We start from the raw sequence: 71,438 nt of genomic DNA on the forward strand, positions 1-71,438 counted from the left end.
GAAGTTATAAAATCAGTAGCTAAAACTTGAAGCCAGGTTCTTTTTTGTCAACTGCTGCCTCTTTAAATCCTTTTTTCTGGAATAAGAACCTCTTATGACCCACCCCACCCCACCCCCCCGCGCCACACTTTTGAAAATAAATGCTACATCATTTCCCTACTATGGTGTCTGTACCTTTGCCAAAGCAAGAGAAATCTATTCACAGCTCTGAGTTAAAGGTAGACTTGTTTTTTTTTCTTGGGTCTGAATAGTGGCTCTTATTTTGTCATCCTTAACAGAAGCATCATCTTTAATCAGTAGCAAAGAGAGAAACTTTAGGCCTGATGCAGTGTTCTCAGAAATCATCACAAAGTTTTCCATTTGGGAATTGCAGCTGGCCTTCAAAATACTTTTCCTTAATTTACATTATATTCTTTGAATTATTTTACCTCCCTGTCCTACAGCCTCTAGGCTTCTGACTCCATTCCAGTAGGGGACAATAGCCAAAACTTAGTAGCTTTTGGGTTTTCAGAAATGAATTATTTTCTGGAATATTTCTAGTGGGAGAGTATCAATGATAAAATGTAGCTTCAGTAACCCATGTAAAGATGAGTGATCTTTGGTATGCTCATGGTCGCTGTGTTGTGTACTTGTGTTGTTAAGATTCTTCCAATAGTTAGGTTACATTCCTGTGGCATCATGGTGTGGCATTGCTACTCTTAGTGCAAGTCAGTGTAAATAGGAAATACATTTTAATGTTGAAGGAAGAAATTGAATTGGACCCACCATGAGGTAATATAACAACAGTCAAACAAAAGTCATGTCTCTGTAAGGGCAAAGATCTTGGCTAGCTTGATTATGATGGTAAGGCCTTTAAAAACTGATGTGGAAGTTTGGAGATGTATTTGTTAAATGTCATGCAAAATAAAAAGTATAAAAGTTTTATAAAAGTTTTTGAAATTAAGTGAACAAATCATGGATAACATTTGATGCCCAAATACAATATGTTGGTTTCTGGTCTCATACTATGTTGTTTTGTTTTTTTTTTTTTAATTGGTGTTGCTCTTTAAATGCAGGGCATATTTGACTCTCTTTTTTCTTTGGCTTTTATACTGACTTTCTGTTCTTCTGGATGAATTTTTTTTCAGCAATAGCAGCTGAAGGCAGTGTTTTACAGGACTTAGGGAGATTGGGATGATGTAAAATGTGCCGTTTCTCTTGTGTGTGTATTTCTAAAAGGGAAATCAACTCCAAATTATACCTATGTAAGTATGCAATATTGGATGTAACATATGAGTCTTTAAAAAGGATATAATTGTTTCATTCCATTTTCAAAGTTACTTTGAAGGCTGGCTGTTTTGTTTCCTTGAAAATAAGCAGTAATCAAACATATTATTTAAAATCGAACCCTTGTGACTCTTGGAAAAAGTTTCTAAATATCTTGCCTGCAGAAGTTGGTTCAGATGTTAGCAGAATGAAGACTATTAAGTAACACACTTGCTGTCCAAAAACTTAACCAGTTCTTGTTACAATCTATAACATGCCTCAAGACATTTTTCATGTATTCCAGTTTCTGGTGGTTTCAAATGGAAGGAGTCTTTTCACTGATTCTGTGTTGGTAAGATGGCAGTCCACACTGAGAAAGAAGGAGGAGCAATGATGGATTTCCTGAAAAGTTTAAAAGTGACAGATTATCCATTCTTACTTATCTAGTTAAACTTACACTGACATAGTTACCTATTCATTAGAGACTTTTCCCTCTGGGACTTATAGACATTTTAGCTAAATTTTACCACCATTATCTTGTGGTCCTTTTCTTATTTAGTCTTGGATTTTTTTTGTACTCTATAATCCTATTAAAAAAAAATTCCTGTATAAGGACGCTAGACTGTTAGAGCCACTGATACTATGCATAAGCAGAGGCTTCAGTTGCTGGCCTCTCTTTCTAATAAGTGCTGTATAAATGCAAAGAAAGACTTATGGTTATTCTGAAGAGTTTAAAAATACCCGTCCCATCTCATCTTTCTTGAATTGCCTAATTCTGTGTGAATGTAAAGCCTTTGCAAAATCTTTCCTGGTTTTGAATTATCCTTTGGTGATTTTTTTAATGTCTGAAAACATAGTATCAGGCTTGGTGTTAATGTGTATTTGGGAAACCGCTAGTAAATCTGATGGTACAAATTCATTCCTTAGGTAGGGTTAATCAAAGAAAATAATTTGTCTTTATGAAGTGTAGGACATAGATATTTTCATCTATCAGTTTTTATTTTGTTGTGGTGCTGAAAGGCCACATTATGCTTGAGTTTTGTTATGCTGGTTGCTGTAAGAATACATGTGGTTCTTCACCCTCAAAAAGCAAACATTTTGGGCCTGGAGACCATTATTCTTCTCTAAATAAAGAAATAAATATTTTTGAGAAATCCTCAAACTGTTTGTAAAGCCTTTTTCTAGAATTCTTAGGTCCTGTGTTGGCGAGGGATATGGGGAGTGCACAGGGGGGAATATGGTGGTGATAAATCTATTACTTTTTTTTTTTTCCCTGGAGCCTAAAATACCAATAGTTCAACTTCTAGCTGAAAACAGATATTACTACCTTCTTGTTTGCTAATGTAAACACATCACCCTTCTTATTCTCATGTGTTGCAACCTACAGGCCTGTTAAATGCGTCTAATTATATGTCCTCTTCCCTGTCAATCTCTCAACCTTTCTTTATACTTTAAAATTAAAGATAATATGTTCCAAAGCACTGATAATATTCAGTAATTGTTCTACACAAAGCATAATTTCTACCTTTGTCTTTAAAACAGAAGGGAACCCCTGTAATTGTCCTTTCAGTCTGATAGTGCTTCTCTCTTATATCTGAGTTGTTACTAACTAGCCACACTGGTAATTTTCATGTAAACTGTGGTGTGTTAATGCAGAAGTTCTTGAGGTGGGCTGATGTCATGTTATCTGTATGCTGATGTTGTTCTCTGTATGCAATATGGTATAATTGACACTCACAACTATTTTTTTTTTTGGTTTGTTTTCTAGTTAAAGTTGTCAGGAAAGTAGTTTTCTGCCTTGTCAAAAACTCAAACCCAACCATCTGCTTTTTATATGGCAGCAGCATATCACAGTATCACAGTATGCTAGGGATTGGAAGGGACCTCAAAAGATCATCTAGTCCAATCCCCCTGTCGGAGCAGGAACGCCTAGATGAGGTTGCACAGGAAGGCGTCCAGGCGAGTTTTGAATGTTTCCAGAGAAGGAGACTCCACAACCTCCCTGGGCAGCCTGTTCCAGTGCTCTGTCACCCTCACTGAGAAGTTTCTTCTCAAATTTAAGTGGAACCTCTTGTGTTCCAGCTTGAATCCATTACCCCTTGTCCTATCATTGGTTGCTACTGAGAAGAGCCTGGCTCCATCCTCATGACATTCCCCCTTTATATATTTATAAACGCTAATAAGATCACCCCTCAGTCTCCTCTTCTCCAAACTAAAGAGACCCAGCTCCTTCAGTCTTTCCTCATAAGGGAGATGCTCCACTCCCTTAATCATCTTAGTTGCCCTATATCTGTCTTTGTAAGATATCACAAGAGCATCTCCTTGCAATTTGTTCACTCTTCCCTCAGACAAGGTGCCAGGACAGGGAGTTGTTACTTGGTAGTCAGGTATTGAGCTTCCTGTCTCAACTAGAATGCCAAATACTATACAAGGTTCTATAAACGTGGAAATGCAGTTAGTTTTGCTGCAAGCAAGTATTCTTTAGTAAAATTTTACTTTCTAAAACACAGAAGCAGTATATTTTGGTATTAAAAGGGGACTTAAATATTTAGTAGAATCAATTATTCAGTTTCTTGAAAAAAAATATAGAAATAAAGATATCTAAGATGGAGACTTTGCTGGTAAAGATATTCGTTCAGGTTTTGGATCTGTCTGATCTCTGGCTTTTGGCTTTAGAATTGCTTGCTCGATTCCTTTCTCTTGCTGCTTCTTACCTGCATCTTTCAGCCATGTCCCATTCATCATGGTGTGGCTGATACATGTGCATCATCATGTGACCTAACTTCTGCCACTTATACACTGGTGGGAAAGTTTGTTGAGAGATCTAAATTTAACTCTTTCTGTGGATAATTAAGAGTAAAAATCTTGGAGTACTTTGAGAACTAGTAGAGCAGGTCAAATAGGGACAGGCCCTCCATGCAACCTAGCATATGCCAGTGGCTATTAGTGAATGCTTTTGAAAGGCATGTAAATAATGTCTTGAACTGTAGAATTTAAAAGGTTTTCAGTGTATTTTTTTAAAATATTTGTGTTTACAAATGCCCTTCAGATGGGCCTAAGAGTGAGGTTATCAAAGCTGCTAAAGCTGATTTCTTTCTACATATCCTGTTGCTCTTGTTACCATTTACCGAGAAGATTTTTTGGTTTACAGTAAAGTGTCCACAGTAAACAAAAATTACCATGAAATCATAATAAATGAACAAAGTAAATAAAAATATTATGTTCTCTTTCAGTTGTATGGAATAAACGTAATTTTAATTAAGTTTTATTAATATCTGAAGTTATTTACAATAGTAGGTAACGAATGTTTAAATAAAATAATTATTTAGAAGATGGGTTTTACTTTGTATTTAGTTAGTGTGGTACAATTCATATATCACCATACAGTGTATATAAACTGCTACTCTATTTCATGCTTCAGAACAGAGGTATGTTACTGAATTAATATAAGGCAAATTTCTTTTGTAATTCAGCTTGTGTTATTGGGTAATCATGTTTTTCTAAAACACTCCAATTTTTTTTTTTCTTTTTATGTTTGGATACTTTCAGTGATTTTTTTTTTTTTTTAATTAGCAATGCTGTACCATATTAAATCACTTCTCCATGCATGAAAGAAAAGGTGTAAACTGGAATACAAATCCAAAATGGACATCCTTATCAGAGCCAAATTAGAGCAACAAAATAAAACCACAGTACTAAAGCAGAGGTTGCCAAACTTACTCTGCTGAAGTTCAGTCACTGGCATTGATGATTAAAAGACTGTTGGTGCCAATAGGTTTAATTTCCCTGGTTTTATAGGTATCTCTGAGCAGGACCTCTATCCTAAGGTGATCAACCTGTGAAACACACCTGAAAGCAGGACCCAACTCTGTGCTTCCTGCCTCACTTACTGGTTTATTACCCTCCACTTCACTCCATCCTATTCTCACATACCAAAATCTACTCATGTACAGCAGGCCCATCTCCAAAACTGCTCTCAAAACTGTACCTGCTTAAAAGCAGTTTAAAGTGAAATGAAGTGTGATACTGGTTACAGGGGTAGCTGGGAAGTACTATAATATGTCATGCTTAGAAATAGTGTATGGCAAGTAACTGGTCCCACAAACCCTTCTGCAGATAAGTAATCCTATCAAAGGCAGTTGAGTGCATTTGATTAAGGATTACATGCGATTAGTGGTCTGCAAGGTTAAGAGTGCGACCTGTATCATTAATGAGTGTTCACATATTAATGCTGCTTTGAGCAGGAGGTTGAACTAGATGACCTCTGAGGTCTGTTCCAACTAGGATGATTTTATGATTATCACACTTGTGTTATGCAAATAGATATTTCATTTATAAAAAAGCCAAACCGTATTAATTGAATAAGCTAAGCCCTAGCAAATTGTTGCAATTATTTTACCTATTGCATCATGTTGTAGCATGGAGTTGCAAATTTGACCCAAGTTTAAGACTTAAAAGAGTTAAGAGAAATACACCCATGCATTTTTGTGTATTGCATTGAATTTCTTGTATACAGTTTTATATCAGATTGAATTCCTTGTATCGGAATTCCTTCCTAGCATACAGTTGACTTGGTTCCAGTTCTGGAACTAGTCCAGAGCAGAGTGCCTGAATATTTGATGCTTTATGTGCAGTTGAGCTGTGTGAATGGACTTAAGCTTACTCTCCCGATTTCAGGTACTGCCAGCACTGAGACTATGGTAACAAAGCCATCAGTGCAAGTTAGCACCCTAAGAAAGGTCTGAGGGCCTAAAAACTTTCCAAAGCAAGGACTCAGAATGTGAGAGGGCATTCTTATATTAAAAAAAAACCAAAAAACAAAAAACAAAAAACCAAACCAAAACAAAACCCACCAAGAAACAACAAAACCAAACAAACCCAAACACTACCACTACCTCAAAAAACACCCAAGAAAAGCCCCCATGGTTAGAATATATACACTATGTAGATTCTGAATACATGTAGATGCTGAGACACAACTGGTTAAGTTTAATAAACGATATGTGTTAAGTGAATATTAAGATGAAAAGTCTTTACTGTTATTTAGGGAATTGTATTTTGATTAACAGTAGTATGATCCTTCTCATTAAGATGCATGGGGAATTCATATGGATTTCCTTCCTGTGTTTGGGTAAAATTTGTACCTATTGATATCTTTTCTCTGTTCTCATTTACTATTGTTAATTGCTTACTTTTAAGAAAAATGTTGGTGATAAGGGAGGAAATCTCAAAATTACTGGCTGTTAAAGGCCAATCACTTTCACACGCATGTGACCAGAAATGTTTTTATGTAACATTTTAACCCTTCTAAATATGGGAATTAACCACAGTAACAGAATGTAGTTGTTGTCATGTCTTATTGTTAGCAGTGTATTTCAAGGAAATACTTGGCTATTTGTATGCTTTTATTTAAAAAGAAAAAGGAGGATGGTGACATATTAAGTAATGTGTGAAGGACTTGACAGGTCCCCTGGACTTTTAGGGAGTATAGAAAGCAATTAAAAGGAGTTAAGAGGCACAAGGAAGGAGCAGAGTGATTTCTCGATGCTACTCGTCACCACAAAGGTGTTGTGGACATTTTATACTTTTCAAATAATGTTGATGAGATATTATCTGATTATTTGATTAGAGAATCAAAAGATTGAATGCTAGAATAAAGTGCTACAGACCTCTAAGTCATGAGGACTCGATGTGATTCATTCATTCAGTGGTTCTAAAGTCTGAAGAGGCTGACCTGCTAAGACGAACGCATCTGGTTAGGTTGAGATGCTGTCCCAGAACACCAGAAGCTATCGTGTTGTATGTACCATACTTTTAAACTGAAGACAAGGAGCAGATCTGGAATTTGCAGACCAAGGACTCATATTTTAATGCCACGTAAGTAGATTTGAATACTGAATGGATAGTCAAGCAGTTCTGTGAGCACAAGCTCTAACAGCACCTAGTTTCCTATGTAGTTGTATCTTAGAGGTAATCAGAAGTACCAGGTGCAGTTGGGGTATTTATAAGGTGTGTCACTTACGTAGGTGTTTGTTTTCTAATAACATAGGCGTATGCTGCAGCCTCTCCTTCAGTTTGGGCAGTTTGTGGGTCGATCTTTATCCACGTGCCCAGTACTTGGAATCTGAAACGTCTGCATTCTTATTAAACTGCAAATGACTTTTGAATCTTCTTCGAATCCTCTTCGACAAAACAGTTTGAAATCTGGTAGTGGATTCAAAAGTTAGAAAGGGTCAGGCATAACCTAGGCAGAGGCAGACACAGTAAAGGGCATTAATATGTCTGTAATTGTCTAAACAGTAATCTAAGTTGCTTCTATTGTTAGTGGAAAAGAGAGACACATCCACATATATACTGATATACTCACGTGTGGTGTGTAGGTCATCCCACCTTCTTAAATTTACAACATATGGCTTCTGACAGGAAACTGTCTCAGTAACCCAAGCAATTTTGGTGTGGCCCTACAAGCACTGATTTTTAGTGCAATTAAGGAGATGGCAAACTGTGATGCAGGGATGGAAATGAAAGTTAAAGCAGTCCAAGAATACCCTATACTGCTTTCAGTGATCTACCTTGTAACTTACACTTCAGTGACAACAGTAGTTTCTGAAATGCTGACATTTGTAGTTGCAATTAGCTATGTGCTCTTGTTTCCTCAATTTCCCTCCTGTTGTATTAGCACAGTCATTTGTGTTGTCATGCAGTGACTTGGATCAGAAAATTGATCTTGACTTCAGGAGGAGTCTATAGCAAGCAGCAATTTTTAACTCAAGTTAGTCCCTCAATATGGTCCACTGAGTGGCCCCACCAGCAGATACATCTGCACAACTGAGGCTGGGGCACAAGGATGAGGATAAACAGCAGGAAGGTCATCTCGGTTTGAATTGGCACTTTTACCAAAATACATGTTCATCAACTTATTCCTCTAGAACCTATCTTAGCAGTGATTAATCTTGTAATCAAATAAGCATCCGAAGTAAAATCCGAGAAAGCTGCAAGGAACTTGCGGGCAATCTTCTGAGGATGGATATATTAGCATAATAATGGCAGATGCCATTTGGTATTTGCAGTTACAAAATAATTGACAGTGGAAGGAATAACTTGAACTACTTGATAATTCTAAATTACAAGTGAATGTTCTGCAAAAATATATGTATCATTATAGATGCCCTGGTGAAAAATTCTTTGCAGTGTGCCCACTGTAAAAGAAGCGGCCCTAAAAGTTATTAAAATCATGCTCCACAGTACCATTAAATGGAAGTTCTTTACCTGGGCATTGCTGCTCCAATGAACTGTCCATCTGGTTTAATTGCAAAAGTCACTTATACTTACTTTATCAATCAGTGCATATACATATCCTCTGTGTGTTTTTTTTAAATGCTATTGATCAATAACAAGTTCTTGAAAACTAAATAAATTCCCTAAGTTTACACAAAATAAAGTCGCTGTATTTCTTGCTTTCAGTTCAATTTCTTCACATTATCTGTAAATTCTCAATAATGGCAATACATTCATTCTGCCATTTGGAGGAGCCTGTGCCACAGAATAATGATCTGAAGAAAGCTCACTTATTTGCAAGGAAGAGTCTTCATTTGGGAAATAGTACAGATGCAGCTAAGAGGTGCTTTGTCAAGTTCAGGTAAGTACTTTTTCTTTGTTATTTTTTTAATTATACTTATTTGGGTTTTGGTAGGCTGGCAGTTCATTTAAATTAGCATACATGCAGTGTCATATCAGAGCCAGTCAGCCTTTGTGTTGGTCATTTGACAAGTAAAGTATCCTGAAATGAAAAGGCATGTGCAGTGGCATGCATACTTATGAGATGCATGGAGGGAAATTGTTGTCTGGAAAATTATTTTGGCATAATTTATTATCTCTGTTGAGAATGGAGATTATGATGATTGTAATGACAAAATTCCCCTTTGCTACAAGTTCTCTTTAAGAGTTTTCTTACAAATTTCTTTATTTTCTGAATTCAGTATTTTGCTAAGCCAGGGTTGCTGGTTTGAATGTAAATTCCAAAAACTCAATCTCAAATCACTCAGGGGAAATAAAAAGGAAGTCACGTTTAGGTGTTCATAACTTGGAATATCTTCAAATTCTCTATTTAAAAAAATTAGCTTTTGAATTTTCTGCCAGTCAGAGGTTTTTTTCTAAAATGGATCCATAAATCTTGGCATGGTAACACTGGATCAGGATTAATTTCACATGAATGGTTACTGTACATTGTGTTTATTTTTTCTAGACATCCAGTTCTTTTTAAAACATAATAATGACTTCACAGCATAAGTCGGTTTATAGTCGTATTCTGCATGGGAATTGTATGCAATGTATATTCAATAAGAAGTATTAGCAGGAGAAGCATTAATTATGAATACTTAAACAGGTACTTGAATTTCTTTTTGTGTGTTTTCATTGCAAACTGCAGGGGTTTTCTCACTGGCTATGGGTTTGATGTTTCAACCAGCAGTCAAACGGGCAATAACTCGGGGGGGGGGGGACCCCAAAAAAACAACCACCAAGCAAATTGCTTATCAGAAAGGCAGACTTATCAGAGTTAGTCAGCCTTTTCAGTGGTGCACACAAATCTAGAACCTGTTTATAATACCTGTCTGCTTTGTTGCTAAATCACTGGATTACCTGCATACATAAAACTGTATCTTTCTAGATGCATATATGATCTGAGAAGCCTTAACAATACCACTTGTCTTGCTAAAAATCTTACAGCATGAAAAGTACTAGATTTTAAAAATTTAATACTATCATATCTTTTGGGTCCAGAAACAGAGGCTCACTTGCTTAACTTTATACCCATGTCAATCCTGGTACAGTAGGGATACTTAAGAACTTCAGTGACATAGAAAGAACAGTACTTCTTAGTGTAAGCCTTTACATTAGTCTCCTTATACTTAGAGAAAACGTGAAGATACTGTTTTAAATAATGCTTTATAAACTCAATGGATAATAAAAAATTAGAAACTAGTTAAGAAAAGCTTTTGAGCTGTTAGTAGGGAACTCCAAACAGGGACAGCACCAGTGAAAATGAGGCTGTTGCTTCAGTGAAGTTCTAAAAGTTGAAATGCATTTAAATGAAATCATCACAAAAAGAGAATTAATTCTGGAGATACTTCTTAATTTTTCTGGTTTTATTTTTCCCTATGGAGGCTATGAATAGTGTCCACCGGATACCAATTTCAAATGCTACAGAACTATAAAAACTGATGGCTTGGTGCATATGACTTTATTTTTAATATATTTAAAGAACAATATTCTTAAGCATAATAGGTTTTTCTGTTGGTGAGAATGGCTTCTGGCAATACACAAAGTCAAACTGTTATTGAACACAGTTCAACAGAAGCTAAAGTGAGACAAGAGTAAAACATAAAGGAAGTTCAGTATTATTCAATAATAATGCTTATGATGTGTATAATATAGATATTGAGAGCAGCAAGTGTATTTTTCTTCTGAATCTTTCAGCAGAACTATTATTGTTCCTAACACAACCTCCTGTACATGGACAAAATTGGGTTTTCCTTAAAGAATAAAGAGAGTCCTGTATCTGAAGAGTAAGAAGGTAAGGTATTTGAGATTATATTATTTCAGTGAGCAGTTAAAAGTAATTTCAATGACTTGTAATGCACACAAATATACAAAATTACTTGATTTGTCATGCATGAAAAGTTCCCAAATGGTTTATATTAGTTTCTGTTTGTTGTTTTTCCTTTTTATCTCATGGGTAGAATTTCTGAAAGTATTCAGCTCTGCTTTCTAAATGTGTTTTCCCTGAAATCAATGAGATGACCTGAGTGGGAATAAAGGTTGGTTTATCTTTAGTGAGACAAAGTTAAGTCATCCCTAAGTGATTTTGAAACCTCATCCTTGAAATACTAAATCTTTGACATTCAGTGGGATGAGAATCTCAGAACAGACTGACTACTGGGGACTCCCAAGCTACAGTTCAGGTAAATAACTTCTTTGGAGGAGGAACTTAAAGGTTTCTTCTGTTTTAAATTATGATAATTAAGTAGCAAAGGGTGCAACTTAAACTATAAATATTTTCCACTTAACATTTAAAATAGATATGCCTATATTTGTGAGAGGATTTTTTAGTTACAGTTTGAGCATTATATAGTTATCTAACATTTCAGCAGTACTGTTTCTAAAGAGGACTTCTTTAATGGCACAGAACACGAATGTCTAGTTCTATTCCCAGCCACATTTTTATCTTGTTTTCCAACATGTAGCTATGAGTATGTAGCTAGTTCAGCTACTGCAATTTCCATTTTGCAAAGACAGAGATGTCTTTTGGTAATGCATGCATAATTTAGAAGTAACAGCTTCTATACTGGAGTGTTAGGGGCTCTGTTCAGATCATGGGATTAACTTGGTTTGTTTCCTGCTCCAGCTGGTCCCCACTTTCTCCAGGGGAAGGGTAGCTCAGTTGTTTATGTTGCAGCAGCCCAGTGCAGTTTGTGACTTAAAGCCTTAAAGCCACCCAGAACTGGTACTCCTTTACTTTTATTTCTCCTTTTGGAAAGTACAGTGGTGCAGCAGGTACTGCTACCTCAGCACCAGAGGCAGGAAACTTGGAGAGGAACAGGGCACACAATGGGAACAGGAACTGTTATGGTCATGTCCTGCAATCTGTCCTAGTTTATCACCCAGGGTCCTCTTTCACTCTCTGTTTTGGGGAGGTAGGGGGGTGGAAAATAGTTCTGTAATTAGTAGAAAAAGACCAAGAATTTTTCCTATTTAAAAAGCAAAAAGTTTTTCTTCTGCATGATAATGTTTCAAACAGGAAAACATTAAAGCTTTGGGGAATTTTTTTTTTAAGACTTGCCTAATTTCAATTATAGACTTTTGCCTTCTTCAAAAATAGAAAGATGCTGTAAAAGATCAGTATTTTGATATTAAGATCAAAAATAAAAACGCAGAGTATTTTAAGAAGAAAGAAGATTACAACAAATCAGAGAAATACATGTATTACTTTTTAAAAATATTTAACTTCAACGAACCATTAACATCAATGAGATATTTCGTGTTTTCTATGTTCAGTTCTGTAGGCAATATAGAGGTTGAAAGAAACAGGTGCATCTGAAGTAGATCATCTGATTTAAGAAAGTAAGCAACTATTCCTGCCAAGTAATTGCTTAAACAAAAATATTAAAATACAAGTGTTTTCGTAGTAGTTCTTTAATTAATTTAGAGTAAGTAGAAGAAATATCACATGCTTGTAGTAAGTTGCATGATTCTTCAGGGGTGATGAAAAATACAGAATGTTTTTTGCCCTAGAATATTAAGTAATTTCTGTAACCGTTGCCACAGGTATCCCTAACAATTGGAGGCACGTTTCTGCACCTCTTGTATTTGTGAAGTTATATAAAATCTGAGCAACAGTTACTAAATGTTCTTGATAATGAAAAAAAAAATCGCATAGCAGATAGCACATTCAATCTTAGAGAAGTGACATCTTCTAAGAAACAGTCCGTATTGCTGTAGATATGTACGTGCCATTAGCACTGTAAATTAGAATCATGGTATCTGAGCAATATATAAGCTGTGTACATACCTCTCTTTGTGCTTAATACATTGCTGTATTAGTATAATAGAATATCTTTGTTCAGTTTCTCTTTGGAACACAATTAGTTGCTTCTTCCCTTTCTGAGATATATCTTACCTTGTTCTTGGGGCTTGTGATCCAAGAATGTCTGAGAGAGGGCTCCTTGGCTGTGAGAGCTGATGTTAAGCCCTAAGGTAAGCTACACAAACGATAGCAGGACTGGATACCACCTAACAAACTCTGCCGGTTTTGGTTCCCAGCATCATGATATTCTTTTGAGAGCAGGCCCAGAAATTTGTTGTCCTGATCATCAACATCCAACTTAAATAATCTCTTCTTGGATCCCACCATTTCAGTGTTGTCATACCGAGCTGGTTGGTAACATTTTTGAAGGAGGAGACTCTTCTGCCTTATCTGCAATCCAGCTATGGGAGTTTCAGGGTATTCCAAGAGAGGATATCTCATTCCTGACATGCTCGCCAAGAAGAGGTGTTGAAGCCTGTGTAGTGTCTTGAAGATTAACTTCATTATCCTACCGTGGAATGGGTAGTTGTGTATGTGCTTCCTGGTTGCCTGGTTTAACAATACCCAATGGCCAGAACAGTTAGTCTGAAGTAACACGTCTCTTCCAAAGATAGTAGAGGCTGCAGCACAGCAGGAGGAAAGAACTATGGAGTATTTTCTGGGTCGGGAAAAGGATACATTTTCTGGGGTTACAGTCCAAGTTATGAAATACCATCTTAGAGGATACAAATACTGTAACTGGTATCAAATGAGGACTCCAATCAGCACATCAAAGAGGGATAGTCAGTGACTTCAATTTCATTTTATGCGGCACTGTGAATACAGCAGTCATTTAGAGACCTGGCTTTGGGACTCCAGATACTTCAAAAGGGCAAGCGGTTCAGTTGAAGACACTCTTAACTTAAGGGGCAAAGTATTTCAGTTTGTAGATGGATGAAGTGCCCTCTGCTTTGGTTTAGTTAAAGACCGTGTTTGGAGATGTACCTTTTTGCTAAGTTCTACCAGTTGTTTCAAGGACTACTTCCAGAATTTACTTTCTGGCTCATTGATGAATATGGTCATGATTCTTTAAGCAGTGTCTGTCTTGGCACAGCCTTCTGCTTCTAAACACCAGGTACGGGTGTTTACTTTGCAGTCTAACCTATTTCTCCTACTGCTTTTTCTCTCCTCCATTTGTAGAGACAGTGTTCTTCATTGCAACTTGCTGTGGACTAACTTCCTACTGGACCATTGAATCCTGGAGACATCAGTTGTATATGTTCCCAGCTTCCAACCTTGTTTATCTGACTATCCTTCACAGAACAAAGGGTAATGAATAGAATCTTACACTTCTAGGGGCACAACCTGGGGCCAAAGGCAAATGCTACATGGAGTGAATTTCCTAGCCGTGTTTTATTTAACAGACTATATCTCTCTCTCTCTCCAAGATTAATCTCACCTTAGTAATAAAGAAAGCAGGACCTCTGAGGATTGGAGAGAATCTTGGCTGAGGGGTTTGGGGGGAAAAAAAGCTTTGGAATCTACAGGAAAAAGAACGTTTTATCTCAGTTCTCCCGAGTCTATTGGAAAAATTAGCCCATTGTTAAAAAATTCTGCATGTGTCAAAATAAGCATTGAAGTTAATTTAAAAGTAATAACTTATGGTATAGCATCCCTCAGGATGCTTTCTGTAAAGTAACAAATATTTTAGATGAAGTTACTTTGTTACAGAATTTCATAGCATTGAGAAATTGCAATTCCTATATACTATAGACTACATTTACTGGCAGGTCCTTAAAGTGCACTGTTAAGTGTTTGTAATGAGATAATCTTTCTATGTAGAGGTGTCATCTTTGTTCAACAAGATTTTCTGTGTTAGTATGCTCTTCCCATTTATTTATGACAGGATGCTACTATTACAAGGATTGTGTTGTTCATTTTTATTTTCAATTTTTTTGTTCTTACTGAGATTGACCAACTAGCAAGCAAAACCCCCAAATTTAAGTACCTCAGTTTGCAACACAGATCCATCCTTAAGATTAGAACCAGTTTAAGTTATTAAAAATAAATAGTTTACTTTTAAAAAAAAATATAACTGATATACCTATCAGTACTTTCTATGTGCTAGCTAGATTATGGTCGATACAGTTCTTATTCTTAATGAAACACATAGAGTTCACCATTGATAAGCAAGTTACTACTGTAGATATTTTATTTATCCAAAGATTTCTGGGAGTAGGGGTCTTATTTTTCAGGGGAGAGGGAGATACAGAGACAAAAGCATGCCTTCATGTTTCATATAGTTTTCGTAGTTTACAGAAACATAATTGGTACATTTTCTAGACTTGCACATTGTAACTTAAGCTTAAATGAATTACTGAATTTCTGTCCCACATATGTGCATTTATCTTGAGTCTGTTTTGGAAGCTATTGTAAAACAAGTCATAAGTAAGGAGGAAAACACATTCTTGTTTTATCAGGTGATTCTGATGTCTCAACTCAGTTGTCTGGGAGATAGCATTCATAGTGTCCTAAGGGTAACGTACTAGTTAAAACTTTTTTTTTTTTTTTTTTTTAGTTCTTTTCTCCTTTAAGGAATATTTGGGGAAGTAACTAAAGTTTGTTCCTTTCGAAGCCAAAAGTTTGGGTTTTTTAACAGTGCAGCCTGAATTTGCAAATGCTGTTTCAACCAACCAAATAAAGTATAGTTAGATAGTGGTGGAAGTACTATTGTGCAGCTGAACTAAAAGGATTTTGTTGGATAGCTGCTTGCCTGTTATTGTCATTGGCAAGTCAGAGATAATTTCCAAAGCTGTAGTCTGGCTGAGGAGGAGTAATTGCTTTGATGTGTATTTTTCAAGCCAAAACACACACTTTATTTCTACCAGTGTTTTTACCAAGATTCAAAATTATCACAGTGTTGTTGCTGAAGAAAGTTATTTTTAAAAGAAAAAGTATTATGAAAAGAATAGTGACACCTGAATGTCACGCAAAAAACTCTTGTCAGCTGAACTTCTGACAGAATCTGGCAGAAATTCAAAGTCTGGTTTGTCTCTAGTAATTCCATTAGCATTTCAAAGGTTGATGATGTTCGGGGAATTACACAGGAGGGATTATTTTTTAAGTTAAGAATTAGTACTCTAAAGCCTTGTCTGCACTAGGAATATTGCCACTATCTTGCACTAGGTAAATGGACTATATCTCAGACACCCCAGTTCTCTATCAGACATTTTGCTACTTTATCTGTACTGGCATAATTAAAGTATTGGCCGTCATTCCCCATAGTGTGAATAGAGCTGTATCAGTATAAAACCATATATATTGGTAGCTTATTTACGCATAGAAGGAAACAACCTAGGAAGGCTGGCCCAATTCCAGAAATTGTTTTTAATTATATTGCAGTTGCTATGCCTGTATAAACTATTTGTATTGGAGACCTTATACCAGAAGAAAGTGACTTCATTCTAGTTTATTTGCTCTTATCCATAGAGCCCCATAAAAAGTTACACCACTTCAGTTTCATAGGTTCAATTTGCCTTTGTGGGCAAACTTGCCCTTTACATGGACTTATCTCCATCTATGTCAGAGGATATAAACAATGAGTGTTTTGACAATAAAAACAGATCTTCCTCTCTAATACAAGCCTAATTCTATTCAGTTAATAGTAGAACAAGTGCAGTTTACTGTGAACGGTTAGAATATTTCCATCTGGCTGCATGCACCAAAGCCTATAGAACAGCTGCCTCCCTCTTGAATCTTAGCTTAACTCTGGTTTTTGGTATGGAACACAATGTTTTACGTATTCTGACCAAACTTTCAATTGCTGTGTTATAGATCAGTATCTTGTCTCGCTTTTCTGCGAGTGTAAATGAATCTTGTCCAGTATGTGTTACTGAAGAAAGAACTAAGAAAGCTGAAGTCAGAATATCGGAACTTGAATCATTTGCAAATAAGGATGATCTGCATTTGCTCATTCTATAAAGATAATGTGGAGCAGATTCAGATGATTCCTGTTTTAAAGCTACAGGTGAGGGAGAGATCTTGGTCCCCTATTAAAAGGTGATGAGGGGGTCACGATGGGGAAAAGACTGAAAATCAGTATAACCCTTCTGCTCTAAGCCTGGGAGCAGTAAAGAAAGGACCTAGTCAGAGAGTAACTAGCAGGAACAGAAAGAGCCAAAAGCCCAGGGACCTTTGACCATTCAGAGAACATACACTAGCTTTAATTAGCTGTTCTCTGTCCTATGTTCATTGACTGTTTGTTCCACTCTCCGTCCATTCTACCTCTTTACTTCTGCTTCAATTCTGCTTACTTCATAGGCTTTTTTTTCCCCTAGTCTGCCCTCCTTACTCTGTATCTCCTTCCATTTTCTTTGCAAGCAAAAGCCACCCCCAAAATAGAACTACTGTTACATTTACTACAATCATGCTGTTTGTGAACTTTTCCCCCATGCTGTCTTATCTGTTTAGACTGTTGGCTTTTATATAATCGGGGACCTTTTACTGGCCTGTGTTTATGCACTGTCCAGCATAATGGAACTTCCAATTTTCATTAGTCCTTAGAAGACCTTAAATATGATTAAGAATAATATTCCTTTATCCTGCTTTTTCCTAACAAATCACTTCTAGGCAAATGAGAGCCCTTAATGACATGAACTATATGAGATTTAACAGGATAAGAGGAACTTTTCTCTTGCAGTTTTTCGGTAGGTGAACTAGTGATTTAAAAGTATAATGTTATAACTGTGGTTATATTACAGTCCAGCATAATATAATGCACGTTACAGAATGAATTTTATACTGAATATGTTTGCATTGCACTTGCAGTGGTTTGCAAATTGGTCATTTGTTTTCCGTGCTTTACAGCTTGTAAATTTGCTTTCTAGGAACCATTTTGGTAGGTGCGGGTTGCTTGTCAGAAATCCATTCCAAAGCTTCAGCGCAGAGCAAGCAAGGTACTAATAATGGGTATGAATGGATATCTTGAGGATAACAATGGATATGGCGTCTTCAAAAGCAGTGGCATTCTGGTAAGAATTTGCATATAATTTATTAAACAGTATGTAATAGTTCTCAGTAAAATGTGTTTGTGTACCTCTCTGACAATTTGTCTTATTGTTTAATGGAAATTTCTTCTAAAATGTGGAAAGTAGGAGGATTGTTCTATATCATGTAGTATTTTAAATTCTGAAACAGTGTACAACTTTAGTTTACTTAGCAGTGACTTCTTGCATATAAAACCAGTTAAAGTATCTTTTTAGAAAAGCGGGTTATTTTAGAGAAGTAGTTAGTGGCCATTTATGGCTCACTGTGAGCCTGTTTCTCTGAATATTTAGAACTGAATATTTTTGAACTGTCATTTAAAAAAACAGCTTTTTTTGCACTGAGTATACTCAAGAGTATGCTATAACTAAACTCTGGTGGCATATTTCACCACTACACCTGCAACTGTTCTAACAGGCATTGCATCCAACTTTGCAGGAGATATGAAACACTGATGTAATTATTGACAAATTAATCATAGCTGGAAACTTTTCATCCTTGTATAGATTTAAAAAAAAAGTATAATGGCAGCATGCTAAGTTACTTTTGATGGAAGTTTCACACTATTTAAATAATGTACACAATTAGAAAATGCAAGTAGAAACACCAGTGGAAGTTTCCCTGTAACTACAGTATAGTAGAAGTGGTTCCTTTTAATTTAGTCTTAGCTTAGACCAACAATTCCTTAAGCAAAAATTCTTGGTTTTACCAAAACCAATTATGTTCTTATCCATGTATATACTGATATATCAAAATTCACAAAGAATCTGTGCCTTTGTTTTTTCTTCCTACTCTTTGAATCCCACTGGTGGTTGGTATTGCAGTGGACCTGTTCTGCTAACAGCTGGTAGTTCTTAAAGCTTCTTCTTAAAGGTATTTTGAGGTCCTGGGTATGTATACATCATGTAGTAAAGAGCAGCAGAGAGACTGAGTGTTCTTCTGATGAACAAGGTAGCTGTTCCAGCAGCATGCTACTTCCAGTGAAATTAGGGTTTTTACAGACCTCAAGAACTCTGAATTTTCTCATGCCATGCTGAAAGCTGTGGTGGCTCAGGAGGTGATTCACAAGCAGATTAGGCATTAATCGGATGGGCAATGTTGGTCAGAGGGATGGTGGTTAATGTCTGAGAGTGGTAACAGCATCTGGCCCACTGCATGCCTGTCAGAGGCTTTAGCCCTGCTGAGAAGCAAGGATAAGGAGCTCAGACGCACCATTGTGCTAATACAGATACCTCCTATGGGCACCTGATGAGAGCAGCAGAACTGTAGTGTGTCCTGGGCGAGGAGGAGTACCAGCCTGGCTGACAGAGTCTAGTTGCACGGTATTCAGTTGCACAGTATAGATATGCACCATAACTTAACAGCCACCTAAGGCAGCATTAATTAAAACAGAGTATCCTCACTAAGCTACTGGGAGAGGAAGTACAGAGAATGCCTGGTAGATGAACTCCTGAGAGGTCTGTGGCCAGACTCTAAAGACATGATATAAGTGCAAAAGTTAGACCTGTTTTAAGGCAGTTTCTGAAAAGATTAATGTATGCAGTCTCCTCCTTTGAAATTATATTTGTCTAGAAGTGACTAATAGTGACTTCTATTTAATATCCCTTTCTGCAACACTCAGTTTTTCATTTTTACTTTCTAGGTGGGTGGGAGATAAAATCTGGCCCTTAAAGTGCTATGCACTCATTCCAGTGCCAAAATACAAAGCACAAATCAGCAACTGTAATGTTAAGGCCACACTAGGTTCCTCTAGCTGCACTAGACAAGTATGCATGCTAGATATATAAGCTTAGATATCTCCTTAGATATATTTATAAGTAGTTTTTCAAACTGCTGTGATTCTGTAGGCTACCGTAGTAACTTGGGATGAGGAGTGTTGATCTGCTTGAGGGTAGGATCCCTCTGCAGAGCGATCTGGACAGGCTGGATTGATGGGCCAAGACCAATGGTATGAGGTTCAACAAAGCCAAGTGCCGGGTCCTGCACTTGGGTCACAACAACCCCATGCAGCGCTACAGGCTTGGGGAAGAGTGGCTGGAAAGCTGCCCAGTGGAAAAGGACTTGGGGGTGTTGGTGGACAGCTGGCTGAATATGAGCCAGCAGTGTGCCCAGGTGGCCAAGGCGGCCAACAGCATCCTGGCCTGTATCAGAAATAGTGTGGCCAGCAGTATTAGGGCAGTGATTGTCCTGCTGTACTCAGCACCGGTGAGTACTGCGTTCAGTTTTGAGCCTCTCAGTACAAAAAAGACACAAAAGAAGTGCTGGAGTGTGTCCAAAGAAAGGCAATGAAGCTGGTGAGGGGTCTAGAGCACAAGTCTTATGAGGAGCGGCTGAGGGAACTGGGGTTGTTTGGCCTGGAGAAAAGGAGGCTGAGGGGAGACCTTACCACTGTCTACAACTACCTGAAAGAAGGTTGTAGCAAGGTGGGGGTTGGTCTCTTCTCGTAGGTAACACGTGATAGGACAAGAGGAAATGTCCTCAGGTTGCACCAGAGGAAGTTTAGGATGGATATGGGGAAAAATTTCTTCACAGAAAGGGCTACCAAGCATTGGAACAATCTGCCCAAGGAAGTAGTTGAATCACCATCCCTGGAGGTGTTTAAAAGATGGGTAGATGTGGTGCTTCAGGACATGGTTTAGTGGTGATTTTGGCAGTGTTAGGTTAATGGTTGGACTCGATGATCTTGAAGGTCCCTTCCAACCTAGACGATTCTATGATTCTAAGTTAGGCTGCTCAAAACTGTTTCTTGCCAAGCTAATCTTTCACTCTGGTTCATTGCATGGCAAGTGTTAGGTTATTTATTTGATCTGTTTATATTTGAAACCAGCTTTTAGGGTGAAAAAAAAAAAAGAGAAAGGTGAGCTCTTCTTAGTTTTAAACCCCTCAAATTCTGAAGGATGATATCCATAAAGAAAATCTCATTTGCAATTTCCATGTTGTAGAGGTATCTTATCTGTAGTTGCAGTAGTTATAAAAATCAAGGCTGGAGTGCCTTTTTCTGTTGATCTTTTCTAAGGTGACTACTGACTGGTATTGTTTCAAATAAAAACAGTTAAAACAAGCGATTGACTTATAAAAGAGTTGACTGTCATTTAGTGTTTAATTCCTCTTTTGCTAAATCATTTTTTGATATTAGCTTTATTTGTGACACTTTAGTAGGTGGGAGCCTGAGGGGGAAAATGTTGTAGTTCTTTCACAATTCATTAGTTTGTGGATGTTTCTGTTATGTTGCTTCCATACTGAATGACTCATATGTTAAATGAACGTGCCAGCCTAAAGGCACGGCCTCAATATTGCAGCCCACAGTGAAACTTGATGCCATTACATATAAAAATACGGAAGATGCTCATGCCTGTTTGAATCCATGAGAAGTTTTGTGCACATTGGACATGTGTGCCATCAATTATTTACTCAATGTACTTTCTTTCAAAAAGCAGTGTTTTACCATGTCTGATTGCTCTTTTTCACACTGTTGATTTGCTGAGTTTGTAGGCTACATCTGTCTCGTGAGCCTAAGTTGGAACTGAGAAACAGTGATTTATTTTTTTTTTTATAAGGTGGCACAGTTTCAGTGTATTCATTCCTGGACTATTTGATGAGACTATAGAAGTATCTGCTTTGCATTGCCACCTGTGAATTTTTTTTAATTATTTAGAGAGATTCAGAAATGCTTTTATTTGGGAAGTTGATAGCACAGATCTAATGCTCTCCATATTGTGAAAACACTAATTAGAGTGGACCAGTTGGTCTCTGGTTATCTTAGCTCTCCCTGAATTTTGACTTTCTTACAAATTCAACTTTTCCTTGTTTAATAAAAGTGTGAAAGACAACAGATTTACCTATTGACAGCACCACACAAATTATCACCTACATTACAGAAGCTTTACACTGGAACATTGCAAGAAGCAGGTCCAAAACTGGCCTGGGGTTCCAGTCCTACATTTCTTTAGTAGTTGTAATATGGAGACAAATGTGCGCTCACAGCAGCAAGATGAGAGGAATGGTTTTTAACAGTATGTGAAGTAAAATTGTTCACATATTGTTTTAAATATTTAGGATGTTTGGGTTGGTTGTTTTTTTCTTTTCATGTGCTGTATAGGAGTATTAACTCAAAGCCTGCATAATTTATATATTGAAAATTTGTATACAGCTCTAGAATTTTTGTTCTCTAGATGACAGACCTGTGGTTTTGATAGGAGTAAGACAGATTGCTGAGATAGAATAGATAGAACATGTCATGAGTCGGGTACTTTGGCTTTTAAAAATTGGTCCTGTTCTACCATGCATAGTATGTAGTGGAGGAGTTTATGGCAAAGTGAACAGATAAGTTTATATTATATAAAGAGTGGTCTTCCCATAAATTTTTCACTTACCTACTCATGACTGTACACTGTGTGCTAGTTTTTCTGCCTATGTCCCTATCCCTTTTCAGGACGAAGCTGTTGATGCTCACCTAACTCTATTTCCACCAATGTGGAGCTTGTCTGTCCATCCCTTGTCTGGTTCGGGCTGCAAGACTGTAGATACATTAGCAAAAACTGTGTGTATTAACAATATTGAGCCCAATTGCCATAGGAAACACTGGAAGGCAATAAAAGTCGCAGTTTCAATCCTGTTTCTGATTCTAGCACCCCGGACCAAGTCATCTCGGGTCACTTAAGGATGTCTCGCTCAAAGAGTATAAAAGGTATAAAAATATCACAAAATACTACTGTTTGATCTTCAAGTGGTGCTGAAGCATAGGCAAGGAGAGGAAGGAGGTAGCAAAATGAAAATGCATCAGAAATTGCCCCTCTGGCCAGGCTGACATGTTTGAGAGAATGGGGCGTAGATGCGGAGGGCACCATCTCTGCCTTCCTGAGAGGCGGTGCTCGCTTGTGATGAACGTCAAGTAGCAACAGAAGGACAGAAACTGGGCATGCTGGTATGTTCCACATCTACAGGGGTAAAACCTGCCTCACCCTGGCTGTTCTTCCTGCGTTTTTCTCTGTTTCTGAGTCTTTGGCTTGCCAAGATCCTTCCTTTGTTTGCCAGGAGAGATCCTGGAGCCGTACTAGTGTATGCTACAGCATGTACGGTCTCAGTCCTGCACTCACTTTCCCACCTGTTTCGGAGCGTTTTTTCCTGTCCTGTTCTGCACGACGGAGATGCGCAGCTCTAAGGGACTGAATTCTGAGGATCTAATCAGGGTTTCTTAGGAGCACAGTCAGGTTTGATGTCAGGTGCTGAAGGTACTGACCTTTTCCTTCTCCCGTTGAATCCTTTATTCCTTTTGCCCTGGGGCTGTGGCACAGCTCTGCCGGTCACCCAGCACACGTTCAGGTAGCCTCGGGTTCCTCTCCGCCAGATCACTACTCCAGTCCAACTTTGCCTCGGGCCGGCCGGCAGCGCCGGCAGAAAACCGTCTCCGTCGAGATGATCCGGCCGCCGCCTGGGTGACTCCAGCCGGCGGAGACAGCCGGGGCACGGCGAGGCGGGAGGTGAGAGGCCCCTGCCCGGCCCCGGCGGCACTAGGACCCGGGCGGTTCCTCCCCTCCCCGTCCGGCCCCGGGGCGGCCGCAGCCGCCGGCAGCCAGCCGGGGCCGCAGCTGGCGGGGCCGCGGCGGCGCGCGGACCTTTGGCCCGCCGCGCCAGCAGCTGCCTGCGGGGCGGGCGGCGCGCCCGCTCCCCATTGGCTGTCCGCCGCGCCGCGCGCCGGGCCCGCTCATGGCCCTCCGCTCCCCCCCCCCCCACCCCCCCCGCCCCGCGGCCGGTGACACCCTTGTCCCTTGTCGCCGCGCGGAGTCCCTCCGCGTCCCTCCCGTCCGCCCGGGCGGCGGGCTCGGCGGCGCTGCCCGGGTTAGCCGTAAGCGGTTTAGACCGCGAGCCGCCTTCTGCTGCGCGTTCGGGCTGTGCTTCCAACAAACGGGGTTGTGTTTGGGGCGCCCGGGTGTTACCGTAATGTTTCTGCTAGGAGCGCGGCGGCGCGTCTTTCGAGCGCGGCGTGAGTGGTTTGGTGCTGGGAAGGGGCCCTGGTGCGGGGTGCTGTGCCCTGTGCTGGCGTGGAGGCACGCTCCTGCCCTTGCGTACCTCGGGGAGAGATGCGTAAATAATTATAGATGGAAGCGCTTAAAATGGCAAGAAATGTTTCGTTCGTTTCAGGACAATAATACAGACCAAATGATAAGTACAATGGGAAGTTTACCACGTGAGTTGAAGTCATTTTATTGCTTTGTTTATGTCAGTTTTCTTTTGCGCATATATAGTGTAAACTTAGATCTTCCTTTAATGGATATACAGTGAATTGTGGCAAATGTTCATGTTCAAAAATAGGCTTTGGCTAATACTAAAACGCCTTTTGCTTAATGCCTGCATGATATTCACGCTACAGGACAGGTGATCCACTCTTACGGTGGCTAGCATGTATCCTGCTGAACTCTCTGCAGTTTAATATTTAAAACAAGACATTAAGAATAAAAGGGTTCTGATCATTAAATTAGAATTAAAGTGGAGCAGAAGCTGATATATTATCTGACACTTGGCTTCTATAGTGCCTGTCACAAAGTAATGGCTCTCTTAAACTGTACATTAATCATCCACAAGAAGTTCAGAAATGTCTGTTTCTGTCCAAAAACTTTTATTACTAAATAAATAGCTTTCATACTGTTGGAATGAGCAAATAAATGTCTTTAACAAGGAAATTCTTCACATCTAAATGAAGTTAGTTTACACCTCTTCGCCCATGAGTTTAGTTTATTGCAACTGCCCACCTTCTACTTAAAAGGAAAAAAGTGCGTGAGGCAACTTTGCAGGTGAGCGTACGGTGGAGTGTATTTCAAGTTATGTATATGCAGTACATATGTTCAAGCATATAATGAAATAGCTTTAGAAAAGCAAAATGTACCTTTTATTTTAGAAAGTGATTGATATTTGTCAATAGGGTGTGTTACTAAAATGATCACAGGCAAAAGCTGTGACAACTGAAAGGTAAATCTGGCAAGCGACAATTCTTTTACTCACAAATTCACAACCTGTTATCTGCAAAACAGAGTAAATTAAACAAAGGGAATAAATTCTATGTTCCAATTTCCTGATGGTGAGTGCTCTGCTGCTTTCAGAACATAGGTGAAAAGCATGTTGCCTTTGGGGTTCAGAAATTGTATATTGCCTTTCTGCAACCTGTTGGCTTACTTTTATGCCAGGCAGCTTTCTGTCATTGCGGGTAGTAAGGTCTTCTCAGACCCACAGCTGTACATCGACTGAAATTCCCTTCTCTAACAGAACCAGTACCCTTGCCTACATAAAGTGTCCCTGCACAAAGTTTACGTCGCTATTTAAATTTCTCAGTTTCCTTTATCCTGGTACCAGCTGCATTCTCTCTGTCCAGAAAAGAGTTCCCAGGCGATATTTCTGGTTCTTTGTGCTGTCTATATTACTGACTTTTTGAGTTTTCATTCATACCCTCTATGTACTGCATGTTGCTTCAGTCATTTATTCCTGCCCTGTTTACCTGACCCAGCCACTTACTAAACCGCGAAGTCCCCCATCCTTGCGTTGGCAGTGCTGGCAGCCTCTCCTCCCTGTTCCCCCACTATCCCCCACCCCCAGACAATATTATATTCTCCTTACCTTCCCAGACACAGTAGAAAAAAAAAAAAAACTCAAACAAAATATACGGAGCGAGCCCCATCCTTATGCTCTCTGTCATTTTTTTTTTTCCCTTGGCTATCTTAATAAAATGAAGACTCTTTGCGAATTATAATTTTCTGTATGTCTTTGTAATGACTAATACCGTGGGGTAATGTGTTTTCTAGTATGTGCTGTGACAACACAGATTTCAAACTAAACCAGGATGATCTAGTAAGATAACCAAGCGGTATAGTGGTGACATACTATGGAATTAATGCTTAAGCTATTTTTAGCACCTTTGTTTGTGGGTGATCAGTAAGTAGTCACTTTTTGGGTGCTTTTTAGCAAGATCTGTGATGATAGTTCTTGTTAAAACAACCCCTTAAAAAAAATGGTAAGGGGAAAATGTTCAATTTCAGCTCTTTGAAAAACAGACAAACTTCTAAGAAACTGTGATTGGAAATCAGGAGAAAAAAAATTTAGGTAGAACCTGCAGTGATGGAGAAAATGAGTTTATAATCACGCTTATTTTCATTTTGTATGTATTTGCCTTTATTGCTTACATAAGAGGTTAAAGTGTCCAAACTGTAGTTGTTTCAAAATCTTCTATCACTATCCTGTTGTTAATGAGCTATTAATAGTAGTTAATGCAAACTGTAGGAAAAGTTAGTGTGAGATTGTGAATAGAAGTTCAATAATGAAATCAAGTTGCTGTTCCTTTCTTTAATTGATATTTTTACATAGGAGTTATCATATTGGTTTAAACTGTAATACAGTTTCCTGTTTCACTAGTAAATACATCCTGATGCTTCAGTTGATGTTAACTTCAAGTTAGTTTCTTCCTGATTTCTTTATGTAGTAGCTGGTTTGATCTATACTGGCGTTGATAGGGGCATTGTATTTACGTTAATAACTACATTTCCTTGATAATAAATATGAATAAATTGCATATGATGTGAAAAGCATTTCTTCTGATCAGTTTTGAATTTTCCACAGTTTGGATGTTTCTCAGTGGTTTTTTTTTCTTGCGTTATAAGATAGTAAGCATAGAAATGTCTGATCAGAGCATTTATTATTTTTTATGTCCGCTCATAACGCTCTTGATTTTAAACTTGCCAGTTTCTCTTCATATGATATTTTCAATGTTTATCATTGTTTGCATTTGAACTCTTTACCGTTCTTTAGTATCTTTTTGGAGGAGGGGTGACCTGTACCTCATGTGGTTGGTTGTTTTTCTTTTTTCTGGTAAGGTCACGGCATTGATTTTCATAATCCTGTTATACTGGCTTTCTTCTAATTCTCTTGCATTGTTTAAGCAGCCTGTTCTATTATTTTCATTTTGAGTGCAGCAGCATATTGAGCAGAGATTTTCACTGAACTGCTGAAGTGGTGCCCCAGTTCCTTCCTGAGGCCAAGGCATCTGGTGTTCTTTCCCATTACGGCATAACTGATCTAATGAGCAACGTCCATTAAATAGAGGCAGTCCTACCACCTCCCCTTGCACCTGACGCTGACGTTCATCTGCCCCAGTGATCCAGTTCATGGAACCAGACCATTAAAAAAAGCAATCTTGGCCTTACCAGTAAAGGCTTGTTTTTTTCTCTTCGTTTGCTCCTGGAGCAGGCTTACCAGCGATGGCTGCTGCTGTTGCTGCAAGGAAAATAGAGGAGCACATGGCAAAGGGAGGAGGAGGTAGAAGTATGGAACGTGTTGTTTCTGCAGCGATCTGCATCAGATCAGCTTAACGAATGTAAAACTATGCAGAGAGTTGTGATAGAAGTTTTAAGACTGGTATGAATGCGTGATGGATGGAAATGTGCGTGTAAGCATAAGGAGGAGTGAAACAAAGAGTTAAAGAAATGGCCCGTACTGATAACGAAGGACACCGTTTCCAGGACACCATTCCCAGCAGTATCTGTGTGCCGCAGCACAGATGACTTGTAAGCAGAAGACCTTGCATCCTAACAGCAGGAGGATGGCAACAAGGTTGTAGTATATCACATACACCGTTTTTTCTTGTTAGCCAAACAGGAGAAGAGACTATAGGCATACATTTCAGACCTGTATTCCGAAGGAGGAAAACCAAGACAATGGGCAGCAACGTGGCCTAAGATTTATGGAAGGCGAGGTAAGCAAGATCCTGAGGCAAAGGTCTGTCTTGTCACAGCTCGGATTCCTGAAGGATATCCTAAAGGATCTGTTCAAAGCCCTAGTTTTTTTTTTTATTGCTAATTAAGAACAACTCCTGAAATGGGGTGAGGACTTAACAGTTGATGGCCCTTGTCCTCTGTTTTGCACATAAGTTTTCCTGGCCAGACCATTTGGATAGATCAGTCTTGGTGCTCGTGAGTAAGTGAGCGTAAGAGTGTGAATGAATTAAATCTATGGGGGAATAAATGTCACTGGGTATCATCAACTGGACATTTTGTAGGCAACTGTTACCTTCCCCTTGCCTCACAACTTGGGTTTTAGTATATTAAGTTCCCTACAGTTGTACCTTTAATTTGAAACCTCATAAAACAGACTTTTCTCTTGGGTTTATTTTAGTATTTTGTTTGTTGTCTATCGTCATTTAAACTTGATTTGGCATTTTTGGAGCCCACTTATTCATTTTGGTTAGATTAACAGTTTTCCATGATTCTGAGTAACATAAATAACTGCCAATTTTGTGCCATGGTACTCACCCCAGTTTCTGGGTAATTAACAACTATACCATAACATAGGAACACATCCATTCTTTTGAGACACTTTGCAGTTAACTCTTTGCCATTAATGAAATCTATTATATTTAAATCAGTCATTTAATCCAATATTTTGCCTTGTTTAGTCTCATCAGGTTTTGATCTATAACTGTTTGTGTCTTAGGGTTTTTTTGTTTGTTTGCTTCAGGAGGAATTCTTCTCTTAGTTTGGGCTTTGAAAGAACTTCTTTTCTATTATCTGGATGAATAGATCCAGAGCAAGAACTAGATCGTCAGTAGTAGTAGCTGTTCTGTTTCTTTTGTACATGATGCCTGGTGTGACTTTTGCTTATTGTTTCTACTAGGATTAAATTTCCAAATTTGTGCGAGACTCCTATTTGATTCAAATAACTTCTTGAAGCTCATTGTTTCTTCATAATATTTTATTATCTTTTTCCCAGCAACAAGCATGTTTTTGGAGACTCAGAGATTTTCTTAGCATGTAAGATAGAACTAGGGGGTTTTAATTCCTTATTTGGGGGCTTTAGGGACCCTCTTCATGTTACTGAAATCTCCTTTTTGACAGGGTATATTCAAAGTCTAGTAAGTTTCACAGGGAGAAGCGTGGGTTGTGGGGCGTGAACTCTTTGCATATATGAAGGGGCTCCTTATACTTTTTACTTCTACTTTACCAGCCCTACGTTTTACCGTTTTCTCATCAATTGTTTCAGAAGATAGCTTATGACATTGATCACACACGACAAGAGTTTCCGTGGTTTGTTTCCCCCAGCCGGCTTCCTTGGCCAAAAATTCTGTATGCATCCTGGATCCACATATAACTTCCCATCGCTCTTATTCTCCTTTCTCTTTCACTGTGGTGAATTGTCTTGAGGATTTGCCCATCATTCAGACTGGAGAGAAAAACAACTGGTGCCGGCCATGAATCACGGAATCACGGAGTTTTCAGAGTTGGAAGGGACCTCTAGAGATCATCTAGTCCAACTCCCCTGCTAAAGCAGGATTGCCCAGAGCACATTACTCAGGACTGCATCCAGGCGGGTCTTGAAAATCTCCAGGGAAGGGGACTCCACAACCTCCCTGGGCAGCCTGTGCCAGTGCTCTGTCACCCTCACCGTAAAGAAGTTTTTCCGTGTATTTGAACGGAACTTCCTGTGTTCCAACTTGTGCCCATTGCCCCTCGTCCTGTCACTGGGAACCATTGAAAAGAGCCTGGCTCCATCCTCCTTCAACCCACCCTTTAGATACTTGTATGCCATAATAAGGTCTCCCCTCAGCCCTGTCTTCTCCAGGCTAAAGAGTCCCAGCTCTCTCAGCCTTTCCTCATAAGGGAGATGCTCTAATCCCTTAATCATCTTAGTTGCCCTTCGCTGGACTCGCTCCAGCAGTTCCCTGTCCCTCTTGAACTGGGGAGCCCAAAACTGGACACAGTATTCCAGTTGTGGCCTCACCAGTGCAGAGTAGAGGGGGAGAATGACCTCCCTCGACCTACTGGCCACACTATTCCCTATGCGGCCCAGGATTCCATTGGCCTTTTTGGCAACAAGGGCACATTGCTGGCTCATGGGTAGTTTCCTGTCTCCCAGGACCCCCAGATCCTTCTCCTCAGTACTACTTCCCAGCAGGTCCGCCCCTAACCTATACTGGTGCTTTGCATGAACACATTCTGGCTCTTTGTTATGGCATTAAGGAATTTAGAAAATAACAAAGTTAAAGTTGATGCATAGCTGTGCCTCTTCTACCTGCCACGTGTGTGTAACGCTACAATAATTACACGATCAGGTACTGTTTAGTAAAATACTGCATAGTGTTGTAAGACTGTTTTTGCATTATTTTAAAATAGTGTTATTTGGGCATTGGATACTAGGCACCCCACAAACATAGGCTGAAAAGATTTTCTGCAATTCTAAATGTTTGCAATATAAGTATAACACAGTTGAAAAGAGAAAATATACAAAGATGAGAAGGGAAATAGTAGGAGTTGAGGGGGAACATTCGTACTTGAGGCATATCCAATTCATGTGCCTAAACCAAAAGACTGCTCTTCCTGGGCCATTTCCACAGCTTATCCAGAGACTCCTTCAGAGGACAGTTTGGAATACTTTAGGACGTCCTTCATCAAAATCGCTCTCAACAGGAGCCTTTCTCCGTTTACTGTATAGGAGGATCCATCTCCTACATCCCACACTTGCCTACTTTAGATACTTAAAATTAGGTGGTGTGTATATATACCTTCTTATCAGACATTTTGCTCATAGGGGCTGTAAGGGCATCTTAGTAAGTTGAATTTCAGAGAAGGCTTTGAAGAAGAGCAATGAAGTATGTTTTCAAATATTTAAGGAAGTTTCCCTAAAGTGTAAGGTATAAAACTGGAGAAGGTGTAAGAGGTTTGTTTGAAAATATAACGCGGGTGAGAGAGGAGCTGGAAGCTGCGGTCCTGACGCTGAATGAGAGGTGGGAGATATGAAGGGAAGAGATACAAAAAGCATCTCTGAATATTTATTTTTGTTTGTTTGTTTCAGTAAAAAGTGGGGATTTTGAAAGTGTTTTAGCCACACACAAAATAATAAACAAATCGGACAGTATGATCTAAAGGTCTTTTCAGCTTTATGTTTCATACAAATTGGCCTCGCTTCAAATGCGAGCAAACCACAGCCGGCTGCCTGGCGGTGATTAAGGAACAATAGGTGCGGTGGCGATAAGCGAGGAAGGGCCTTGACAGTGAAGACAAGTAGCAGATACTAGAGGAGAAGTCAGGGAGAGGTGTAGAGACGGTGGCGTGTTCTCCAAGTGATCGACTAGGAAAAGGGTCTTTGCAGCCGTTTTCTGAATGAATGCGCGTGAGGTCAGGCTGCGTTTCTCAAAGGCGGAGAGAAAAATGTTGCTGAATCAAAACGCGATGATGGTGATAACCAGACTGAATGCTTCAGCTGATGGGAAGAATTAAGAAAAATACCGTTGCGGAAACGTTGCACTGGAAGCATCTCCAAACTATCAATATGAATCGTAGGATTTGGAGTAACTTTGGGATCTAAGGTGATGCTAGAGTTATGTGGCTGAGCGGTAGACAGGATGATGGTGTAGCTCTGTATGTGTCACCAGCCATTAAGTCATTCAAATGAAAAATGTTAAAGATCTGTCCTCAAATATAATTGTATTGTTTATTATTTGGAGTTTTTCACTCCTACGATTGCTTCCCACGCCATATTGTTTAGAATATTTCCCCATCTGCCTCCAAGGACTGGACGTTAATTGTTCACTGCGACATTACAAATCAAACTGGGGTGGCATGAAAAGGTGTGCTTTGCATTTGCTGGGCAGGCACGGACCTTTTTATTTGGCTCATAGTAATAATGAACACGGGGTGCAATAATTTCTTTATAATTAAATTATTAAGTCTTCTAATAACTATGCTCTGTAGTACTTCAGTAATATAATTAATTGATTCAGTTCCTTATTCTGGTCCTGCCTGATGACGTAAGAATTCTCCTCAGCCGGAGGAAGCTTTCTGTTTGCTTGAGGCTTTTATAGCCAGGTTCTGTACCAACCTCAGTCATCCTTTCCTTCCTGCTTTAGAATGTCCCAGGACTCGCAGGTTGAGAAGGGGGACCAGAGATAGGGCAGAGGAAATAACATCTGCTCTTGGCTAATTTTCCACTGGCGGATAGTCATATGGGTATGGTATCAAAGAGGTGTGAATTAGAATTGGTTTTAGGCTTTTCTCACTTAAATCAGAGATGAGGCAACTGTAGTATCAGGGAGGCATAACCCAAAGAAAAAAGAACAAACAGCTTTTTGTTTTCTTGCTTGTTATTTTTATAATAGATTAGATACATTTCTACCAGGTGTGGAGATATAAACTGTTTATGCATTTTTGCAAGAAGAAGAAGAAGAAAGATTGTCTTAGGTAGTTAGGTGTCTCTAGTAGTTAGGTGTCCAGATCAAAATTTTAAAGTATGTAGTATGCTTGGGGAAGAGAAATTTTAAAATTACCTTTACTCAGAATTATGACTCTTCAGAAAGGAATTTGATATTAATAACCCTTCAGTAATTTGAGGTTATTCAGAGAAAGAGCAGTGACGGGCAGGTAAGGCAGTAAATGACCTTTTGCTTGCTAAAAATTTGTAAATTCTTCAGCGAGCGTGCTTCGTGGTGTGCCGGACATCTTCAGGCAAAAAGTGCGGTGTGTTTGCGGGATGCCGGCGGCTGGATGCTCATGGCCAGTAGGCAGAGACGAGGCGGGAGGTGAGGCGTCCCTCTGCTCCCTGGCCCCGCGGCCGGGATCTCTGCCTGCTCCCAGCGAGGCAGAGCCTGGCCGGGGAGCGCTTTCTGCCCTCCGTGCGCTTACTAAGCCACAGGCAGGCTTCAGTCTATAACCTCTTGAGATAAAATAACCAAAATAACCAAAATTGTGTGGTGTTACAGGTTCTTTGTCGGGTACCAGTTTCTGACATGCATGTGGTATACAAGTGAGAATTCAACATTAAAATGGAAATGAAGATTTTTTTTTTTTTTTTATATCTGTCCTGAGCTAACACCAACACTAAGAAGACAAACCCATTACCTTCTCCCGCAAATTTTTGAAATCACATCTGTCTTGCTTATCTATGAGTTTCCTCATATATAAGTAGTCTAAGTAAAGTCAGTAAAAAGGGCATCTTAATGTCCATGGGCGTAGTGAATAGAAAACTTTGTATACAGTATTTTTTTTCCCACCTAGAAATAAGGTGAACAATTGGAGTCCTTACCTCTCCACCGGTGCTATAGACAAATCAACGTATCTTTCAGTCAACTTCAGATGTTCATGTCCTCACTTATCTTGGAATAATTTTTAAATGCATTAATTCGTTTCATATAAAGGATCTTGCTGCATCTTAAGCCATCAATTAGGAAAAGTAAAAGCAGGGATAGTTGATTGTCCTGAACTTTTTTTTTTTTTTTTACTGAAAGTGTGTTTATATTGATTTGTCTGGTTACGCGCTGATCTCTGAAGGTGTAACTCTACTCTAGTAAAGGAAGAATGGTACGTACTCCTGGACAACCTGTCTTTGGTCTGGCTTTCTCAAAGAGGTAGTACTGGTGAAGGTGCAATGTGCAGCGTTGGAAAAGGAAGGTGCAAGGTGCAGCAGAAGGCACGGACCCCTTCCTGGGGTGGCTGATAAGTGCTGCTGCTGAAGTTCAGATGACACGATACTCCACGGTGTAGCCCATGGCTCTATGTGCTTGTTCCACCATAAACCTGATATTCCTGTAGTGTCTTCACTGCTGCTGTCACACATTCCTATTGTATTGAAGCCTGTATTTCAGTAGGCAAACCTTCTTACAAAGTAGACATTTTTTTGAGACAGCACATTTTCTCGTTGGCAATTGTGTATGACACTAGGTATTTGCTGCTGTGAGCTTTTATTAGTATGTTAGGGAGAAACATCAGCATAAAAAGTGATTTCATCTAACACACTGCCGTGCTAGAACTTCTCACAACCTTCAGATAGGCATAACTGAATTTTTTTATAGAAATAATATTACTTTGTCAGTTTTACAGTGTTTTAAAACATGGTAAGAATGTCCCATTTTAGCTTTTGGCACCACGTTACCAAGAGGCTAAAAATCTGCATGTCTAGAAATGAAGAGTTGATGAAGATGAAAATATCACCTATATTGATTTTGGACTACTCTCTTTTATTTAAAGTAATAAAACAAATTATATATAAATGTGAAAAAGCAGCAGCACGCAGGAGGTGAGCAAATGCACTGCAGGTACTTGTGTTTGCCTGAAGGGGAATATGCTATGATCAATTAATGCTATATAAATCTCTTGATGTAAGATATAATTGTTGCCTTTCCTGTAGCTGCAGTGTTTTATGGTAAAAATGTAAATCTTGTAATGGGCTAGACACTCAGATTATTTTTCTGGGACTAGTTTGGTCTCTCTGTAGACTTATGCACTATGGTACCTGATTTCATCCTTTTTCTGTTCACATATTTAGGCCCTAATCCTGCCACTGGATTTGTTCAGATGGACCTCGATAGCCCTGGGGCCTGCGTTAATGGGACTCGGGATGACTGCAAGTTTCTACTCTGAAGATCTGATTGTAGGCCTGAACCTAAATTTCTCTCTTATTCCCCTGTCTATTTGCTTCTTATCCATGAAAATTATCCCACAAAATGGTATTGTCCTTGAGTCTTATGCACATCTACTTTAGTAGCATTCAGGCACCGTGTGCTTGGGATGTTGTCAGACACTGTTAAAATATTTCTGTTGTCATGTGCCAAAAACTCATGATTTCCATGTTTATTGTATTCTATTTTTGCATTCAGTGTCTTCCTACCGAAAACGGAGGAGATCATCACCTGTGTTTTTAATCGTTGTGCTATTTCTCTTAACTCAGATTTGAAATCAGAGTAACTGTTGGAACCCTGTTCAGGTCATTTTTTAAAGATGTTGGTAGAGTTGTTTTTTATTTATTGGACCCAAAGTACATCTATTTTATTTTATTTTATTTTATTTTATTTTATTTTTCAATGTGCTATTTTGTTAATAGCCTCCTATTACTGAAAGCTTTCAATATGATGATACACTGTGATATAGACCAATAAAATAAGTAGGAAAAGGCATTAACTTTTACTAGCTCTCCTGTTGCTTTTCTATTTCTGTGGCTGTGGTTACATGGCATTGTACAGCTGAGAGTGAGGATATTTTTATTTTTGTGAACCAGAGAATATCTTTTGTTTGCACTGAGTGCTGTTCCCTGTCCTATTGCATATGACTATGTTGCAGTTCCACTGAGTACTAAAGTTAAATAGCCCTGATAGAAGCTGGAAAGGATTTTACGAAATCACATTAAAATAGCGTGTGAGGGGGGAAATGGATATGCTCCATCTCTATGCATGTTAGAATTTATATTGTATAGACTTTTAAAAGCAAGTATGTAGTAATACAGGATAATTAACGGATTAAAAGATCCAGAACTTTCGCTGTATATAGAGAATCAGAAATACCTTCACTTTTTTTTTTCTATGTAGGCTTATTACAAAGAGCTTCACAGTCTTAGATGAATTCTTGCATATTCCCAGAACAACAGAAAAGCACTGCTGTCCTGTTTGACCAAGGAGAAGACCAAGCCACTCGTTCAGTCAGTGGTAAAGTTGATGTAATTAATTGGGTTCTCCTGCCTTTTAACCCCGTGCCTCCAGCTCCGTTTCTCCCGCAAAAGCCAAAGCTTCCATTATAATCAGCTGCTTTGCATTTCTACGTAAAAGGCCCACGGTGTTTGGGTTTGGACTCCCAGAAAGCGAGGGAGAGGAGGTTGGTGGCCACCTGCCAAGGTGCTCGGTCTGACTCGCTCCTCACTCACAGCAGCCGATGGGGAAGGCAGAGGCCGAACTGAGCATTCCTGTGTGGCGTTCAACTGCCTTAACCACATGCCCATTGCTCTCTTCCTGTAGTTGTCTGTCTTGCTCTCTGCACAACTTCTAGAGCAAACGCATATACCAACCTATAAATAATCTAATATGATACACAACCCTGATTCATTTCCTGAGCAGCGTGTGTCCTGCACACAGAGGGCGGCCACGGCCCTGTGGAAAAGTTTCGCAGAGTGGATGAGGCCGAGTGTTAAGGTTATTAAGTGTTTAAACTTTGCAATGAAATGGCATTCTTTTAATGTAGCTTATTATAGCTATAGCTTGAAGCATTTTTAACAAGGAACAAGAAGAAATGAAGGCTTTTATGTCTGGTTGTAACCGTTTCCCTGTCTAGCGTGTGAACGTCAGTATTGAGCTCCGTGAAATACAGAACATCAGCCGGTGGGAGGAGGCTGGCCACCTCCAGGGAGGAAGGGAAGGAAGAAGGCTGCGTAGTAAACGCCGTGGGTATACCCGGTTTGCCTGGAGTCTCGGGGACTATTTGGGGAGAGTTTACTCTGCTTTTGTTTTCTCTTCAGCGTTCCCAGCCCGAGAAATGAGCTCCTCTGGAGTTTGTCAGTGCGATAGATGCTGGAGGTGTGCGGTGTGGTGCTGTAGTCTGCTAATAGTGTAAATAAAGAAATGGAAATCAAAGGTGGGGGTTTCTCCTATCTATGTTTTTCCATCAGAAAATAAGAGGAGACACTCCTCAAGTCTCCTGGTTTTCTCCCAGCTGAATTTCAGGGGCGATCAATATGATCCTTGATCTCAAAAATAGGTAGCAAAAACTTTTCTAATGGAAAATGCTGCTCTCGGCTTGCCCCTTTAGTCTTCTTCCCAGTCGAACTGTAGTGGCCTGTTGTGTTTGTAAGCTACAAAGGACGGTGCGTAGGCTCCGGTGCCGGAGCGGTGGTGTTGGGAATCACAAGCTCATCTCTTTATCTTTTGTGTTAGGCTTGACTAGGATGATAGGGGTTTTATCAGACAAATCTTGCCGGACCATGGGCTGGGCTTCGGTTTGTGTTAATGTTCTACCTTATCCATGGATGACGCTTGATAATTGGTGACCGGGCTGGTAATTTGCTATGAGGACAACAAAGCAACCTCATGCTCTGCTTTTGCTTATTTTCCTCTGTGTTATGCACTCTTTTCCCACAAGTAATGCAGCAAATTCAGATGTCCTGTAAACAGCGCTGGAGATGATACTGAGGTACACGAGTAGTTAGGAAAATTTTGGTCACGCCATTCACCGAAATTCATTAAAATGAAAATGCTTGCAAAAGTGCATCAGTCCCACTGGAATTTTGTTATAAAGAAAAAATGAAAACCTTGCTTTTAACCCTTTTTGGGTTTTAGATAAGGATCAATTTTCAAAGTTTCACAGCTGTAGAGGAATTGTGGGAGCAGGAAGAATAAGTCTTGATAGAGCAGAATCACCTTAAGCCGGTATTTCAACTCAACACTTTGTATCATGAAACCATGGCCTGAAACTGCTGCCTGTCCTATCAGATAATATTATCATTGATTTATTATGTTACGTCATCTTATGCTTTATTTGTAACCTTTTGGCAGGGATTGGTTTTCTTTCCTGTTTGGGTTTTTTTGTTTGTTTGTTTTCAGTTGGGTTTTGTGTTGTTTTTTTTTTTTTTTTACCAGCACCTAGTGTGAGGCAGCCCTGATCCATGACTCGGGTTCCAGGTAGTAGGAATACAAGTAGTAATCATGCCTGCTGCTAAAAATTTTCTACCTTATTTCCATTTGCATTTGTTTGCCTTCAGCTTCCAGTCATTGATTCTTGTTATGCTTTTCTCTGATGGATTAAAGAGCTCTCTAGTACTCACTATTTTCTCCCCAGGAAGGTGCTTTTACCCTGTAATCAAGTTACTTCTCAATCTTTTTTTCTTTTTTTCTTTTTTTTAAAAAAAAAGCTAAACAGATTGAGCTTTTTATGGTTCTCATTATTTTTTCACATTCTCGGATGATTTTTGTGGCTCTTTTCTATCTCTTCTCTAATTTTTCTATTAAAAGAGACATAAAACTGTATTTTACTAGTCACATACACAGAAGTAAAATTACTTCACTAGTTACTCCTGTGTTAGTGTGGTCAGAAATTGATGCTTTTGCAAGGTCAGATAAAATAAAAAAATATTTAATATGGCTTCAACACATCTGAGTGTGTAATTATTAGAGGATAGAAAAGGGTGGATCACTTTAAAAACATTTAAATGCTTCATGAATTTCAAAAGAGCTATCAAATCAGAAAGAATGGGTGTGCAGGAGGGGTTGCAAAAGTATTTGGGTTTGTGTTGAGGTTTTTAAGGAGATAGAAGTGATATAAAAATAATAATCTTAATTGTAAAGCAACAATAATACGTCAAAACCTTAAGTGCTATGGATAACAGGGTAATACGTACGTGCCAAAACTTTGTAAGATTGAATGCAAAACCTGTGTTAGTAACAGACGATATGGGAAATAGAGACTGTGAATAGACGTGAGTATATGCATCCCTTACGTTCGTTTAATCCCATAAGTAGCCACTTGCTTATATTTGGAAACCCTAGAACAGTTATGTGATCTGCTATGCTGTAATAGAAGAAATAACATAGAATCAAGAATTTCTTTTGTTATAAAAGCTGTCAGCATTAAGTCATGGAAGAGCTCAAACAATCAAAATCCGCAGCTTCAAAGAGGCTCTTGAAAGTTTTACTGCTTCAGTATTTCTTACCAGACAAGTGGCTACTCGTTTTGATTTTTGTCCATACTTTAGGACAAAGCTGAGTTAAATTTACCCTAAGGAGACTAATCAGATGCCTGCCTGGTCAAAGCATCCCGGCCTGCCCAATGACTTTTATGCACCTCATGCATATCAGCATCTAAATTGAATCGGCTCTCCCAGATCCACACTCATCCCTCATGGAAACCATCAGATTTTCATTAAATTGAACTGCAGGCTGTTTAAACTCTCAGTGCTGCAGATCAATTTAATGCAAGTTTGTCTAACGTCGTGTCTTACAAAAATTTGAGGTCACCACATTGACTTTCTGTCCAAACTGTCTTGCTTTTTGACTTCGAAAAGAATACACCTTTCCTTTGTGGCAACATTGCCTCGGTGAAACTTGGGGCATATTCAATAAGGGACTTAATTTGTTTCAGCAAAATTAAAGTTCATGGAAACATGGTAAATGAGGAAAAAAGGAGAATTAAAATAACATAAAAGACTTCAAATCCTCTAAAACTCCTGAAAAAGGAGTAAAGGCAAATAAGGACAGAACAGAAAGCCAAGTGGCCTCTCGTTAAGAAAGTACCAATCTAAATAGATTTATACTGCAAGTATGTGTTAATGAAAAAGTTAATACTAAGATTTTGATAGCACAGGGTGACTTGGGGTAGAAGTTGTTCCCCGGCAATGATGAGCTTACAGAGCCCTTTTCAAAACAACTCTCCCTTGTTGGAAAGAGATGAGAGAAGTGGGCATTCCCTTGAATGCCTTTTGGTATCACAGGCTTAGTCGATATAAAGGATGTTATTTCTTGCATCCGAGGTTGCCTCAGTTTCTTCTCCTGAGTCTCCCAAGTCCTGGAATAGAACCCTTAAATAAAGGGAGGAGATGACACTGGGAAGGAAGATGTTAGAAGAAACAGGAGGGTTATGATAGAAGCTGGAGACAGTCTCCTTAAGAATACTAGCATGACTTCATTTCTCTGAACAGCCATTTAAGAGGCGATCCTCCTTACTGAACCAGAAATAAATTGGGATGGCTGCATATAATGGCAGGTGTTTGACAAATGCAGCACCCACTAAAGTATAATGTATACTGGATAACCATTCTGGGGGTGGGGGGAGAGGGGTGGTGGCTAGAAAATTACTTTCCCATTAAATAATGCTACTGATGAGTGTTTGGTGAGCAGGTACAGCTGCCACAGTGCATTTTCCAGCTTATCTTTGCACAAAAGTATGGGGAAAAGAAGAAAGTAGAGAAAAAGGACAGAAAAGAGAGGGGTGGAGAAAGGATAACATTTTTTTGAGGCGGCTTCTGCTCTTCCAGGATATGTTCTTTGCCCTCCTTAAGTGATTCTCTCCGATAATTTGTCGTACTTGTAATCTTCTTTGAGCGTCATATCTTGTTGGGAAGTTGCATGTTAATGAAGTTGCTGAATATATGGACAATTCCCTGAATGAATGAGAAACACTCCATTGCCTGCCGTTGCGTTGTCAGGGATGAGACGATCACTACTCAGTGACAACAGTATACACTTGGCTGTATTCAGCGAAAGGGCAAGACTGTCCTGTCAAACTCTACAAGTTCCTTTTTGAAGCTGTCAGCTAATCATTATTTCCTCCAGCAGTTCCTGTAACTGCTTGTATGCAGTGTAGACATCACGGGAGATCCTGTGTAGTTACCAGATAGCGGTGTGTGCTGCATCCCCTGTTTCTTTGGATATCAGCATCGCATAAATTCACACTGTTTTCCTCTTTTGTGGAGATAATGCTGTGCTAGGATTTCTAATATCAGGGACTGTGTTGGTGTTAAGGTATCTTCTACGTATTCAGAAGCAGATGGTTTAGCCTGTGTTGCAGATACGTATAGAGTCCTGTATAAAGGATCAGAGTACAGGTCACAGTGATGTTTGTATATCGTGTGTTTTCAAAAAACATATAGTTAAGGGAATAGTAGCTCTGTCCCAGGGCTATACCTGGCTCAAAGAATCTTTCCAATTTAACATGTGTCATTGAGGGCTGTCTAAAGGAGCCCTGTATGTGAAGGCTTATATCTTGTTGAATCTTCTGGAAGGAAGGAAGGGAATCTCAGATATTTTTCATCACCTTAGGCCTGGTTGGGTTCTGCCTGTTCAGGTGTCTAAAAGTGGTGTCAGCATCAGAATAGCGTCTAATAGTGGTGTCGGCATCAGAAGCTTATCTGCCTCTAGACTGGAGTGAGGGGGGCTGAGTACTAATACCTTTAGAGGAGAGTGGCTGTGAAGGTGGACAGCAGCATTTTGGGTTTATTAGAAGCAGCTGATAACTCTTATCTTGGTGGTGGACTTGAGCGTACAGTCACATAAATGGCCTGAAGGTTTTGGAGATGGTTTGAATATTTGATGCGATGTTTCCAGAAAGTTGAAGAGATGAGTGGGTGTTGCACTGCATATTGTGCTCTCAGCAAAGCTGACATCTCAACAGGTCAGTGATTTCAGAAATAGCGTAGTTCTGGAAGAACATTTCTTGAACTCCTTTTTGCTGTTGAAGCTGAACACAGTTCGGTTCCCATCTGTCTGAAACTCCGCACTGAGAACTTCACAAAGGTGCTTAAAAAAGTTATGCACTTATAAGGAATAAGATGCTAAAGGAATCACATGTCATAACAGTAAATAATTTCTGTTACCATTACTATGAAATGATTACTTTCTGTATACATTTTCACTGTAAAAAAATGTTCACAGCGTACTGATCAGAAGAAAAGTCCATACTGATGTGCCTTCATCAGTTTTGCCCACTTTGTGAGCTGAACAGTGTGGGTATACACTTTTGCTATGGAAATATGTTTTCTTGTATACTTTATTGTATATCTGTTAATTCCTCAAAAAGCGCACACATTTTAATGTTATGCATTCTATGGGTAAAAGCACTGGGTAAGTACTGACCCTGATTTAAGAACGTATCAGCTCTAGAAACGATGGAATTGTCTGCAGGGCTCACATGTCAACAAAAATCAGTGGGTTCGCGCGTGAAGCCGGGCGAGGAAATTACTGCGGCAGCGCCGGTGCCGTCCCTGCTCCCTGCCTGCCTCTCCCAGACCACTTCCTTTGGTCAGCTGAGGTTACCTTCTCTGGCTGCTACTTCTCCGCAGTTACCGCTGACTCGCACATCTAGACTAGCCAGCCACTCATCCATGCTGAAAGGACAAACGGCCTTCTGAAACCCTGTTCTCTAGATAATGCTCACTAATAGAAGAGAGCCAGCAATGTATGCCGATTACTTGACGCAGTCTGAGCAAATCCAGCCGGAAAGGTAAAGCAAAGCACATTCCATGCATTGTTACTATTTGCAGACATGCTAAGTCTCATTTCTTTGAATGGAGTCTTTCTCTTTCAGAAATGATTTTAAGGAAATATTTGAAGTATCTCCTGAAAATTTCAAATAAGACACCGGAGGAAAAAATTGGTTATAAGACTGCATCTAATAAGCAACTGAGAATTGTGTTCGTCTGGGCCGTGTACAGGCTGGCACCGCAGCCTCGGGAAAACGGCAAATACGGCCAGTGCTTTTTCCCAGTGTGCTGTGAACAACCTACCCGCTGCATGGCTGGAGTGTTCGAAAGCAACAGTGACAATCTACATCACCGGCGGCTCCATCATAAGTACATGTGCCCAGGTGCCCTGTCTCTGCAGATGTTGTGCTCTTGTTTTGAGCTGAAAATGTAACGTTTCTGTTGAGAAAAGCTTTCAGGTCTCCTTAAAAATAGCCTAATAGTAGCTTCGGATTTGGCTGACAAGCTCATTTTTGTTGCGCCATTTTCACTGTAATATTCTCTTAATTTTGACCCGAAGAAACAATGATCTTATTCCTTGGGAGGGAGGACAGAGTGACAAAATCTGGAGGTCCAGTGAAGACACAGAATCTCTTCATTGTCAAAGCGAGCTACGAAATCATCTGCCTTCCAGCCAAAACCACTGGGGAGTAAGCAGTGTCCTTCACAGAAAGCAAAATTTGCAAGAGAAGGTGGTGGCATGGAGCAGCAACCTTCTTGCCCCAGGGGAGGTGTGCTGTCCCATGTCCTGTGTCTCCCAAATCTCACGGAACTGATGCAAATTCCTTTTCTCACCTCTGTCAGCAACCACAGCACTCAAATGAGCAGAGGCTTTCGAAGGTCTGGCTCTTTATATACTGCAAATTCCACGAAAATTCTGCTGGAGGAGTCTCACCAAGGTGTTTCACAATGTTATTTTGGGCGCTGGGGAGAATGAGATCCCTACTCTACGTCTGTCTCTTAGTCAGGCTTCACTGCCAACCAGGTGGTCTGTACTTCTTGAGATTCTCCATCCTTGTTTGTCTGTGCTAGAAGCCTTCAGTTGTGAGCTACACAGGGAATGATCTGAAGTGAGAGGATAATTTTAAATAAATAAAATAAAACTCTGTTTTCGTCATTCAGTTGGACTTTTCTATTCCTACTCAGCAATACATTGTTTAGAAGAACATTTCTGTCATTGGACAAGCCTTTCTCCATAATCTCTAAAGAAAATGGAAAACAAAAGGGTGTTTTAAAAAAAGGTTAAGAATACATAGCTGATGTTTTCATCCGAGTTCAACTTACCTTGCATGGACAAGAAGTTGAACCAAAAAGCTCTTTACAAACATTTCTACTTGTTTTCAAATAAGTAGATACAAAGGATATTGTAAAAATTGAAGTATTTGAAAACACATATCTAATGGAAATCGTAGTGTTACTGTTGCTTTGCAATACGACATCCAATCCGTGTGACTTTTCCCAAAGTATGCTCTCGTTTGCAAAACAGCGAAATTACTAAATAGGGGTTTTGAAACTTCCTGTGCAGCTACATACTTTTTTTTTTTTTTTCCCTTTTCCAGAGCATTCATATTGGGCTATTACGACCCGAATATGCTGTCGGCAGAGCCTCTGTGTGTGAAGTCAAATGTGGCCCGTGTTACCCAAGTGATCTCAGTGACTGCACCTGTCATGCGGATTGTAATTTAAAACAGATTTGGACTTCAATAAGGTTTGCAGAAGAAGGCGTGTTTGTAAAGTATCAGAAGGGATGTGGCACAGCACGAACAAGAGAAGAAACATATACTGTTTCCGTAAAAAATTCTACAGTCTGCAACTGATGAGTAAATTTGGTTTATTTCTGTTGTCAAAGGCCGCAGAAGAAACCCACTGGACTGTGGAACCCTGTACAGACCTTAGCGTATAACTAGCAGAGATGAAGGAAAACCTTTAGAGGAATACTCCTCATCCCTTGCCTTTTACTAAATTTGTTAGCTCTAGACAACAGCTGGGAATAAATGCCTGCCTTTTCCTTCCTTTCAGGCTTGGTTTTCATGGCAGAAACTTTAAAGTAGTTCGGTATGTACAAAGCTATCAGCTCCTGCACACTAGGCCACGTAAACGCTTGTGCTTTTTACAGTTTTCCTCTGCTCCATATTCTGTGTGAAGGTTTAAACTTTAAGATACAAACCAGAAAAAAAAAAATTAAATACTTTCCTTGGGACAGAAACATTAGCGTTCCTCACTGTTCATGTATTTTCACATGATTTCGGATAGCAGGACTGCACTGTTCATGTGCCTGTCGGCACTTCTTCGCAAATGAGGCAGTTTTCGAATTGGGGTAATTACTTAGAAGAATCTTTGACTTCCATAAAGCACCACTACACCTTACCAAACAATTGATAATTGCAGTGGAAGATTTGGAATTTGTTCACCTTCTCACTGGCGATATCTTGAAAGACGCACCAGTTTGAGGAGGAGAAACGTTAGGATGCCACAATCACAGCCCAGCAGCAGCAACTGGCTCAGGCATTGCAACCGGAATAGAAATTGCTGGACTCCAAATTAACTAATTGTATCAGAAGAATACTGATACAAATATTCTGTCAGCAGATGTGTAAAAATATGTGTGATTTGTGGGGCTTGTTCCTCAGACATGAGGAGCCCAGTTACTTAGGAAGACTTTAAGGTGAGATTGGTTTTTTCCTTGGATGGGAGAATCTCCAGCGGACGAGGGTGGATTGTCTGAATGGCGCTCAGAAGCAGCCCTGGTATAAACTTCTTGAACAATAAACTTGCCCTGCCGCATATTCAGAAGCTTATTGGGAGGTGGGTTACACCTTCTGAGGCTGAACAACTCTCAGCTTAATGTATCTTAACATGTGCTGCCAGTTTCCTAAACAGGAACATATTAGATCCTATATAGAGCCTATAGATTACTTCTGCAGGACTAATGGTACTGTTGCGTAAAAGCATATTGAAAGAAGTAAAGCAGTGAGGAAAAAAAAAAATGCAATTTTTTGCTTCACATCGCCCAATATGACACAGAGGTCAAAGTGACACAGACCAGTGATCAGTATGCAGCACTCCGGACCAAGACTTTGTGTAAAGAGTGTCGCTGCATTCCATCCGACGTGATAACTCCATCTAGCAGATCAGCACCTGTGGCCTCTGCTAGGGGATTTGCTCATTTGAGACTTATTTTGGTTGTGGCGGTGTCTCATAAATGTCTTAAAAATACCACCCCACTTAAAGAAGGAAGAACGAGCACAAAGATTTGTCCGAGGATCATGAAACAGTAAGTTTGTGGCAAAGCCAATCTCTTGCAGCCTCTTCTGTGGCTTAATTCCTAAAGACGTACTGTGCAAAGTGACCACCTACTTGGGTGAATCTTCACAGCATTTTATCATGACTCTTCTGATCGTACAGTTAAAATGGTTTAAACCACCTAACATGGATGCAAGCAAGTAGAGACGTGAGCCATCCCAGTGTCAAAGTGAGCTAGGACCAGTATAATTATATTGGTTTCTTTTTAATCACATTCGTAACTAAAGAAAGAGGAAGCTAGTTTATTGAACTTAGGCCTGGCTGCACTGGAAATTGGTACAATTATGACTTAAGATGCAGGTTTGGGGCTTTTTTTACATTCTCGATATTTGTACAGCTTTCCATTTGCATAGGCCTAAAGTGAATAGACTTGTATTCTCTAAATTACTCTCTTACTAAGAACTAAGCAAGCGGTGCTAGGCTCAGTGAAAAGGCACATGGTATTATCATGCTTGGATTTAGATGCTGGTTTTGCTTGGGACCTTCAGCACGACTTCCTAGGATTCACTTTTCACTGTAGTTAATTCCTGTTACTGAATGCCATTAGCCACAGTCTCACCAAAGAAAAGATAGAGGCTCTATCAGTGATTTTATTTTGCCAGATGATACTTTACGTTTTATTATTGGTCACAAACGTTCATGTGTAAACAGTTGATTTTGACAACCTACTTAATTACCATGTTCTCTTAAAATCTTCTCCTGTCCATGAAGTTTCAGAAAGGTTTGTGGTCTGTCAGATGAGGATTTGTCCTATTCTCACGTTTAAGTGGCCTACGAAACTTTAAAGGATTGTACAGAACGTCTCTTAATGTTACGTGCTAGTAATATTGCCAGCCTAACAACAGTTACAAGGTAAGAATGGTTTTTAATACGTACACCCACATATAACTCTCTTCTTTCAAGTTTCTGTTACTTCAGTGAGTGCACTGACAACACCTTTCAGGGAAGGTCAGTGGTTTTGGATTTGTCACAACAGCGCTCCTCCTCCCAGGGTTGTTTGCACCAGTAAAGTGGATAGAAACAGCAAAGCAGGTGTAATCTGTTCGATAGGCCTCTATAGGTGATTCGTACAGTGCAAGTGACTATAAAAATGCATGGAGAGGAGTGGCAACGAAGGACAGGTGAGACGTGGCCCAGCTTGACAACTTTCTGCTAGCCCAGCCTGCCTCTGCGCTGGGATACCCCGGCTGGCGCTGGGGCCATCGGTCCAGAAGTGCCGAGAGCCAGGGGGACTCCCTAACCACTTTCGCCTGCATCTTATCACCCGGGGGGTATGAAAAGAGCCAAGACATTCCTATTCTTGCTCTTACACGTAATTTACCCATTTCTGGGAAAAAAACAAAACCAAACCAAAAAAAACCCACCCAAACTACCCCATAGGGCTGTGCGCCCAGGCACAACCATGCACGCTGCTCCAGCAGTGGAAAGCAGTGCCCGTCTGCCAGCCGGCGCCAGGCGAGAGAAGCCGCAGAACGCGGGCTCGCCTCTCCGAGCCCCGCTGCGCCCCGAGCCTCAGTTTCCGCGTCTGTGAAATGGGGCGGCGCGGCCCGCCGAGGAGGTGCCGCACCGGGCTGGAATAGGGGAAGGGAGATGGACAGCGGCGGCAATGCTGCCGGAGCGTCACGGGAGCGCCCGCGGTGCCGGCGTCCTGCTCCCCCCCCACACCCCGGGGCGGCGTGGGCCGGGCGTGGAGGGTCCCTCCGGGGCGGCGGGGGGCGGCCCCGGGGGCGGGGGGGGCCGCCACAGCGGCAGGCGGGGCAGCGGCGGCCCGCGCTCCTCGCAGGCGGCGGCGCGGCGCCGAGCCGCCGCCTCGGAACTCTGCATCCCGCCGCCGCCCGGCTCCCTCCACTCACTTTTATATTTGCGCGCCCTTTCAATCCTCAGTGACGTGTCCCGCGCCGCGCCCAATCGGCGGAGCTCTCTGGTCAGGACAATGGAAGGGCCTCGGCCAATCGGCGCGGCGGTTCGCTTGGCGGCAGCCAATGGGGACGGGGCTGTGTTGAGAGTAATGTTACCAGCGCTGAGAGTGTGAGGAGGCTGCGTATCGATCCCGCTCTCACAGCCATTGCGGTGCACCGGGCTACACAGGGACCCAGGCAGCGCTGGGGCCGGGCGGGCGGCCGGGGTAGCGTCTCTGGGGCTCGGGGCCGAGCGAGGGGCTGCGTGCCGACTCTGACACGGGTGAGTACGCGCCGGGGGCCGCCGGGCCGGCCGGGCGCGCTCGCCCGCTCGCTCGCAGCCGGGCGGTGAGCCGGCGCTACCCGCCGTGCCGCCGCCGCTGCCTGGCCGCCGAGCGCGGGGCAGCGCCGACTCGGGCGCCGGCACACAAAGGCGAACCCAGGATGCGCCCCGAAGACCCTTCCCGGTCGGCGAGCCCCCCGGCCGGGGCGGGGCGGGGGCGCGGGTGGCGGGCGACTTCGGGAGCGGGGCGGCGGGAGGGAGAGAGAGGGAGAACGGGCGAAGGAAGCCGCCCGGGTGTGTGTGGGGGAAGCGACGAGCGGCCGGGGGTCGCCCGCCGCGGGGAGCGCGGGCCGCGGACCGCGCCGTGCCCCGGCCGTAAGCCGCTTACGGTGGTGCCTCGCCGTAGCCATCGCTGCGGCGGCGGGGCAGCCGGCGGGCACCGGCGCGGCGAGGCGGCGGGGGGCTTCGGGCGGGCCGCGCCGCGCTGCCGGCCGCCGCCGGGGCGGCGAGGAGCGCGGGGGCAGCGGGGCGCGGGCCGGGGAGCCGCTGGCCCCGCGGCCGCCCGGCTGTAACATGGCTGACGGGAGCCGCGAGCGAGAAAACAAGGCGAGCGGCGGCGGAGCAGAGAGGCGCTCGGGCGGGCGGGGGCGCAGTTCGGGGGAACTTTTTTTTTTTTTTTTTTTTTTTTTTAACCAGCCGCCGCCGCTCACCCGGGCGCGGGGCCCCGCGGCCGAGGGGCTGTGCAACTCGGCGGGGCGCGGGAGCGAGCGGGGGTCCCCGCCGGGGCTCTGTCCGCTCCGCCGGGGCTCGGGCAGGCGCTGGAAGCGCGCCGGGCTCTCCCCCCCCCCACCCCCCCCCCCAATACCTCCACCCCCGCTCCCACCCACCCACCTCCCCCTCGTCTCCCGCCCGCCCGCCCTCCCCCGGCTGCAATGGCTGAGCGTGTGCGCCAGGGTAGCGGGCGCGCTCACACAAAGGGAAGGGAAGGGAGGAAGGAGCCATGTTCTCTGCGCGGCGGCGGGCGCGGGCGACGCCAACAGCGGCCATTCCGCGCCGCCCAGCCGCTGCCGCCGCGCCCCCCCCGCGGACCTGGGGTCGCCGCCCGGGCCCCGCCGCGGCCCCTCAGCGAGGGTCCCGCGGCCTGGTCTACCCGCCCCGCCCGCCGGGCCGCGGGGGGGGTGGGGTGGGGGTGTGGTGGCGGCGCGGGGTGGGGGGGGGGCCGCTCGCTCTCCTCAGCGCACAAAATGGAAGGAGCTTCGGCGGCGGGTGACCTCCTCCGCCAGGAGCCTGCGCCATGGCGGCCGCTCCCGCCGCTGCGGCGGCGCAGGCCGCGCCTCGCCTTGCCGGCCCAGGCCTCATGGCGGGGGGGAAGCCCCGGGGACAGCGCGCTCCGCCGCGGAAAGGGGGGGGTTGGGGGGCAGGCGGGCGGCGGCCCGGGAGGGCGCTTTGTCCCGGGGCCGGGAGCGGGGGTCGCCGCCTGCGGGCAGCCGCAGCCCCGGTGGTCGCCTCCTGGGCATGTGCTTGCCGCCCGCCCTCGCGTGAAGACAAAATAAAACTTTCACAGCTTTTCCCTAATAACGGGACTTTTTTTTTTTTTTTTTTTCCCCCCTCTTTCTTATATATATTTTCTCCCCCTCCTCCCTAACAGGTCTCTTAGGAGACTTCTGAAGTTTTCCTCTGCCCCCTTCGCAGGGGAAACGTCCAAAATGGCGGGAAGGAGGCTTTTAAACGCCAACTCACGGCCGCCGCGGCCTCGGGGGTCGCGGTGCCTGATCCGCCCCGCGGTCGCCCCCCGCCTCCGCCCCCCCCTCCTCCGGCCATCGCCGCCTTCCCCCCGCCCCGGCAGCCCGCGGGAAGGGGCCCCCACCGCCGCCGGCCCACAGCCCCGGGTGCCGGCTGGCTCTGGAAACGTCTCCATGGCAGGCAGGAGCGGCTCCTGGTTCTTCAGCCCTCTTGTTTACTTGATAGAAACTTCAAACCGGACGTGTTTAGTCACAGAGCAGAAATCTGTTTCTGTCTATCCGCCAAACCGATAGGAAATACTGCTTCTGTGGCAATACGGGCAGGCGGTGTGTGTGCTTTCTTCCCCCTCTATTTTTTTATTTTTGTTTTTTCCCCCCTTCCAATTTCTGCTGAAGAGTGGGAGTTTGTCAGGGTGCAAGTGGCTTTTTCCTGGGAGCTATGAAGAAATACTCTGAATGTCTGACTTGGGTGTGAAAGTTCCAGGAAGGTATTTTTTCGTTCTCTCTCAGTCCCTGAAAGAGTCAGACAGTCCTCACGCTGAGCACAGCTTTGCTAGTCATACTGAAATGTCATACTTTAAGCGTCCCTGGTTTGGTTATAACATGTTTGACCGAGTGAGGTGTTTTATTCCTGTATTTCTAGGTATACGTACAAAGAGAGAGTAGGTTGTTGCAATACATTTCAAGGAGAGTGATAATATATGGCATACAATAATAATAATAATAAAAATATATATATCTTTTGCAAATGAACACCTCAGGTCTCCAGGGGAGGCGGATAGAAATACAGGCTTTAGGAAGAAAAAAAATTAGCAACCCGTAAAGCCAGCTGAGACAGGATACTCAGGTACTTTTTTCCTCCTTCTTTCAATATAATTTATTCCTTCTAAGCACAGGAGTGATACACTAGCAGTAATCAAGGAGTGCAGTCTCTGCTGCACTGATGCTAGTACTTGCCTTCAGATTGCATGGAAGGGATGTTTTTGTTCACAGGAGACCAGAACTGCACATTCTGAAGGCCCGAGACCAGAACTGCACATTCTGAAGGCCCTTTGAGATTTCAGGTTGCTTGCACCCAGGTCACCTCAAACAGTGACGGCAGACATCCTCAGTAAATTTTCCACAAGAGAAACTTCTTCCTGTTTTATGACTTCGGAATACTGCACCGACGGGTCTTGTTTGGCATGATCCTTCATTGTGGCTTCCTTCCCGCGTTGGTTTGTAAAAAGTTTTAGAGGTGTCTTTTTTTGTTGTTGTTGTTGTTACAGAAGATTATCAAAAATGGGCAAAGGCGATCCTAAGAAGCCGAGAGGTAAAATGTCTTCATATGCCTTCTTTGTGCAAACCTGCCGGGAGGAGCACAAGAAGAAACATCCAGATGCTTCAGTGAACTTTTCAGAGTTCTCAAAAAAATGCTCAGAACGATGGAAGGTAGGAATAACCACTTAAAAGCACCACAAAACCTTAAAGAATTGCTTTGTGTGAAATACTGTTTGAGACTGTAAATTATTTCTTCAAAAGTTCAGGTTTTAGGTAAGTATGAAGTGCAGTTGTAAGATTAGTGGTAATTTGCCTTACCTTTAGCTCCCCCAGCTGAAATTTTGGAACGGACTTGGATATGCTTTTGAATATTAAAATACCATTTTGATCCTTGTGGGCCCTTTCCAACTTGAGATATTCTGTGATTCTAATTGCTTTCCAGACTATGTCTTCTAAGGAGAAAGGGAAGTTTGAAGATATGGCAAAGGCTGACAAGCTTCGTTATGAAAAAGAAATGAAAAACTATGTACCACCTAAGGGGGAAACAAAAAAGAAGTTCAAGGATCCAAATGCACCGAAGAGGCCTCCGTGAGTAGATTTTCTAGTCTTAGGTTATCTTGTTCAGGACCATCACGCTGGAGCATATCTATAAAACGATCATTTTATCCAGATTTTGGAGCTTCAGAAAATAAAAGAATACAGGATTTTCCTGACCAGCAGCATAAAGATGGGTTGAAATTTTAGTTAGGAATTACAGGTTTGTGGTTTCAGGTTGGCCCTCTTTATCTAAGTTGGAATAACATCAGCCTTTAAAAGTGGATGCAAAGACCAGCGACATGCAGTTCTGACTCATGTTTCCAATTTCTGTTAAGAGGGTAATTCCAGTCTAAAATGGCAGTAAAATATTTCAGGCCCTGCCCTCCCCACCTGTTAGCTTGAGCAGAATTTTGGATTGCCAGTCCGTTTAAAATCGAGAGGCTTTTGCACAGAACAGGTTATCTTACTTGAAAAACAGCATGGAGAATTCAAACTTTAGCCACTACATAAAGACTACTGACTTGGGATTCAACTGCTATTAGACACTAGTACTTCGTAGCAGTACACGTTTGTGTGTTTTAAATGGAGCTAATGCTGAAAGGAATAGGGAACTTGCTGTAGAAGTGAATGTTCATATTTGGGCTAATGTTTTCATCTGGAAATCCTCATTTTCATAACAAATATTGCAGCTTCTCTGCCTTTAACGGTTCTGACATAACATTTGCTCCCCTGGTATCATTCAGTCATTCTCCTTTTTTAAGATTTGCTCTGCATATGGTATACAAAATTTGCCCTTCTGGGGGTCCTGACAAAAATGAGACCAGATGTGTGGCATTACTGAAGAGTCAAGGATGTGTTAAGTTTTCAAAGTGGGTTATTCAGTTCTAATACCTTCCATTGTAATTAATGTTTGTCTTGCTTTTAGGTGCTTTTCCAAAACATCCTTAAGAAACAACAGGGGCCACAAAACTTTATGTTATGGTACAGTCTAAAATTAAAATAATCTTCTTTTTTTTTTCCTCTGTAGTTCGGCTTTTTTCTTGTTTTGCTCTGAGTTTCGTCCAAAAATCAAAGGAGAGCATCCTGGTCTGTCCATCGGGGATGTCGCAAAGAAACTGGGAGAGATGTGGAACAACACCGCTGCAGATGATAAACAGCCTTATGAGAAAAAGGCTGCTAAACTGAAGGAGAAATATGAAAAGGTAACATCAACATTTTTGGAGATGATTTGGGGAGGTCAGGCCACAATTTAGACTTTTTTACCTTCTCGTGTACTCTGATACCTGATGTTGCAAATTATAATATGCTAATGACAAATGTCACGATACTTGTCGGAAAATACCACGTAAGAGAGCATACGGTTTATTACTATAACGCTAAATTGCAGGCCTTTGTGTTGAACTATTTGCATTCATCTGTAATTTAGGACCCTCAATGACGGTTTAATAGATACCATGATGTGTCTGTATTGTTATTAAAACAATAGGTCACAGCAGTATCTGAGATAAGTTGGGAGTATTAAGTAATGTCAGTAAAGAATAAATTGTTTTTCCCTGATTTTGGAAGTATTGATGAGCATCCCTGAACACTAGGACAATTGATAAAGAGATGCATTTTTTTAATTTATTATTGGGATAATGTCAGAACACTAATGAGATGCTAGTTTTAGATGTGTGTTTCTCCTGTACCTATTTTGTGTCCATCTCCTTTCTAGTAATTAACACAGTTAATAATACATATGAAGCAGCATGTCATACAATTTCTTGAATTATTAAAGCTAAATACCGTCATCATAGTTGGAGCTCTAGAAATGCGTTGCGCACACAGGGTAGTGCTACACGTGTTTCTATTTCCAGAGGCAGATTCCTGTCCCAGTATGAGGAAAATAAGGCAGGAGGGGGATGCACGTTGGCCTCCCCTAATGATGCTTTACAATGGGCCAGCAACCACCTATAGCTAATGTATAATATATCCATTTGTGTGCGGTGACCTTCCTCTGGGTATTTCTCCTGCTGGCAAACAAAACCACTTTAAAATTGTAGCATTGTAGTGAACAAGGTGGTCCTTTTGAGTCCTAATTACCTGCTGGAGAGAAACTGCAGGTCTAGAAGCTTTCCCACATTGTCGTTCCTGTGCGACTTAAACTCTTCAGCGTGGTAATTGTTCGTATGTACAGCCAAGGCAAGTCATAAGAGACCTTTTGAAATGGTAGAATTATTAGTCTTTATTTGCAGATATTTTAATCTTCACTAGTATTGTCTTTATTTCTTACGCTTAGAAATGGGGTTTGAAGGTGCAGTAATCTCAGTATTTCACTTCTTGGCCTTTGACTCAGTGGATATGGTATCTTCAAAAATTCCCATGCTGAGGTTTAAGGGAGTTTGAGGGAACTGTAAGATTAGTGGTGTAATGTTAACTGGGTGGGGAATATTTGAAGATTTGGACCATCCACGTAAAGGCGTTGATGTTTCTCTGTAGCTGGTATCTTGAAGTCCTGTAGATCAATTCTGTTACGTAATTTTTTTATTTTGGCACAAAGTCGGGAAGTCTAACAGGTTTTCTGGCTTGGTCTTCCAGGTACAATTTTGACTTCCCTATAACAGGAACTGAATTTTGTGCGTTATAAACCACTAGAATAAATTTATTGCATGCAGAAGGTGGCACTGTCTACCCTTTAATCAAGTTCTTATACCTTTTATTTTGTAAACTTCAGTTAGGCAGAATTCTGTATAATTGCTCTTTGCGGAGGCATAACATAGCAAATCTTAAGCTATGTCATTCTAATGTGTTTTGGATGGCTAATTACAGTTTTGTGCCTCAAACAAGGATTTTCCTGTGCGCTTCTTTTGGCATTGTAGAAGGTAGGGCTAGAAAGGGACCTTAAGAGGTCTCCCTACTTCATATCTGTATGGGACAGTGGGCTCAGCTGTGCCTTTACCATCCGAGGCAGCAGCTTTTCCAACCTGTTCCCAGAAGCCTAACAGCAGAGATTCCTCAACAGCCGTAAGCAGCGTCTCCCAGCTCACCAGTACCGTTCCTGAGTTTAAAGTTTCCGCTTTCTTGGACACTGCGCCTCGGTTCAGCATGTAACAGAAGCTACAGCTCCCAGTCCCACCCCAGTGGATGTGGAGAAGGGGACAGATAGCTGGGTGGCTCTGGTTTCACAAGTACCGTTTGGAAGTCCACGGCAAGGGGGGTTGGAACTAGATGATCTTTAAGGTCCTTTCCAACTTAAACTGTTCTCTGATTCTATGAAGTTGCTCCGAGCTCTTGGCTGGTTAAATCTTTGAGAGATTCTTCCTGCTTTTCTCCTCCAAGGATATTGCTGCATATCGGGCCAAAGGCAAGGTTGATGCAGGTAAAAAAGTAGTTGCCAAGGCTGAGAAGAGCAAGAAGAAGAAGGAGGAGGAGGAAGATGAGGACGAAGATGAGGAGGATGAAGATGATGAAGAAGAGGAAGAGGAGGAGGATGAAGATGATGATGATGATGAATAAGTCTCTCTTAGAGCAATTTCTTTCTTGTCTATAAAGCATTTAACCCCCCTGTACACAACTCACTCCTTTTAAAGAAAAAAAAAATTGAAATGTAAGGCTGTGTAAGATTTGTTTTTAAACTGTACAGTGTCTCTTTTTTTGTATAGTTAACACACTACCGAATGTGTCTTTAGATAGCCCTGTCCTTAGTGGTATTTCAATGGCCACTAACCTTGCCTGGTACAGTGTGGGGGTTGTAAATTGGCATGGGAGTTTTAAAGCAGGTTCTTGTTGGTGCACAGCACAAATTAGTTATGTAAGGGGATGTAGTTCATTCTTCATCTTCAGTTGTCTCTGATGCATCATAAAAGTAATTGTTGTTCTGTTAACTGAATACCACTCTGTAATTGCAAAAAGGAAAAAAAAACGTTGCAGCTGTTTTGTTGACATTCTGAATGCTTCTAAGTAAATACAATTTTTTTTTTATTAGTATTGTTGTCCTTTTAATAGGTGCCCTTGAAAAATCATACTTTTTCTTTTCTCTTTTTTTTTTTTTTTTTTTTTGAGGGGAACTCATCTTTTGCTTTATTGAATGCCCGTATGGGATCACGGGAATATTACAGTTTTCATCTTTCATATAACCAGCTGATAAACAAAGCTTTGATCTGCATACCCTGCATAATCATGATAGGGTAAGAAAAGAAATATATAGGCATATGATGAAAGAAAATATTCTTCCGTAACTGGAATCAAAACAAAAAATTCAATCTCAACAAACTGATATTTGTTCAGATTTTTGTGAAATGTAATATTCTATTGAGTTGCATGAGTTTACCAGTCTTGGAGAGTTGAGAAGTATAGAGTTCAATTTTACAGAAATTAAATACTTTGGGGCAGGGCGGGGGGGAGGGGGGTGGGGAGGGAGGGTGGGAATGTTAAATTTTGTCCTAGAAGGACCCATAGGAAGAGTGTATGTCCATCCGGTGTAGAGAAATTTACATGTGTGACTCCGTTACCATGTAATGGAAGTTGTATTTGTAAATCTCTGAACACTTGCCAGGGATGAGCGTACCTAAAATGTATAAAGTTAAAAGCATGAAATTACCATATTATTTTTTGGTGACAGGTCTGGTGACGGCCACGGGCTTTATACCATGAAACTCTCCTGGTAGCAAATGGCCCATGAGAAATGATTTTTCTTTCTAAGATTTCTATAAATGGTACCATTATTATTTGTTAAATCTATGTAAATTCATATTTGTATTCTTGAAATTCTAGTTTTAGCCCTTTAAAAAAAGTTGTATATTGTCTCAAATTGAAAATGAGATAAGATGTATTTTTCCTGTTAGGTTTTATACCGCACTCTTGATGTTTGCCCATTTTTAAGTTAAATATAGCTGTATGGAAAAGTACATTTTATTAAATTTTGCATTAAAAAGTGAAATGTTTATGGTATACCAACAATGTCTAATTTGGTCAAATATAGTTCTCTTCCAAAACCAAAGCTAAGGGTTTTTTTGCATATTTAGTAAAACTTCAAGTGCTGGCAACTGTAACTATTTTCACATATACCTGCTTACCAGTTTGGGGTACAATTTGGCAATTTTGTGGTTACAAAATTATGGTTCTCTTAAGTGCCAGTGTTTAAAAAAAAAAAAAAAAAAAAAAGCATTCTTGTAATTTTACACGCTTTTGTGATGGAGTATTGTTTTGTTATACAATTTTGACTTTCAGATTCTTATTTCAATTTGCATTTATGTATAACTTCAGGAGAAATATTGAACATCTGAATCCTGGATGATACTAATAAACTAATAATTGCAGAGGTTTTAAATACTTAGTTAAATGGCTCACTTGATATCATAAGGGTTGGGTTTGGGGTTTTTTTTTGTGTGTGTTGGTGTTTTCAGATATGTACCATCCCCACTGTCTGTTTCAAACAGAAGAACGATGCTGTTCCCAAGCTCTCAATATAGAAAGATTAGGACTGGATAGATTTTATTTTTTTTTTTTTTTTTTCTTAAACTGGATATTACCCATTCAAATGCTCATAACTGATGGCAAATAAATTTTCCGTGCTGAAGGGTTTTCTTGTTTCCCCAGGTCATCAGAGGAAAGTAGACACATTTCTTGTTCTTGGAACAAACGTACTTAATGAGATCCCTGTAATCTTGTGCCTTTGTTCTCGGTGCTTGATGTTGACAGAAGTAACCTAGAGGATTCGGCTGATCTTAAAAAGATGAGTAGCGAGCGCGCAGCCAGGCACAGCCTTTGCCTTGATCTTTGGGGTTAGCATGTCGGTAACAAACTGAGCGTGCTCAAGGCTGAAGAGGGTAGGTAATATCATATTGTATATGCTGCTTTCTGAGGAAGAGAACCCCCGGTACTAACACTGCAGAGGCTGGTGATTGTTGGAAGGTGTACCAAAGCCTCCAGAGCTCCAGAATGGCCATGGGTTTCTGATGAGCAGTTGGTGGGTGCCTGTACGTCAGCTGAGCTTGCACATGGGTATCTGACAGGAGTCTTCACTTCTGTTTTCTAGAAAACTTTTGAAACAGTGAAATCGCTATTTCAGAGAGAGGGGGAACACCATAGGTGGGTAGACTAATTCTGCTTTTAAAATAAAACAAGAGCCTGTGAAGAGTTGCTGCTGGAAAGGGCCTTCTTGTTCCCTGGCGGCGCTCCCCTGTGAGCTGCAGCAGTTCAATAATCCGCTTGGTCGAAACTCCGCCTGATTCTTGGCATGGACGGGTCAGACTGGACTACTACAAGATGACTTGAACATAAGAAGTTCCATCTTAACGTGAGGAGGACCTTCTTTACTTTGAGGGTGGCAGAGCACTGGAACAGGCTGCCCAGAGAGGTTGTGGAGTGTCCTACACTGGAGACATTCCAAACCCGCCTGGTTGCTGTCCTGTGCAACCTGCTGTAGGTGACCCTGCTCTGGCAGGGGGGTTGGACTGGATGATCTCCAGAGGTCCCTTCCAACCCTGACCATTCTGTGACTTGATCTGTGGTCAGTTATTGGCGATGCTTTTGCTTGAGTCTGCCTCCCCGTGATCTTTAAAAGTCGGTGTTTGCTGAGGGATAATGAGTGGTGAAATTGCAACTGTTTGGGCATCGCTGCCCTAGAAGGGGACTGGACAGCACTGGCATAGCTGTCAAAACTAAAAGCATTTCCTAAGGGCTTTAACCTTCACATAGGTGCTTGATGTAGAGGGGGAAAAAAGGCTTTTCCTGCTACAAACAAAAAAATCAGGGATTGGTTTGGTGAGAACTTGAATGCTAATAAGTGGTAGTTACGATATCTTGAATGCCGAATGAAGCCATACTGATTTTATGGCTGTTTATCTCAAATTACCCCTGTAAGGAGCTGCAGTTGCAGCCACCTGCTTTCTAGGTAATATTAAACCGATTTAACTAAATGTATGGGCAGCGTTCCCCCCGCCTGCCCTGCTTTCAGGGATGGCACCGGCTCCAGCAAAAAGCTGAGCTTATTTAACAAAACGTTTCTGTCCCAGCAGACGCGCCCCGTGAAACTTGAAGTAACGGGTATCAAGTGGCTGAAAAGATTTCTGCAGCTTAATTAGGGTGATGCTGGCACTGCTGGCGCTGAGCCCCTTCACAGCTCCCTGTGTCGGTGTGACAAGCCCAGCGTGAAGCAATAGCTGGGTTTGGGTTCTCTGGGAAGCGGGAAGGTGAGTTTGAGGAACTCCGCTGAGAAGAGGAGCCGGGCGGACTGCAGCCACCGGGGTCTCAGGTTCTCCAGCTGGGTGAGGAACCCAGCTTGAAAAAAAAACAAACCACCCTTTCCTAATTCTCGCTGGCCGAAGGGTTAAACCTGCTCGTTTGGAGGAACATTCCCATTCTGCCTTCGGGCTGTGCCTAAGAGGAAAGGGGTAAAGCTGAAGTACTGCGTTGGGGTATAACACATCACTCAATACCAAGTCTGTAACAGAGATGATACAAAGATGGTATTTAATACAAGAGGTGATTAATTTCCACCATTTCCAGGCTCTGCCGTAGTAGCTGACCAGCTGCAGGCTTTTAGGACCCAAACGAACCGCTCATTTCATTAATAACAGTAAAATGCCAAGTATTTTCAAACGTTCCCTCCTTCTACTCTTTAGCTTACCATTGCACTGTACTTGGCTACAGACTCCAGATCACACGCACCTTTTGGGGGCTGCTTTAGAAGAAAATAAAGAGTGTGTGAGGTTTTCCTTTGTCACGCTGGGATAGACATTATTTTAGCCCCTGAAATACATTAAGCGCGGGTGTTTGTCAATAAACTTTTCCCCAGACTTTGCTGCTGGATTGCCCCCTACATCTGAAAAACACTTTGAGACGGTATCAGTTTAGTCGAGATGGTATCAGTTTAGTCTAGAATAGGTTCACTTTAAATTAACACCATCCTTTATTCCAAAACAATGTACTTGTGGACAAGCTCTCCGATTTTCTTCCAGTGTTTGAGTAAAAAAAATAGGAAAAGTAAATCTCTGGGAGTTTTGTATCGTTTTGCAGAAGTTGTCTTCTGGTTTTATTTTGTATATGTTGTGTCCCGGCTTTGCTTTTGACAGCACTTCCAGCAGAAAAACAAAGATGGATTTTTTTTTTCCCCCCCAATGAATTTATTTTTTAAGAATGAAGGTCATATTGCTCTTACAGCTGCTTTGTGCTGGTGAGAAATACCGCGCGGCTTCTGCTTCCCGAGTACCTAATTCTGAAATCCATCTTGCTGAAGCGATCGCTATTAGAGGTGACCCGCAGGAGAGACGCGCCTTCCCTTTCGCTACTTTACGATGGAATAAAAGACTTTAAGCTATAAATTAGCTTAGTCTACCTGCTTGCCACATCAGAAGCTCCGCTTTCCCTGCAGCAGGAATGCTCAAGATCAAGCCAAGCAGGGAGACGGCTGAGCGGCGAGGAGCGAGCCGGACGGGCAAGTGTGGATTTTTTAGCTGCGCTTTTTAAATTCTTGCTTATATCGTTAAAACGTGTTTGACTTAAATGACTGGCGTTTGGCACAAAGGAAGTTCATCCTAATGCTCCCAGCAGCCTTTCATCTATTAAGGTGGCAAAAGCTCAAATCACGCGTTTCTGACCTCCCGAAAGTTCTCCAATAAAAACAGGGAAGACCAAACGCTGCGGCCCGAATGCCTGGAAAGGACCCGGCTCCCCGCACGCCTCACAGCAGCGAGAGGTCACCGTTTAAATGCTCTTCGCAAGACACTGTTCAAAAAATCAGGCCCATCGAGGGGAAACCGAGGACACGTGCGGTGGTGTTTGGCGAGCGCGGTTGTCACCGAGACTGAAAACCATGTTTTTTTGAAGAAGTGCCTGGGAAGAAATTCCAGCCGGGGCGTGACATGCCTGACGCCTCCTGCTCCTTCCCAAACCGAAACGTAAGAAAACGAGGCGAATGATGCCCTTATGGGAAGAAGTGTCCCTCGCCTGAGGCACTGGGGTTCAAGACAGGGAACTGCTGGAGAGGGTCCAGCAAAGGGCTACAAAGATGGTTAGGGGATTAGAACATCTCTCTTATGAGGAAAGACTGAGGCACTCGGGCCTTTTTAGTCTAGACAAAAGAAGACTGAGGGGGGATCTTATTAATGCTTACAAATACTTAAAGGGAAGGTGCCAGGGGGATGGGAACAGTCTTTTTCCAGTGGTGCCCAGTGATAGGACAAGAGGTAACGGGCACAAACTTGAACATAAGAAGTTCCATCTTAACATGAGGAGGACCTTCTTTACTTTGAGGGTGGCAGAGCACTGGAACAGGCTGCCCAGAGAGGTTGTGGAGTCTCCCACTCTGGAGACATTCCAAACCCGCCTGGACGCCGTCCTGTGCAATCTGCTGTAGGTGACCCTGCTCTGGCAGGGGGGTTGGACTAGATGATCTCCAGAGGTCCCTTCCAACCCTGACCATTCTGTGATTCTGTAACCACACTCTTCCTCAGCCCAAACCACGGGGGAAATGCCCATCCCCTATACGAACGCCGGCCAGTGGCACTGCAGATGATGCAGGCTTGCAGCAGTGCAGAGGTACCGGTGGCAGCCCGGGGGGTCCAAGGTCCTGGTGGTCCCCTCCTCTCTGTCGGCTTGCTCCAGGTGCTGGGGAGAGGTTGGGTGTGGGAACTGGTGGGAGGAAGGACAGTGCTGGAAGGCTGGCAGGCTCCTGGCCACGGCCACGGCATGCAGAGCGGGTCACGCTGGGGTGAGGGGCTCATACCCGGGTTTGAGATGGAGATGCAAAGGCAGCGGGGGCGGGGGGCTACGGATGGATGGGGGTCACAGGCACCAGCCCTGCGAAGACCCAGCTACCCAACAAAAAGTAAAATCACGGCGCTCTTTTTATTAAAAACAAAACAAAACAAAACCCAACCACTCTCAAATTCATATGGTGATGATTCCTAGAAGAGATAACTTTCTTGCAAAATATGTGTTAGTAAATGATTGAATAACAGTGACTCGCATTTTATTATCAGAGTTGACTGTAGCGGCGCTTACACCCCATTTAGTTGTGTTGACACACGTGTCCTCTGACACTTTCCAATGAGGAAGATGCCACAAAGAAGCACTATATCATAAAATATACTGGTGAATGCAGGTGAGGACTGGTCACAGCCTGAGCCCCTCGGCACGGGAGCAGCTTTAATGGCAGGTTTTGGGGACAGGAGGGTTCGGTTTGGCTGTAGCAGCCACTGATGCCCAAATGCTGGTGGGTTTCTGTTCATGGGGGCTGACAGGGCAGCATTTCCCCGGGCATTTGGGCATTTCGCAGAACTGACCCCTTGGGTCCCGCCTGGGACCGATGGCTTGTCCCAGAGCCACATTCTGGGATGTGTAACCGGCTCCTGGCGGGAGGCTGCCAGCGAACCCACCTGCCATAGGGACGCCTCCTTGCACCATCCTGGCTGCGACTGAGCCTCCTTCTAAAGCCATTTCCTTTGAGGTGGAAGAAGGAAATGATCTATTTTGGGGGAGCATTTGTATCAGCTGTTCAGCGATGGCAGCACCACCTCGATCATGCCAAGCTCTGCCCACCTCCGTGCAGGGACACCTCCGTGCCTCCCTGTCCCGTCCTCCCACCCTGCCCGGCATCCACCGCTGCCGGCACAGTTCTAGGGGGTCTGGAGCAAATCCACCTCCCCCTGCCCCACAGCTGCCCAGGGCTGGATCCCTCAGGCTTCACGGGAGGGTTTTCCTGCCACCTTTCCACCCCCAGGCAATCGATGTCATTCCCACGGTGCCAGGGAGGTTGAGGTGCCTGGGGACACCCACCAAAGCACCCCTAACACCAGGAGGAGCCCCTGCCTCCCACGGACCCACAAAGTGAGGGAAAAACCCCAACGCCAGTGCTGCAAGAGGGTGCAGCATCCCCAGGATGTGCTACCACCTGGGATCGGTGTCCCTGGTCCGCCGGCCTCGACGCTCCTCTTTGAGTCCCCTGTTCCTACTGGCGTGGGTTTTTCTTTCCATCGGAATCATTTAACACGACTTTGGAGCACAATGGAGCTGTGATTTTTTTCGAGGCCGCCAGCCTGCAGGAAACAGAAGGTCTCTGAATAAAAGGGAGGCTCTTGTTACAACTTCCCTCTTATTTACTGTTCCCAGTAGCAGAGAAGTAAAAAGACAATGAATGAAATGGAGGATTAATCATGCGTAGCGCAGAAATAGAAACAAGGCGGCGGCAAGTCCCAGAGCACCGCTCCGAGCGATGGCTCGTACCCGCGGCGTACAGAAACCTCACAGCATCGGGACGTCTCAGGTTTAATGAGAACGGGCAAGAGGCAGAGGAGACTCAGCAGGCGGTTTTTCACAGGCAAACATGCAAAATGCGAATTTTGCGTGGACTTTTCTCTGTTCAGTGCTCTCAAAACTTGAGTTCAAGACGATAACCCCAGCGCTTAAGCGTCGACCTGCGACTTTTGGAGAGGAAACTCTCTTTCCCCCCCCCCCCCCATTTTTCTGCGTTAATTTTAAAACAATAAAAGTTCAGGACAACTCTACTGTCCCACAGAAAACTTATACAAATGCTTTGGTGGGGAACTGCTGCGCTGCTGGGTGTGTAGCTTTGCTCCCAAAAGGGGTTGTGGGCATCAGGCTCGTGCCCTTTTTCTCTTGCTTTTGGGTTTGGTATCCAAAAACCGATAGATTACTAATCACGTTCCTGCTTTGTTTTGTTTTGTTTTGGTTTTTTTAATTAGATATTTACCTCTATTTGATTTCCAGCCGCAGATTTAGAGTATTCTCACCAGCCCGAGCTCCCGAGTAACCCAAATTCAGACAGCCTTCGGAGAGCCACATAACAAAATTTGGGAAGAGTCTGGGGTTTTTTGTTTGTTTTTTTTTTTTTTTCTCCTTCCACCCGCTACAGCAGACGTTGGAGGATCTCAAAAGTGTTGAGCACCTCAAATTAATTGGTAATAAATTAACCTTGGGAGAAGCGGCCGCAGAGCCGCAGCTCCAAGCAGGCTGCTCGCGTGAGGCAGATTGTGCGCGTGCAGCTTTGTGGAGGTCTTTAGTGAAGCAAAACGTAGGAAAGAAATGCGAAAACTGGGCTGCGTAACACAATTCTCGTTGCCCGAAATGCATTTAATCAAAAGTTGGTTTGTGGATCTGAATATCTGTGGCTGCCACGTAAGTACGAACGATTTTTCTGGCCTTTGGATTTTTCTGGCCTTTTGAATGTGAGGATCGCGGCAAAGCAGAGAACATCATTGTAAAACTGATGGGGAAGTTGCTCCCGATCCTTATTCGAAAACTCAAACAAAACTCCAAACGGTTCCTTTTACAGTTCTCTTTAGAAAGCGTACATGAAAAAATTAATGAAAATGAAGTTGGGCCACCTGCAATAATAAAATTGAAGTGACCTAAGTCTGAAAATACCACAACACGCCTGTAAGTGAACACAAAAAGCTGGAGCATGTGAAATTAAGGTGGAAACCAACCCCAACCGATGGGTGTTAATACAAGACTTGGAGGATTATATGAATAAAAGTTTGGATAGACAAAGCCGCGGTGGTGCTGCTTATCTAACTCCCGCTACGACCCTGTCACCCAGCCTTTGCCGGGCCCGGGGTGCCGGAGCAGCCGCGCCGCGGCAGGCAGCATCTCCGCCGAATGGAGCCTTCTCCCGGCATTGCCTTCTCCCTCCCTTCCCGGGGGGGGGGGGAGAGGGGGGGTTCAGAGTTTGCGCGGCTGCATTCGTTTCGCTTTCCCTTTCTGCTGTGCAGGGTTGCAACAACCTCCATCGATTATTTACACTGTCTGCATGGAAATCATAAAAATATATATAGATATTTTTAATATTAGATTTTTTTAATACTAATCTTAAAGCCATGCTGGTGGTGCATTAAATTCGTTGGTGATATCCTTTTAAATGCCCTTTCTAAATACTTTTTAAGAGGGGAACGTGGCACATGCATTAACCTCTGAGCTGCAGCTCCCATGTTTAAAACCAACAAAGGCGAAGGGGGCAGAAGGGTGACCCCTGCGGGTCCCACCACCCCGAGCCCCCAGCGCTTGCAGCCTCCAGGCGACCCATCTCCAGAAGCTCCCTGGTGAGGAAGAAGAGGTGAGGAAGAGCTGCCTGGGGTCTCTGGTCATGGTACAAGTGCTTCCGAGATGGGTCCTTCAGTGCTTGCCTTTGATTTTATTTATTTTAGGTGTAATTAGTAATAGAGAACTCCTGAGTAACACAAATTCGGACAGTCTTTGGAGAGCCAGATAAAAAAATTTGGGAAGAGTCTAGTTTTTTTTTTCTCCCTCCACCCGCTACAGCAGATGTTGGAGGATCTCAAGTCAGGATGGGGGTTTGTCACTGTGGCCTGCTGGGTCCCCTCTCCAGCCACACCGCTGTGGCATCCCCTGAGCCGGAGATACTGGTCCCATCCCTGTGTCACCCCACGAGGATGCCCATGCTGATGGCCCCCAGAGGTGACGGGAGCCGTGTGGCACTGGCCGCCCGAGCCACACGCTGCCAACACAGTGCTGCTGAAAGGATGTTTTTTCCAAAAGCTGCAGTTCCTCGAGGCGGTGCGATACTTAGTCTGACCGAATAGTTCACCTCTATAAAACCCAAAAGCCTCTGCTCCTTCAAGAGGACTTACAGCCCAGAAAAACTACTTTCATCACGTGCCGGTGAATCGCTGCGTTTGGGAGGAGCCGTGATTGCAACGGAGCCGACTTGAAGCGGGTGCTCTGGGACCAGGACTGGCAAAAAGTTACCTAAACCAGCGGCAGCGCCGGGGAGGGGGTCGGAGTGGGGCATAAATAAGACTGCGTAGAGTTTTTGCACTAAAAGCGTGATGGAAGTCCCTCGGTTTTCTGTTTCTTTGCTGTAACCAAGCTGCCAGATTTAATGTATTCCCACTCCAGGGGCTGATGGAAGCTGCAGGGATGTGCGTGGCGCTGGATACTGAGGGAATTGCAAAGAGACAACTGTGGGAGGTGACCTGGGCCCTGGGTCATGGCCCCCCATGTCCCTGATGGCCCCATGGCCCCATTGTCCCCGTGTCCCCATGAATGGCAGGTGGGGCCGGGGCTCTCGGCATCCATGGGGCTCCTTTTGGAAACCCAGGATGCGCTGCCTGCCCACCCGCTGCGCATCCCAATGTTCCCGTTCCGTGTCAGACTTGTCGCATCCCACTGCTGGGTCCCATGGGTTTGGACCTCCTGGACAGACATCCCCGTGCTCTTACAGGCATTTTCCCTGGAGCCGCTTGAATTCATGAGAATCTGGAGATGTTAAATGAGCTCTGAATATGACTGAAATACTTCTGTAAGATGCTAATAAAGAAAGTCTGCTGGATTTTTTTTTCCCCCTTCCCCCCCAACTTTCTAGTTTCGGCACATAGCCAGCAGAAACTCTACGAATCTTCAGCATAAGAAGATTCCCAAAGTCTGTAGAGCTTTGCCTGCTTTCACACTCGGTCATGACTGCTGCAGCGAGTCACCTGGAAGTTCACATAATCACCATAAGACAATAGATTTTAAAAAATATATATATATTATATCTTGTTATAAAGTCTGATGGTCTGTCCCTGACAGGGTCCTCGCGGGCTTTTAATCTCTCTGCCGAGGCTGCTGGATGCAGGACTCCCCAGCCAGGAGCCTTAAACCTCATCCCTCAAAATTAAGGGGAATTTCTAGAAGGGAAGGGGTGTGCTCAGTGTCTCGCCCAGTGGGGCCGAGGAGGAGCACGGGGAGAGGGGCGCAGGTTGCTGCCCCCATCCCAGCCACCCCGTACCCCGCACCTCTCTCCTCCCGCGTCCTCTGGGATGTCGCGGGTAATATGAGCTGCACGCGGTGACGATACCCGGGCATTCCGGGTGTTTGATCCGAGGAAATCGCCAGTGAGCCAGGAAATGTCAAGATTACATCACGGGCAGAATTTTTTTAAAGCCCTGAAAAAGAGCTCGTTAAAGCCCGTTTCTCTGCAGCGGGATCCCAGCTGCTTTCGTTTCTGCTCCGCATTTCAACTTTACGGGAACAGGCAGGCAAATCCTCCCCCCCCCAGGTATCGCTTTACTCTTCTCTCCCTTTGATTTACAGCGCTTTTGCTCGCCATGGCCTCGGCACTCGCTGGGGCTGGAGGAGCGAGTCCCCGTTCTGTTGATGCCCTCCTGAAGGGAAGATGCGCGGGATGCCCGCGGGGCGCATCCTGCGGCTGTGCATCCCATCACCCCGTCACCCGAAGCCCCTGGCCGGGCGCAGGTGTTGGGCCCATGGGGATGCTGGCTGGAGCCCGGCTTGCCCGGTCCAGAAAAGGATGGAGGGAACGTGGGAGCGGAGCCGCCAGCTCCTTCCCCGTGCGTTTGCTGGTATTGTGGGTGGGCGCCCTGGGCAGCTACAAGGAGGTACCAAAACTCCACAGCAAAACTGCACCTCGTTATTCCACTCATTTTGCAATACTGTTAAGGAGCATCCAGCAGAGTATGTGACCCACACATGTTTAATTTCTTTTACAGTCTCTGTTTTGATATATGCTGGATGTGTTTTTATAAAACAAAGATTTATTGGAACCTGGAATTTTACGGCTTTAAGGTTCAATTGAGTCCAGATTGCGAGTTTCTCCTTTTGGAAGAGGAGGAGAAGGTTTAAAAGAGCCCAAAGAAGCGTGTTCCGCCTGTGGCACTCATGAAACTCTAGGCCAAGGCTGACACCTTTTTGCTTAACTTCTACTATAATGTCAAAGCAAAAATTTACCATCAAATATTATGTCTTCCACATGTGATGCCCTGCTGCAGATACAGATCACGGCAATTGTGTTGGGCTTCTTTCTTTTAAGTTATTATCTGTGCCGTGAGAAAAGCAGGACTCGGTGCAGGATCCAAGGAGGAACGGCAAGTCAGCACAAACTCAAACCATGTATAATTAATGATAATGTGTCTTCACTTACAAACGTGCGCTTGTGCTCTCGATTTTTCTTGTAAGCCGTTGCTGCCTACAACGCTCAGGAAAGCAGAGTATTTTTAAAACACATTTAGAGCTGCAGGAGCGTCTATTAAACACATTCCGTGTATTTATATAACATTAAGCATAAACCAAAGCATTTTCTTGAATGCTAAACATAGCTCAGTAAAGAAAAACATCAGTTCGGAAGAAAACTCCGCTTCTGTTTTGTACTAGAGCAAACCCAAAGTTTGCTCTGGGGAATCTGCCCAGGGAGGTTGTGGATGCCCCATCCCTGGAACCATCCAAGGTCAGGTTGGATGGGGCTCTGAGCAATCTGATCTAGTGGAAGATGTCCCTGCTTATTGCAGGGGGGTTGGAGTAGATGACCTTTAAAGGTCCCTTCCAACCCAAACTATTCCATGATTCTATGAAGTAACTCCATCACCTCCCAGAAAGTCATTTTGCCTTTGCATCAGGCCAGGGGCGAGCAGGGCTGGGGCTCCTTGTGCTGTGGAGTTTGAGTAAGAGAAGGGCTTATGGGCGCCTGCTCAGTGGACTGCAGAACCTGAAGTGTTCATCATACACAAGCAACATGGCAAGAAAATAATAAAATGCTGTTTTTCCGCTTCGCTACCTGTGTCAAATGGCCCCGACTGCTCTGGTAGGAAAGGACCAGCATCCGAGGAAGCAGAGCCCGAGTCCAGCTCTCCGGTTACCACCACATAAGTAAACAAACAAGTTCATCACAAGCGATGAGGGCATCGTGCCAGTTTCAGTTAAAATAATAAAAAAAAAAAAATAAAAAAAAAAACAAACAACCTCAAACCAACCAATTATTACAGCACGAGGAAAGTCCTGAACGAAAATGATTGTTCATGCGAACACCAGAAATATATCTTGTCATAAACTCAGGCCTCCACATCTGCTTCACCACCAGAGGATTCTTTATAAACAGCCTCTTTAATTTTATCTAACAGCCTGTTCGCAGACATGCAGTCCAAAAATACATCTCCTTTTCCTCCTCACACTATTCTGAGTTTGGCAGGGCACCAAACATGAGGTTCAGCTCCTAGTTCAAAAAAGCCCTTCTTTAAGCATTGACTCTGAGCTTGATTTAATAAAAACTCTGTCCGGCTTCCTCCGGGGAGCCCTAATGGGATGCAGAGCCCTGCACCTCTTGGGAGCTGCTCCAGACCTGCTCCGCGTCCTGCAGAAAGATCATCTTGTGCTGAAACGCAATTCCTGTGCAATGGAGTCGGGCAATGGGCTGGTGTTTTCCAGAGTGTCTTCTCTGAGGGGTACAGAACTTTGCTTTGCCGTCCTCCAAAAATGGAAGCGAGAGGGCGGTGCATGAAAAGCAGAGCAGAAGCCACAGATGCCCCGGTGCTGCCAGGAATGTGAGGGATGCCCCGGTGCTGCCGGTACCGTGGAATCCCTCACACCAGCCCTGCCTTCCCCAGGGGCACAGAAGAAAAAGCATCAAAGCTCCTAAAATAGCTTCCAACCTCCGAGTGCCCAGGCAGAAGATGCATCCGCCATGTCCCCAGCATGCTGCTTCGCTGCCGAGCTCTTGTAGGTGCTCATGAAGGAAAGATGAGGCATTTTCCAGAATAGAGGGGTGTTACAGTGGGGCTCGTTCCCGAAAGGTCCCCCTGACACCAGCTCAACACTGATTTTCTGGCTGCTGATTGCCTGGGAAAGCCGGAAGGGATATTGGCTGCCTTTTAAAGCCAGGGCAAAAATGTGTGATGTCACCCTAGAAGACAAAATACCTCCCCGCTGCGAGGGCTGCGCCAAATTACGGGTCCAAACTTCCAAAGAAATTACTGCAAGAAACACCGCGCAACGTAGCGTTCACCACAATGCAGGATTTAGTGCTAATTAGCTGGATAATTGAAAACATTTAAGAATTAACTCGTTTGACAAACTAAGGGGTGGATTTTAAGCCTTGAAGCTTGCAGTGATAAAGAAATATTAATGGCCTGGCGCATCTTGATGTCCAGTGGAAGAGGATGTTTAAGAGTTTCTCCTCATGGTTCAGTTGTTTATTTAAATTACTTGGAAGCTAAACCAGCAGCAAACATAACCAGCACTGTTGGGGGGGTTAACAATAAGCAGATTTTATTTATCATTGCAACAAAGGATTAAATGGAGTAAAATAAAGGAGGGGGGGGGGGTTTCCTGGGTGTTCAGCGAGGCAGATCCCATTGCCAAGATGCGGAGGAGAATCAGCAGAAATGCCCTGGAGCCACCCAGTCACTCGGTCCCACTAATAGAGGCAAATTAGCAGCACAGGTGTGAAAGAAAAGGAATCGCTGGTTTTGGCAGAGGATGCTGCAGATCTGTAGTGATGGAGGGTGGTGCGAAGGATGATGTGGAGGATGCTGGTGGCACCCTGGAGTTTGCCGTCACCTCTCGGGGGGGATTTTCCAACTGGTCCTTGTGGTTGTGTCAGGGCGGCTCGAAACCCTTGTGCTGCTTGAAACCCTCGCGCTGCTCGGCTGTAGGTCCCCAACAGTGATCGTCTCCTGCGATGGGGGGCGAACCGGGGTCTGATGGAGCGGACCTCTGCCACCTTGTGCTGCAGCAGCCCCTGGGCATCCCTGCTCCAGTCAGGTACTGAATTTCACTGAGCTTGGCCAATGCCTTTCAGCTGAATTTAGGCTGAATACTTAGGAGAAACGAGTTGAAGACAGTTAATTGAAAGGGAGAAGCAGGTTCAGCTCACACGCTGCCCAGCTGTGAGCCACAGCGTACTGATCCTTCCCTTAACGTACTGCAACAGGAATGTAATTCAGTTTGTAAATTAGGCGGCGTAGATTGGAAATCTCGCCATTTTGTAAATCACATTTCAGAAGGTATTTTATTTATGCGAGCATCCACTCACTAGCTGTATCAAAATGCTAACGGTACCTGTGCATCCTCTGCAGGAGTTCCTGACATAATGAAATTTCCTATCTCCCTAGCACGGTTTTAGATAACCCCAGCCGGGGGACACACATGCATCTTCCTGGCATCTCTTCTTTTGGCCATTCCCATGGCCGGTGGGATGAAATGGAAAAGCCACTTCCGAGTGAAGAGGCCCAGAGGGATGCGGTGGGCAGGGGAGCGGGATGCGGGCCAGCACAGGCACCGCTGCCCCAAGTGGTGGATCCACATTCTTTGGAGAGTTCCCAAAGTTGGCTGGATGAGGCCCTGGAAAACCTCAACCCTCTCCAGTGCCCTATCAGCCTCGGTTACTCCACCTGGAGCTTGCAGGCAGTGACAATCTGGCTCCGAGCATCCACGTACAGGATGCCCCTCAGACCCCCCTCGGGCAGAGATGGGAAAAGCCTCTTCCCAGCAAAGCCCGGAGGAGCGGCTGGCGCTGGCTTAGCTGACACCGCGGTAGGAAAGAGGGTAGGAAGGAGGCTTAAAAAGGTCACGCTGAGGCTGCAGTTTCCAAACCAGCGTGAAGGAACTGGATGCCTTAACGCCCTCCAGCTTAAACATTCGGTCTTGACTGTTAACGGAGTATGCCATAAATGTAGCATTTCCTTTATCTAATTAAGGAGAATTAGAGAGCGGGACCTGTTAATACCTTGGGGAAAACTTTTTGTCTGCGGTGGCCGTTCTTCCCCATGGGTTGCTGGTGGAAAATAGCAGCTTGTGGGCAACCTAAGGGAATGTGGCTGTAACAGCGGGAAAAGTGGAGGAAGGGAGATACAGCCTCAGATGAAGCTGAGACAGTAAACAGAGAAATAACATTTCTGAGACATCCATAGGTTTCCTGGATTCATTTCCCTCCTTCCCCAACGTTTTGCTGAGCACTACAGGATTCAAGCCATTATTATTTTAAGAAGTTCTTTGGCTTTTCTGCCTGCAAAAATAGTCATCACTTGTAAATTGAAGGCATCGCTGTCTTATCTGGTCTGCAGCCAGAGGGGCTGGAAGCAATAGAAGAAGTGTGAACTTTCTCCTTCATCTCAGAGAACATTAACTTCAAAGCCCAGCCGTAAACTTTCAGATGTAATGACTATTTGTCCAAAGGAGAAACACATCAGCTTGATCAATGACTGAAAGGTATAAAACACAGAGGTTACATTTGCTAAACACTTGTGAAAAATACGTGGTTATAGTTGGGGGGGTGGGATTATTACTGAATTATTTGGGCTTCTCTCTGTTTGGGCAGGGAGGCCCTGGAGGCAGAGCCGTCACGGGTTCCTGTAGGTCCAGCATGAAGTGGTTTCTGTCCCTGAGGAGGCTCTGCTGCCATGAGAGCATGCCCCAGGGTGCCTTCAGGTGCAGACCCTCGTCACCGAGTGGGGACCTTGCGGCTGCGTTGGCAGCCACACCACTGGTGCTTTTCCCTGATAAACTGTGGGATAAAACATCTCCCCTTTCAGCTGCTCAGGCAAAGCATTTGAGACCACCAGCACTTCCTCTTGTGTTGTTGCTCGAGATGTGTGAGCACCGACTGGAGGAAAAGCCTCCCCTGGGTGCCACCGCCTCAGCCCCTGAGCACGGCTGAGCTCCAGGGCACGGGGTCCCCGGGGGACAAGGCCGGATGGGGCTTGGAGCAACCCGGTCTAGTGGGAGGTGTCCCTGCCTATGGCAGGGGGGTTGGAACTCAGTGATCTTCAAGGTCCCTTCCAACCTAAACCATTCTATGATTCTATGATTCTATGATCCTATGACAAGCCCAGGCAGCCCAGCAGTGCTAACGCAGCTGGGCAGACCCGCTCAGAGATTTCAGACAACTTTGGTAAGATTCCCCACAGCCTTCTTTTTTCTTTCGTTTTTTTTTTTTTTTTTTTTTTAACATGCTTTTCCATTTTTCTGTTGAAAATTCCCTGGAAAAAGAGAGTAAGGATGTCTTTTTGTTTCCGTGGCTTGCGTATGAGGAATCTGGAGGGAAGAAAATTTATATTATGTGACTTTTTTCCCCAGGGTGACTACTGCGTGTACCA

General features: G+C 43.0%; 1 protein-coding gene and 2 long non-coding RNA genes across 4 annotated transcripts; all 3 read left to right on the plus strand.

Annotated features, from left to right (window-relative positions):
• Nucleotides 1-6,969: 6,969 nt before the first annotated feature.
• Nucleotides 6,970-10,811, plus strand: LOC309685316. The gene is made up of 3 exons (XR_014270432.1): nt 6,970-7,122; nt 8,710-8,884; nt 10,726-10,811. It is a non-coding gene; the product is annotated as an uncharacterized lncRNA (long non-coding RNA).
• A 3,203-nt stretch (nt 10,812-14,014) lies between these two features.
• Nucleotides 14,015-43,817, plus strand: LOC309679793. The gene is made up of 3 exons (XR_014269850.1): nt 14,015-14,137; nt 17,695-17,838; nt 43,150-43,817. It is a non-coding gene; the product is annotated as an uncharacterized lncRNA (long non-coding RNA).
• A 3,088-nt stretch (nt 43,818-46,905) lies between these two features.
• HMGB1 (high mobility group box 1) lies at nt 46,906-54,579 on the plus strand. 2 transcript variants are annotated; one of them, XM_082482023.1, is made up of 5 exons: nt 46,906-47,074; nt 50,085-50,247; nt 50,519-50,664; nt 51,641-51,815; nt 53,932-54,579. In XM_082482023.1, exons 2-5 carry the CDS (start codon nt 50,098-50,100, stop codon nt 54,106-54,108), a joined length of 648 nt encoding a protein of 215 aa, XP_082338149.1. In that variant the 5' UTR covers nt 46,906-47,074; nt 50,085-50,097; the 3' UTR covers nt 54,109-54,579. The 2 variants fall into 2 exon arrangements, with proteins under 2 accessions (XP_082338149.1, XP_082338150.1); XM_082482024.1 differs by lacking the exon at nt 46,906-47,074 and adding an exon at nt 49,588-49,663 and having other exon boundaries at nt 50,088-50,247.
• Nucleotides 54,580-71,438: the final 16,859 nt, after the last annotated feature.

This window comes from Vanellus vanellus (genome assembly GCF_965231255.1).
Source record: "Vanellus vanellus genome assembly, chromosome: 1".
Classification (NCBI taxonomy): Eukaryota; Metazoa; Chordata; class Aves; order Charadriiformes; family Charadriidae; genus Vanellus; species Vanellus vanellus.

Coding starts and splice junctions, on each gene's coding strand:
- HMGB1 (XM_082482023.1), top strand. CDS start 50,098: ATGGGCAAAGGCGATCCTAAGAAGCCGAGAGGTAAAATGTCTTCATAT. Junction 50,248..50,518: donor AATGCTCAGAACGATGGAAG/GTAGGAATAACC, acceptor ATTGCTTTCCAG/ACTATGTCTTCTAAGGAGAA. Junction 50,665..51,640: donor AATGCACCGAAGAGGCCTCC/GTGAGTAGATTT, acceptor TTTCCTCTGTAG/TTCGGCTTTTTTCTTGTTTT.